At 44.9% G+C, this 64,383-nt stretch overlaps 1 protein-coding gene across 1 annotated transcript; it reads left to right on the top strand.

Moving 5' to 3' along the window:
- Nucleotides 1-20,790: 20,790 nt before the first annotated feature.
- mxd4 (MAX dimerization protein 4) lies at nt 20,791-56,696 on the top strand. Its single transcript, XM_041870938.2, has 6 exons — nt 20,791-21,048; nt 21,720-21,819; nt 26,510-26,539; nt 49,701-49,815; nt 52,790-52,952; nt 55,479-56,696. The coding sequence occupies exons 1-6, from the start codon at nt 20,985-20,987 to the stop codon at nt 55,685-55,687; spliced, it is 681 nt and encodes a 226-aa protein (XP_041726872.2). The 5' UTR covers nt 20,791-20,984; the 3' UTR covers nt 55,688-56,696.
- Nucleotides 56,697-64,383: the final 7,687 nt, after the last annotated feature.

Raw genomic sequence — 64,383 nt, 5'->3', positions numbered from 1 at the left:
GCTCATTGAAATGCAGACAGCAGGACTTTAGGAAAATGTGAGTGACCGTGGGATGTTTGAGTAGGGAAACTAATTTAGAAAAATTAGGATTTTCTGAGCCACTGGTGCAACACAAAGTCCATCCAGGAAGAATAGATGTTGGTCAGGAATTGTTTTTTCTTCTTCTTTCGTTCTTTTTCTCTGGAGATGTGCACAGCTGCACTTGTGGGCACGTTCGCAAGGCACGCAAAGGGCTGTGGCTGCCTCGCATTCTCTCCCAATCACACTCTCACTCTTTCCCCCCTCTTTCAGTCTCTCGCTCTCCCTCTCCCTCTTTCTCTCTCTCTCTTTCTCTCCCTCTCCCCCTCTCTCCCTCTCTCTCTCTCTCTCTTTCCCTCTCCCTCACTCTTTCTCTCTCTCTCCCTCTCTCTCTCACACACCCTCCTGTCCACTCTTTTTCTGCCTACCTCTGGGCTTTCCTTTCCCCCTCTCTGTCACATGCATTTCCTATTTTCCCTTCCTTCTTTCCTTCCTTCCCTTGCAAACTCTTTATCTCTCTCCTGTACTCTTTCATAACAATATCATGCTCTGTTTAACTACCTGAATTGTAATTGTTAAGTCTCTCTCTTTCTTTCTATTCCCCCTTCTCCTCTCTCTTCTTCCTTCTCTCTCTCCCTCCTTCCTCCCCTCCTCTTTCTCTATCCCCCTCTCTCTCACCCATTCTCCCTCTCTCTCTCTCTCCTTCTTTCTGCCTCCCCCTGTGGCTGAGGGATGAGAGAGTCTGACTCTGGCAGTCAGAAGGTCCGTGGTGGGTTCTCTCTCTCTCTTTCTCTCTCTCTCTCTCTCCCCCTCTCTCTCTCTCTCTCTCTCTCTCTCTCTCTCTCTCTCTCTCTCTCTCTCTCTCTCTCTCTCTCTCTCTCCCCCCTCTCTCTCTCTCTCTCTCTCTCTCTCTCTTCTCTCTCTCTCTCTCTCTTTCTCACTCTCTCTCTCTCTCTCTCTCTCTCTCTCTCTCTCTCTCTCTCTCTCTCTCTCTCTCTCTCCCTCTTTTCTTCCACCCTCCCTCTCTCTGAGAGAGTGTGACTGTGGCAGTCAGAAGGGCCGTGGCGTGTTCAAAGATGTCCAGTAGAATGTAGGTCATCAGCCGGTACTGAGTTACCAATGAGAAACAGCTGTGCTGCCGTCCCGCCATTCACTCATTGGTTCCTTAGCTCGCTGGCTGTCTAGTGTGGCCAGCCATCCCAGTTCTGAGATAACTCTTTATTGTTAGCAATAACACACACACATACACACTCACACAAACATGCACACACACACACACACACACACACACACACACACAAACACACACACACAAACACACTGCTCCCCTTGTTCCCAAAACCTCTCTACTCTACAGATGTAGGATCTTAATTTGAGCCAGTTTGCTACAACAGGAAAATAATCCTGCAGCAGAAAATGTGAATTGTTATGTGGATTATAATTAAATTGAAATTTTTTATGTAGGGGTTGATACAGTTTTCGTTAGTGGAAATCAAGTCTGACATTTTATGGTGGATATTACAAACTTTAGAAGCCTTTTTAAACCTGAAAAACACTACAATCTTGCATTTCCTGCTTTGCAACAGGATGATCAAATTAAGATACGGCATCTGTACTCCAATCCGCTCTACAAAAAGTGATGAATAAGGGAATAGCATGAGCGCTGTGGTCAGCTGTTTACCCAGCGTTGTGCGTTGTCTAGGGTCTCGATTATAAATAAAGATATGCTACGATTCTTAAACTCGCTCGACCTGAGACAGTCCCACTGGGTCTGGTGCAAGCGGAGAAGAAGAGCATAGCTAGTGTTTCATTTTCCTTCTTCTCTCCTTCTCTCTCTCTCTTTCCCTCTCTTGCTCCCCTCTTTAATAACACCCCAGGCAGTTCACTGCTTTTACACAGCCGTAAGTGTCATTGTTATCTGAGGCTGTGCTATTGTTTCAGAATGAAAACATTGCTCAACCTCAGCATGTGTTTCTCTCCTGCGGCTCCGGAAATACCTTGGTGTTTGGCGTGACTTTACTGATGATCGCCTGAGCTGAGTGTGTGTGTGGGGAGTGTGAGCGGTTTCAAAAGGGCCTGAAGGTCACACACACACACACCAATATTAGCATGTCTGGATTAGCCTTAGTCGACCCACACACACACACACACACACACGTCATGGACGCGAACACATGTATATGCACGTGCACAAAGGCATGCACAGAAACACACGCACTCACACACACACTCTCACACACACACACACGCTCCCACCTGGGGTTAATTACCTGTGTGTTTGGACTGGACCTCAGGGCCCTGGGGACAGCACCTGTCAGGGATATAGGGGAAGAGGGGGGAGAGGGGATAGAGGGGGAGAGAGGGGGAGAGAGGGGTGGAGGGGAGAGGGGAAGAGGGGAAGTGGGGAAGTGAGGGGGAGAGGGAGAGGGGGAGAGAGGGGGAGGGGGTAGAGGGGGAGAGAGGGGGAGCGGGGGAGAGAGGGAGAGAGGGAGAGGGGAGAGGGGAAGAGGGGTAGAGGGGGAGAGAGGGAGAGAGGGGGTCGAGGGGGAGAGGGACAGCTCAGATAACAGGCCAGGGGCCCCATTTCTAGAACTCTAAGGATTCAGCACTCTCTCAGACACACATGCAAGCATGCACAGACAAAAGCAGGCCGTCGCACACATACACATGCTCAGCAACTTCCTCATATCTTTACAATAACACTCACAGTCCTATGCAGAGCTACACACATACACACATCTACTGCTTTGATCCTATGTGAATACATCCCACTGACACAAAGAGACATCAACAGACGTGTTGTTACCATGTCTCTGTCTCAGTGTTTCTGCTGGTGCATCAGGTGAGAAGAGTTTCCTAGACAGTGGAACAGTGGAAGATAAAAGGGGGAGGGGTGGACGGACAGCTCGTCAGAGTCCAGACCTCCAACACAACATAAAAGCCCTTCTGTACTTTACAGCTATGTGTCGAAAATACCGGACTATAAATGGACCAGCTTAAACACACACACACATACACACACGTGTGCACGCATAGACAGACACACACACAAGCACACACACTCGTGCGTTATGTGCATCCGGGCGGCCCCCTAGGGACTCCAGTAATGACAGGGCTGTTGTGTGGTATTTGTCACCGCCCCTTGATGACTTATCAGCTAGTTGATGAAAATGTCCAGCACACACACACCACACACACACACACACACACACACACACACACACACACACACACACACACACACACACACCTGACGCCCAAAGCACAGGCAGATGGTGGTACACACACACACACACACAGCACATTCTGTCCGTGGCCTACACACACACACACACACACACACATGTTTTACCTGTAACTCTCATAACCCGTAAAACTGAAAGTCATGTGTGTATCTGTTGCTTAATTCAGTTAACAGTCCATTAGTATGTACATGATATACAAGGGGTGTGTGCATTCAAATCACAGCATCTCCACATTGGGTTGTAGAACACAACACAAAATATGTCAAAAGAACAGGGCCTCAGAGTGCTGATCTAGGATCAGTTTTGCCTTTCAGATCATAATAAATATGATTATATGGACAGGGGGGACCTGATCTTAGATCAGCACTCAAAAAAAAAAAACGGCCTGGGGGTTTGTATTGATTCCGGGCGACTGAGAGCCACGGGGCTCTATCAGTTCATTCATCCGTCATCAGAGGAGAGCCATAATGGTGGGTGGTCCCCACAGGCTGCCCTCTCTGCTCCCCACTGCCCACCCACCCACACCAGTCATCGGGATAGGCCTGGTTTACATATTTATAGGGAGGATGTTTGTTGTCAGAGACCTCACTGTTTGGCTCTATAAATTGGCTTAGGTTCAGCAGTTGCCATGGCCACGGGTTTGGTTGTTTTATTTGAGTCTGGGGACACCGGTCGTCCGCCCCCACACACACACACACACCCCTGCCCCCTGTGGATGGTCCTTGTGTCTCCCCCCTGCATGGGTTTGCTGTAAGATTTGTGTGAGTGTGTGCGTGTGTGTGTGTGTGTGTGTCTTTACATGGGTGTTTGTAACTGTGTGTGTGTGTGTGTGTGTGTGTGTGTGTGTGTGTGTGTGTGTGTGTGTGTGTGTGTGTGTGTGTGTGTGTGTGTGTGTGTGTGTGTGTGTGTGTGTGTGTGTGTGTGTGTGTGTGGGTGTGGGTGTGCATGGGTGTGTATGTGTCTTTACATGGATGTTTGTAACTGTGTGTGTGTGTGTGTCCTTTATGTGTGTCCTGTCTAGCCAGCGCCGCTATACAACTAAATGAGACATAACACTTTACAGTCCTAAACACAAAGCAAAGTTGATGTCACAGTCACAGTCACTATAACAGGACACACACACAGGACAGGACAGGACAGCACAGGACAGGGTAGGGAAGGTCAGTAAAGGTCCAGATACAAATCAAATCAAATGTTATTGGCCACATGCGCCGAATACAACAGGTGCAGACATTACAGTGAAATGCTTACTTACAGCCCTTAACCAACAGTGCATTTATTTTTTAATAAAAAAGTAAAATAAAACAACAACAAAAAAGTATTGAGAAAAAAAGAGCAGAAGTAAAATAAAATAACAGTAGGGAGGCTAAATATACAGGGGGGTACCGGTGCAGAGTCAATGTGCGGGGGCACCGGCTAGTTGAGGTAGTTGAAGTAATATGTACATGTGGGTAGAGTTAAAATGAATATGCATAAATAATTAACAGAGTAGCAGTAGCGTAAAAAGATGGGGTGGGGGGGCAGTGCAAATAGTCCGGGTAGCCATGATTAGCTGTTCAGGAGACTTATGGCTTGGGGGTAGAAGCTGTTGAGAAGTATTTTGGACCTAGACTTGGCACTCTTGCCGTGCGGTAGCAGAGAGAACAGTCTATGACTAGGGTGGCTGGAGTCTTTGACAATTTTGAGGGCCTTTCTCTGACACCGCCTGGTATAGAGGTTCTGGATGGCAGGAAGCTTGGCCCCAGTGATGTACTGGGCCGTACGCACTACCCTCTGTAGTGCCTTGCGGTCAGAGGCCGAGCAGTTGCCATACCAGGCGGTGATGCAACCAGTCAGGATGCTCTCGATGGTGCAGCTATAGAATTTATTGAAGATCTGAGGACCCATGCCAAATCTTTTCAGTCTCCTAAAGGGGAATAGGCTTTGTCGTGCCCTCTTCACGTATGTCTTGGTGTGTTTGGACCATGATAGTTTGTTGGTGATGTGGACACCAAGGAACTTGAAGCTCTCAACCTGTTCCACTACAGCCCCGTCGATGAGAATGGGGGCGTGCTCAGTCCTCTTTTTTTTCCTGTAGTCCACAATCATCTCCTTTGTCTTGGTCACGTTGAGGGAGAGGTTGTTATCCTGGCACCACACGGCCAGGTCTCTGACCTCCTCCCTATAGGCTGTCTCATCGTTGTCGGTGATCAGGCCTACCACTGTTGTGTTGTCTGCAAACTTAATGATGGTGTTGGAGTCTTGCCTGGCCATGCAGTCATGGGTGAACAGGGAGTACAGGAGGGGACTGAGCACACACCCCTGAGGGGCCCCCGTGTTGAGGATCAGTGTGGCAGATGTGTTGTTACCTACCCTTACCACCTGGAGGCGGCCCGTCAGGAAGTCCAGGATCCAGTTGCAGAGGGAGGTGTTTAGTCCCAGGATCCTTAGCTTAGTGATGAGCTTTGAGGGCACTATGGTGTTGAATGCTGGACTGTTGTCATTGAATAGCATTCTCACGTAGGTGTTCCTCTTGTCCAGGTGGGAAAGGGCAGTGTGGAGTGCAATAGAGATTGCATCATCTGTGGATCTGTTGGGGCGGTATGCAAATTGGAGTGGGTCTAGGGTTTCTGAGATAATCTGTTGATGTGAGCCATGACCAGCCTTAACTTTGGCTACAAGCCGAATGTGTCCTTGGGCACAGGGACTATTGGTCTGCTTGAAATTTGTTCAACTCTAGAAATTTAAATTCATAAACACTGCCAGTTCCTCCTAATCCGTCTGGCCCTGCGGCCTTGTGAATGTTGACCTGCTTAAAAGTCTTACTCACATTGGCTACGGAGAGCGTGATCACATAGTCATCCGGAACAGCTGGTGCTCTCATGCATGCTTCAGTGTTGCTTGCCTCGAAACGAGCATAGAAGTGGTTTAGCTCGTCTGGAAGTCTTGTGTCACTGGGTAGCTCGCGACTGTGCTTCCCTTTGTAGTCTGTAATAGTTTTCAAGCCCTGCCACATCCGACGAGCGTCAGAGCCAGTGTAGTACGATTCAATCTTAGTCCTGTATTGACACTTTGCCTGTTTGATGGTTCGTCGGAGGGCATAGCGGGATTTCTTATAAGCGTCCGGGTTAGAGTCCCGCTCCTTGAAAGCGGCAGCTCTACCCTTTAGCTCAGTGTGGATGTTGCCTGTAATCCATGGCTTCTGGTTGGGGTATGTACGTACGGTAACTGTGGGGACGACATCATCGATGCACTTATTGATGAAGCAAAGTGACTGATGTGGTGTACTCCTCAATGCTATCTGAAGAATCCCGGAACATGTTCCAGTCTGTGCTAGCAAAACAGTCCTGTAGCTTAGCATCTGCGTCATCTGACCACTTTTTTATTAACCGAGTCACTGGTGCTTCCTGCTTTAGTGTTTGCTTATAAGCAGGAATCAGGAGGATAGAGTTATGGTCAGATTTACCAAATGGAGGGCAAGGGAGAGCTTTGTATGCGTCTCTGTGTGTGGAGTAAACGTGGTCTAGAGTTTTTTTCCCCTCTGGTTGCACATTTAACATGCTGGTAGAAATTAGGTAGAACGGATTTAAGTTTCCCTGCATTAAAGTCCCCGGCCACTAGGAGCGCTGCCTCTGGATGAGCGTTTTCCTGTTCACTTATGGCCTTATACAGCTCATTCAGTGCAATCTTAATGCCAGCATTGGTTTGTGGTGGTAAATAGACAGCTATGAAAAATATAGATGAAAACTCTCTTGGTAAATAGTGTGGTCTACAGCTTATAAGATACTCTACTTCAGGCGAGCAAAACCTTGAGACTTCCTCAGTATTTGATTTTGTGCACCAGCTGTTGTTTACAAATATACACAGACCGCCACCCCTTGTCTTACCGGAGTCAGCCGTTCTATCCTGCCGATGTAGCGTATAGCCCGCTAGCTGTATGTTGTCCATGTCGTCGTTCAGCCACGACTCGGTGAAACATAAGATATTAGTTTTTAATGTCCCGTTGGTAGGATAACCGTAATCTTAGGTCATCTAATTCATTCTCAAATGATTGAACATAAGATTGATGGAAGAGGCAGTTTACTCGCTCGCCGTCAGATCCTTACAAGGCACGATATCTCCGTCTCTTTCTCATGCGAATGACGGGGATTTGGGCCTTGTCGGGTGTCTGTAGGATATCCTTCGCGTCTGACTTGTTGAAAAAAAAAACATCTTCATCCAATACGAGGTGAGTAATCGTTGTCCTGATATCCAGAAGCTCTTTTTGGTTATAAGAGACGATGGCAGAAACATTATGTACAGAATAAATTACAAATAACGCGGAAAAACACACATAATAGTACAATTGGTTAGAGGGCTGTAAAACGGCAGCCATCTTCTCCGGCGCCATTCTCAATACACCAACCTTACAGGGGGGATATAGAACATAGAACAACATCCGTCAGACCTTAACTATACAGCCCAGTCCTCTGTCAAATATTGTCACATCTTTTGTCTGTCATCTCTCTACAGGACTGGACAACATCTCAAATTCTCTAGTCCTCTTGGTTGACTGTTTTGGGGGGATTTAGAGGAGCTAAAACAACAGCCATAAGGTCTATACATGGGTCTATAATAAAGAAATCAGTTAAATTAACTAGCATTACAAATCTGTTGTCTGTCCCCTCTGCATGACAACATTTACCAGGCCTCTCTGTCCACCCATGCATCCCTAAATACTGCTGGAGGTCCTGGAGGTCCGTCAAGGACATATGCTTCAGAAACATGGTGTCATCATGTGTGCCCGGTTAGGGTGGAGGGGTGGGCTGTGGCTACTTGGATCATTCACGGTTACACACACACGCAATCAGTACCAGTCAAAAGTTTGGACACACCTAAGGGTTTTTCTTTATTTTTACTATTTTCTACATTGTAGAATAATAGTGAAGGCATCAAAACTATGAAATAACACATATGGAATCATGTAGTAACCAAAAAAGTGTTAAACAATCAAAATATATTTTATATTTGAGATTCTTCAAATAGCCACCCTTTGCCTTGATGACAGCTTTGCACACTCTTGGTATTCTCTCAACCAGCTTCACCTGGAATACTTTTCCAACAGTCTTGAAGGAGTTCCCACATATGCTGAGCACTTGTTGGCTGCTTTTCCTTCACTCTGCGGTCCGACTCATCCCAAAACCATCTCAATTTGGTTGAGGTCAGGGGATTGTGGAGGCCAGGTCAACTGATGCAGCACTCCATCACTCTCCTTCTTGGTCAAATAGCCCTTACACAGCCTGGAGGTGTGTTGGGTCATTGTCCTGTTGAAAAACAAATGATAGTCCCACCAAGCCCAAACCAGATGGGATTGCGTATCACTGCAGAATGCTGTGGTAGCCATGCTGGTTAAGTGTGCATTAAATTATAAATAAATCACAGACAGTGTCACCAGCAAAGCACCCCCACACCATAACACCTCCTCCTTCATGCTTTACGGTGGGAAATACACATGCGGAGATCATCCGTTCTCCCACACCGCGTCTCACAAAGACACGGCAGTTGGACCCAAAAATCTCAAATTTGGACTCCAGACCAAAAGACAAATTTCCACCGGTCTAATGTCCATTGCTCGTGTTTCTTGGCCCAAGCAGGTCTCTTCTTCTTATTGGTCGTATAGTAGTGGTTTCTTTGCAAGAATTCAACCATGAAGGCCTGATTCACACAGTCCCCTCTGAACATATGTTTCTGTGACTTGAACTCTGTGAAGCATTTATTTGGGCTGCAATTTCAGAGGCTGGTAACTCTAATGAACTTATCCTCTGCAGCAGAGGTAACTCTAGGTCTTCCATTCCTGTGGCGGTCCTCACGAGAGCCAGTTTCATCATAGCGCTTGATGGTTTTTGCGACTGCACTTGAAGAAACTTTCAAAGTTCTTGAAATGTTCCGTATTGACTGACCTTTATGTCTTAAAGTAAAAATGGACTGTCATTTCTCTTTGCTTATTTGAGCTGTTCTTGCCATAATATGGACATGGTCTTTTACCAAATAGGGCTATCTTCTGTTCTCTTCTTGATATGTTTAACACTTTTTTGGTTACTACATGATTCCATATGTGTTATTTCATAGTTTTGATGTCTTCAGTATTATTCTACAATGTAAAAAATAAAGAAAAACCCTTGAATGAGTAGGTGTGTCCAACCTTTTGACTGATAGTGTACATTCACATGGCTACACACACACAACCACAAACACACACACACACACAACCACACAGTGGCCAAACCAGGAAACTGGCACCCAGGGGTCTGGAGGAGGTTCAGGTAGAACAGCACCTGACACAGCTTCCCTCCATCGCAACAGGAGCCTCCCTCGTGTCTACAAGGTTCCCATGTACGTCAATGGAGAGCCTGCCGCTGGTACCGCTAGTGGTACAGCAGGGACTCAGGAACTGAACACAGTGACATTTCACTGGCACTCTATGGCAGCCAGGGTTTACCCATGTAGGTCTAATTTTCCTTCTACCTCTGTGGTGTGAACAGCCGCGAGCTCTGTGGGTTTGGCTGCAGTGTACTGGGTGTGGCGAGGGAGAGAGGAGGAGGGGGAGAGGGGGAGAGGGGGACACAGATGGGAGAGGTGGGGGGGGGGTGCGACCAGGAGGAGAGGTAGAGGGCAGAGCCAGTAGCTGGAGAGGTTCCACATACTGCAGCAGGCAGGATGTCAGCCGGGCCCCCAGGGGCCACAGGAACTAACAGGACACTCGAGGTGGAAGAGACACACTTTTCAGATTTTATTCGTTTTGATTTAACCTTGACTTTGAAGTCCCATTGAGGTCAAGTTGCAAAAACAAGCCAAGCAGTCTTCTAATATTCTCTATCTATCACGTAAGGGTACAATGTACAGAATATCTAGAGTCCCAGAGATATACATGAATTACATGAACTATATATGTGAACATCTGTTGTGGTGGTGTACATGGCTAACATGGACAACCTCTGGACAGATGAAGCTGTTCTGTCACCCCAATCCTGACTGAGCTAATAGGTCTTTATAATCCTATATGCACACACACACACACACACACACACATCACACACACACACACACACACACACACTCACTCACTCACTCACTCACTCACACACACACACACACACACACACACAACAGCAATGGTAATGTCCCAGCCTCAGCGATGTCAGTGTTTTTATCAGTGTGTTGCAGCCTACCTCGCAGACACAGAGAGAGAAGATATGTTAGGGGTGTTATTAGCTCAACATCACAGGCCTGCCTCATCACTCTGTGTGTGTGTGTGTGTGTGTGTGTGTGTGTGTGTGTGTGTGTGTGTGTGTGTGTGTGTGTGTGTGTGTGTGTGTGTGTGTGTGGGCCGACCTGTTTTTCATCTTTGTGATACCAGTCTCAGGCTGAATGAGAGCAAACTATAAACCCACAGACTACTGAGGTTTGAAAGCAGAGCGTTATCAAAGGTCGTCAGCCTCATCACAGATATTCTCACAGACATTCTCAGGCTCAGAGAGAACTTTCAGTATGAGCCACACACACACTCCCAACTCTGCAGCAAGAGCCGTCCTGAAATCGTGAATTTTATCCAAACAAAACACGTCTAGCAAATTAGCCTCAGACGGCTTGCACAGACACAGACAAACAAACAGTCCCTCTTTTTGTCTCGTAAACACAAACGTACACAGAAAAAAACACATTGACACTAGCTTTGTGATGACACAAACTGTTTCTGTAGTGTGTGTTCACGTGGGTGGAAGTTGAACAAACTGGGGTTTCACAAACTAAGACAGCCTTTGCATGCAACCTCCTGTTCAGTTCACTTCCCATTAGTAATGCTGATGACCATGATCTTTCTTTCCTCTTCAACTACCAGTTAGTGCGTCAGCTACACGCCTCACCCTCCCAGGGATCCTTTCCAGTTAGTTACACTAACCAGTCATTTTCCTGGAAGATCACCAGTCATGGCACGCAGGATGTGTTGGAAGCGCTTGTAACCACAGTGGAGGGAGGGGAGGACGGGGTGACGACGTTTGACTTGTTCTGTCATTTCGTGCTAAGACGTTTGTGTTATTGTATAACCGTGCAATCAAGGGGGTGTATTGCATGGAGACAGACAGACAGACAGACAGACAGTGGAAGGGGAGACTTGACTGCAGGTGTTTAGTTTGTCTTGTGAGAGCATAGAAGGCTGGCAGGGACCTCTGGAAGCACATTGGGAAATCTGGAAGTCACACACACGTACACACACACACACACACACACGCACGCACACTTACACACCCAACACCAACACACACAACCAACACACACACACACCCTCACACTCCCAATTAGCCCAGTGAGTATGAGATCAGGGCAAGAGACCAATCTAACTGTTATTCCAACTCAGTGAAGGACGAGGAGGCCATTGTTTTAGTACTAACTAGAGCACTTTCATACCAGTACATGGTGACCTCTGAACAGTGGGACATAGGACAAATGCAGGCCCAATACAGATGTAGGATCTTAATTTGAGCCAGAAAAGAATTATGCAGCAACAGGAACTGTGAATTATTATGTGGATTATAATTAATGGATATTTTAGTAGGGATTTATACATTTTTCATAAGGGAAAATGAAGTCTGAAATTTCAAAGTGGAAATTACAAACTTCAGAAGCCTTTTTAAACCTCAAATACACTACATGTTTTAAAATGTCCTGCATTGCAGGAAAGTTCTCCAGCAACAGGGGGATCAAATTAAGATTCCACATCTGTACATGGTCTGCCAGTATGCCGCAGAGATATTTGTGACTTGTGTACTAACTGTCTAGTGTTTTCCATAATGCATGTATTACAGTGTGTTGTGTTTGTGTATCTGTATGCTGACTTCACTAAATTAATTTCCTTGTAAATGGACAATAAAAGGATATTGTATCGTACACGGGATTTAACAAACCGAACGCTGATACTTAATCTGGCTTCATATTGGGCTTTAACGCCAGGCTATATGATCATGGTTTTAGAGGCTAGAATCGCCATCGACTTAAAAATCCACAAAGCTTGTGTGGCTCTGGCTTGATATGTGCTGGAAAAAAGTACCCTTTTTTTTTTACAACCGCCCCCATCATCTGTTACATAGTCTGTTTATGGAAAACACAGAATGTATCTGTGGACTCTTGCCCTCTTTACAGATACACTGGAGTGTAGCAGCTGGATTAGCAGACGTAATCCTGATTATTACATGGAGAACCTAAGTGCTTTGCTGTGGCGGGCTGGACTAAAGCACACACCCAGTTGCTTGCTTGCGTGTGTGTGTGTGTACTATCTAGCAAACAGGAAGTAGGAGAGGCGACAACATCAATCAACTGTTAACAACAGACAAACGGTTCCGAGGCTCCTCCCCTTCCTCATCTCTCATCGCTGCTTTCAATTTATAACTGACCGTGTCCAGAGCAATGTGAGGCGCTCTGTCATGTACTGTACAACCACAACAGAGCTAATAGCCTGTCGTTGTCAGACGGGTAAACATACTCTCTTAGAAAGCTGCATTGTCTACACTCTCAGAAATAAAAGGTTCCAAATTGGTTCTTCGGCTGTCCCCATAGGAGAACCCTTTTGGGTTCCATGTACAACCCCCTCTGTGGAAAGGGTTCTACATGGAACCCAAAATAATTCTACCTGGAACCAAATGGGTTCTACCTGGAACCAAGAAGGGTTCTTCAAAGGGTGTACAATATCCATATTGCAAGAAGCTGATTTTTTTTAACGCCATGAATTACATTAAAATGTAATAAAGGTCCCCAGAAGAAACTCTGACCAACACTTTGGTTCCTACCCTGTCACAACAACTTGTACTGTACCTGGATTTTTCATTAGTTGTCATGACAAACAACACCAACCATAGGATCGGAATACAAATTTTATTTTTAGGACCCCAACAGTTCACCCAAGTGTTTTGATCTAAATCGCAAGTAAAATCTCAATTAGATTATTTGCCTGTATGGTGCAGCCCTACTACCCAGGGTTACTGTAAACACACCGGAGGGGCATCAAGTTCAACAGGCCACTGGGGAAATTTGCATATTAGATTGAATAAACAGACAGCGAATCCCTAAAGTGGAGCAACCGCGGTTCTCTGTCCCAGACTTTGGCCACCTGGCACCACTCCAGCCCAGTGATTGTGCTTGGCTCCAGCGCTGCAGCCCATTTAATGCAGAAAACACTTTTACGAGCAACTAACACGACTGTAAATGCAGTGAGACTGAGGTCTCCCTTGTGACAATAATCTCAAATAGGTCCCAGCACACACACACACACACACATTGAAAGAATTTAGTTAGTTATGTGCCGAGCGTTGCCTTGATTGGAGGATTATCACTTTACGAAGAAGAAGTGACCTCTCCATTGCAGGAATTGCAAGACCAACACACTCATTAGAATATGTCAAAATAGTGTCATAAAACACCGTCTGTGATATGTCTGACAAGACACGTTGTTGACATACTTTAAAGGAGCCATCTGCAATCAGCAGTACAAACAATAAAAAGTGGTCACCCCGCCACTGATTTACAAACAATGGAGTATCAAATCAAATGTAATTGGTTGCATATACATATTTAGCAGATGTTATTGTGGGCGTAGCGAAATGCTTGTATGACAGTTGAACTAAGCTCATGAGGCATTTATAAATTATATTGTTCATGAATCAATCATTTGAAAGTCCTAAAATGGATGCAGCAATCACATATTGCCCCTTTAACAATCATTTTGTTTTTGTTTTTATGTAAACCCCCTCAAACAATGACTGAAAGATGAATGCTAGGCTAAGCATTTTTGTGGTTTAATTCGATGCAACTTCAAATTGTGTTTTTTATGGTTTTATGATGATGGATTAAAAAGATAGAAAATGGCGATGAACGACAGCTAATTATAAAGGCAAATGGTGCACTTTACCCCTTCCTCCCGTGACCATAAAAAAACAAATTAAGCCTTGGTTTCGCAGATTATAAACTCTGCACTGTGCTCACATACACACACAAACACACATGATTTATCTTGGAAGAGCTCGCTGGTTTCGTTGCCCAGGCGTTTGTGTGCCATCCACAAAAATCTGATCCCAACACAAATGGTCCTTCCACAGCAACACAAGTAATCAAGAGGAGAAGGAAACATCAGAGGAGATTAGAAGTGCTAATGCTGTAGCAGCCCCTCCTCAGAGAGAACCAATAGTTACATTATAGCCAGGCTACACGGCGAAAGCAAAAGCTGTGCAATTTGGATACGAAAAGCTAAATGTCAACCTAGGATTCACATTTGCACAAAGATATTAGAGGCTTGACCAATTCCTGTTTCACTGTTGAAAATCTACTGATACACATGGGAAAAGTCTTAAAACACAGCCCTAGTTAGTGTTACAGTATAGGTGGAGTTAAGTGGACAGTCACAAAAAGTACAGGCCCGCTTTCATAACCTGTACAATGCAGCGTAAAATAAACACAAACATGGTGGAAGTTTATCTCAGTCCAAAAAAACATTTCCCTATGTTGTGTTATTCTCTCTCAGGAGAGACAGTGTGTTCTTGTTCACTGCTCTGGTTCCAGTCACTGATGGTGATGGCCTATGGTGCTTTGCATGAGGTCTGACTGAGGCTGGGGCTGAGGCTGAGGCATGGATGGCTGGTTATTGTTACCAGGATCAAGAAGGCAGAAATGACCAGGAAAGATGGAAAGAGCAAAACAATGGGAAGAGAGAGAGAGAGAGAGAGAGAGAGAGAGAGAGAGAGAGAGAGAGAGAGAGAGAGAGAGAGAGAGAGAGAGAGAGAGAGAGAGAGCTGGCTGCTAGGCCGGAGAGCGAGAGAGAGAGTGAAAGCCTTAGCCACTTCTATCGGAGAGCATGCAGATGATTACTGTAAAAATAGAAACGTTCAGACAGAGGACACAAAAGGTTTCTGCATCTCTTGCAGAATTCCTCTGACTTATTGAGCTGGTGATTTTGAATCTTTGTATTGGAGATGTCAAGTCTGTTTGTAGAGAGATATTGGAGATAATATTAGAGACAATATTGGCAATAAAGTGGAGATAATATTGGTGATAAAGTGGAGATAATATTTCTGTATGATTAACTGATATATCAGAGCATGGTTAATCCTTTTTTAGGCTAAATGTATGACCACAATGGTAGCATTATACACAATGTTATACACAATGTTACCTCAAAACACAAATTATTTGAAGCACATTCTATTTAGCTGTATGTAGGTCTTGGTCAGGTTGGCCACAACACAGAAAAACTAACTTTAGTCTCAGTAGGCTATATCAATAATGCATGTATTTGGTGTTGATCGCTGTAATTCTTTGAACTAACTGTAGAAATCATGTTCCTCTCAAGTGCTCATTGTGTGGGATCGACATTGCAAACTTAACCTAAATTTCACAGACGATTAACACTGGAATCCACAGTACAGAATACAGCTGGATATGCACTTTACAGAACCAGATGTTACTGTAGCTTACTCGGCAAGTTAATATTGCAGTCTGATTCACTTAGAGGATGCATTCCAAACGGTACCATAGTTCCTATATAGAGCACTACGTTTGACCAGGTCCCATAGGATGCTGGCCAAAAGTAGTGCACTAAATAGGGAATCGGGTGCCATTTGGAATGCAAAAGGACTATGTATGTAGCATCATACCTCATTTGGCACCATTGCCCATGACTAAAAGGTATAGCCTATTTAGCTTTTCTCAAATCTTGACTATTAAACTTGTGGATACCATTTTATGTCTCTGCATCCAGTATGAAGCTAGAGGTAGTTTTGCGAGCCAGTGCTAACTAGTGTTAGCGCTAACTTAGCGCAAAGACTGGAAGTCTTCGGGTACAGCTAGCTGTTTTTGTGCTAATCTAGGTAGCCTTGGTTCTTCGAAACTACCTTATCGCATTTATCTTTAACCAACATGGAAAATACTGTGTTCAATCAATATGGCTTGAGGAGGCCAATAATTTCACCTGGGACTCCAAGCAAGGTCAAGCCCTTCGTAATCTCTACCACTGATAAAGGACACACACACACACACACACACACCACATACACACTGATAACAGACGCAGACGTACAGAGTTCAGTTCAGTTCAGTGGGACAGCTGCTCAGTGAGTGATGTCACTACTGCATCATTGGAACGCCTACAATGATATTTAAAAGTGCACCCGTTGCGTAAATCTATTATTGCCACATAAATCGGCCTAATGAGGATGTGATGATCGTCAGGACTGAGGAAGTATGGCCGAAATAGAAGGTCTTTAGGCCGGCCTGCCTGGAAATGCAGTTGTAACAGTTGCCATTGTGAAACAGACTGGTCCCAGATCAGTTTGTGCTGTACAAATTGTCTGGCAAGGCCACGACCATAGGAGTTGGCTACACCAGCACAAACAGATCTGGGACCAGGCTACTGTACGTGTATTCTGGCTATTACTACTGCCATCTGCAATGACGGAACCAACTGCTGTATGTGGTATTGAAACTATGAGTGGGTGGAGACAGTTGGGACCGACATTATCAACTCAAATATCACGCTGCGTCATAAATGAGACTCATCTTAGTTTCAAGTTTCAAGTTGTAATGCTTGCAGGTACTTTGTCGTCAATGCAACAACAATAAGAAATAATAACAGATAAGGATATAAACATAAAGTAATAGAACAAACATTTTAGCATAAGTATAATACAGGAAGGTGCATTAATAGTCCAATATAGTCCAATATTGTGGGCAGACAGGCAATGTATAAACTGAGCAGTGTAAGAAGAGTCTGGTAGCAGCCGTTGTGATGTGTGTGTGTGTGTGTGTGTGTGTGTGTGTGTGTGTGTGTGTGTGTGTGTGTGTGTGTGTGTGTGTGTGTGTGTGTGTGTGTGTGTGTGTGTGTGTGTGTGTGTGTGTGTGTGTGTGTGTGTGTGTGTGTGTGTGTGTGTGTTTGTGTGTTTGTGTGTGCATGAGTCAGTGCATGTGTGCTAAGGTGCGGCGAATCAGAGCAGGTGGTCAGTCCAGTTCAAGTGTTCAGCAGACTGATGACTTGTAGATAGAAGCTGTCTCTGAGCCTGTTGGTATCAGACCTTATGCTCTGAGACAGTCTGCCCGACGGTAAGGGAGAGAAGAGCTCGTAGCTGGGGTGTGTGGGGTCCTTGATGATGCTGCGGGCCTTCCTCAGGCACCGTTTGGAGTAGATGTCCTGGTTGGGTGGGAGCACGGTCCCAGTGATGTACTGAGGTGTCTTCACCACCCACTGGAGGGCCTTGGGGTCATGGATGGAGCGATTCCCATATCAGGCTGTGATACAACCGGTCAGGATGCTCTCGATGGTGCAGCGGTAGTATTTGGAGATGACCCGGGGTCGAATGCCGAATTTCTTCAGCCACCTTAGGAAGTAGATATACTGTTTGCGCCCTCTTGACAAGAGTGGTGGTGTTGGTCCATGACCAGTCCTTGGTGATGTAGACGCTGAAGAACTCAAAAATGCCGACTCTCTCTACTACAGTCCCACTGATGTGGATCGGGCCATGTTCTCTCCTCTGCTTCCTGAAGTCAACAATCAAATCCTTTGTTTTGCTGACGTTGAGGGAGAGGTTGTTGTCATGACACCACAATGCCAGTTCACTTACCTCCTTCCTATAGGCTGACTCGTCGTTGTTGGTTATCAGGCCTACAACCATGGTGTCGTCAGCAAACTTGATGAGGGAGTTGGTGTCGTGCAAAGCCACGCAGTCGTGGGTGAACAGGGAATAGCACACAGAAACACCACCTGCCTTTGGATAAACACACACCAACCTGCCAGTATTAATATAAGCCAATAATATAGGTTATCAAATGAAATATGAATATATATAATGAATGGTTTCATTAAAACACATGCACACACGCACACACACACACACACACCAACACACATTCATGCACACACACACACATGAACAATGGTGAATTGGCTTGTTAATAATAGTGGTAGAAACATTCATAGAGGCAGAAGTACACTGCAACAAACAAGTATCAGGAAACAATAAATAAATAAAAACATGCATATGAATTCAGCTAAACAAAGGGTAGGCCACTAGGGACATTTGTTCTTGGTATTAAGTCCCCTGGTTTCAGTTGCAACTCAAGGTGATTCATTTAGTTGGTTTCTGTATTGTCTTTGATCTGTTTGGTAAAAGAGTGGTATTCAGTGATATTCGCAATATTCATGGGAAATATCAGTGACATCAGATACTGAAACACACACACATACACAAACACACACACACACACACACAATAACAACACATCTGGGGAATAATTCAAAATCCTGACAAACAGTCCTGTAGTTAAAAAATGATCACTAAACTAGTTTATGTTGATGCCTACATGTTGCATCAGTCCAGTCCAGTCTTACCCGTCTGTTGACTTGAACTGTACAGAGAGAGTCAGCCTACGTATGGAGTGACTGTGAATACAGGCATTTCCCTGACGATTCAAACACTGCCCACGCTTCCTTGGTCACTACAAGCATCTGGCAATCACGGTCTTATTATCACTGGCTTCCTGAGACCCTATATGCTTTCTTTCTCTTTCTTCTTCTCAATCTTATCACACACGTCAACGGGCATACAGGCATGCAGGCCTCTAAATATGTCGCCCGGCTACACCTAAAGACTTTGAGCATTTTGGTGAGGGTTTAATAGATCAAGTTATCTTTGTGTTTTATCTTTGTTGCTAATGTTGTCACATAATAATGTCTTTGCCACTTCGTTATCTCTGGTGTGTGTTCCTTTGTGCTATTTTGTTCACCACTGCGTTCTTATAGTGAGAGTGTGGGTGAGGTTGGTTGGCTTTGGTAGCCAGCTGTAGCCTGGTATAACCACCCTGAGCCATTGTGTCACCAGTGAGTGCAACATTCAGTCTGGTCTAATCAGGCTAAGCTAACTGGGCCATGTTGTACACTCATCTAAGAACAGACTGACATATTGCCTATCATAAGGCAATTACAGTAAAACATCATAAAAGTTTACAAGGTTACTATTAGGACACACAAGGCAACATTTTACTGCCATAACTACATTGGTATGTGATATAGCATGGCAATAATAAAATATAGATATCACTTTATAACCAATTACTGTAAAGGTTATAGTAACAGTGAGGTAAGTTTTGTTTAACAGTATAGCCTGGTTCTATGATGGTTACAGCGTAGCAGTGTGTTGTTGCCTTGAGGGACAGCAACACAGCTAGGCCCACATCATGTGACCCTGCTGGGGGTGTGACATCATCACCATAATCGACTACTGATGATGTGGAGTGGAAGTTATGGGCTTGTTGTGTGTAGGGGAATCCTCTTACTTTGCACCATTTTGGAGCAAAATGCACACTACCATAAAAATATTACTTTCATATATTTTTGTTGTGTGTCTACAACAGCATTATATAATTACATTTAGCCAATGATATTTACACAAATTCTTGTTCAATATCTTTCTTCTACAATATCCACACAACCACCACCAACATACATGTTCTGTTGATCTACCCTTCATGACACTTAAAGGCAAACACTGAGAAATGTCACCTGGAGAGTCATTTTGACACTCACTGACTGACATTGAGGGCTATTTCTGTAAAATGTTGCAGTTGAGGGAATACTGGGAAAATTAGGCATGGGAAATGACCAGACAGCTTGGTAAACACCCCAGGCACTGTGGCATGTAGGCTCTCTCCTGAGGAAGGCTTTGCAAGACACTGTGCTCAATGGTCATCTATCTCATTCTAAAATGTTTCATTTTATAAAGATGTATTTTTTTTTTAAAGATAATGACATGCACAAGTCTTTGCATTTCATTATAACCCCCCCTCTCTCTTTCTCTCTCTTTCTCTCTCTCTCTAACAGCATCCTGTGGTTGCAAAACATATTTTTTTAAATTTCCCAAAATATGTTTGCTTTTACTTGAATCATGTGTAACTACTGGATATATAGCATGATAATAAACGTTAAAGTGCAAGCATACCCTTTTAAAAGTGAAAGTATCATATTTTATAAAAGTGAAAGAATAATATTTTTTTCATACAATGTCATGGCAATATAATAGCAGTTTTCCTCTATTCTAAAGCACACCAGAGCTGAAACTTTCCTGAAATAAATTGTCTAACTCGTGCAGTTTGCTCAACAAACACCAACGTGACTTCCTCCACGATCACTTTTTGACGAGGAGCAAGCCACACTGGCAACCCAGACAACAGCCAAGTTCAATGTTCAAGAGGAAGGAAAAAGACACGCCCAAAGGTTCCCCTCTGCCAATCAACAGCCAGTTATCTAGATGTCAGCCAATGAACGATTACGGGGCTGGGTCACACGCGCTGTTGCTAGGGTATAGCTTCTACCGTGTTACTATCATTGTCAAGCCAATCACAAGGCAATTCGCAATGTATCAACATTCTCCTCATAAACCCCAGTCACTGAGCTTCCCTATTGGCCAAGGCACGAATTCAGGGACCGCCCTGTGGGGATATTATTATTTTCTAATTGGCCAGAACAGCCGTTCTTCACTTCGCAGGTTTTTAGTTAGGTGCAGTTGATATGAATCTAGCTGGGAGTCCCCAAGACTCAGAACTGAACATAGACATTCATATCGACCTAACACAGTTTTAGTTTTTATTTCGTTTTGTCTCATATTTCTTTTTACATTAGCTGTACATTTGTGTATATAGATTTTATTTTATATTTTTATACAACAAGTCAACAAGATGGAACTTAATTCTCTTTTAATTCTCCTGGAGGCTGCAGAATACTTGGAAAGAAGAGACAGAGGTATTTCCCTGCCAAAATGTCAAAAGGCTTTGACTGGGTTAATGACCGCATTTAATGTTAGGAAAATTAAACTGTTTCTATTCTATCTTATATGAAGTTTTCGTGGACGTGCACAGCCATAGCGCAGCTATGATGTCACTTTATGAGCTGTGAACATACTGTGCCGGTGCCGTGATGTTATTGCAGACCGACCAACATAGATATAACTTGCATATAAACAAACTAGTCAACACATTAGGAAAAGTATTTAGATATGGTTTATAACCTATTTGCATTTGTAGTTTTGCATTGGTATGATCAGTAAATCCTTATAACCTGTTTTATCTGATGTCAATGGCTATAGCCTTGTTCACAATTGGTTAGGGACAAGTTCAAGATACAATTTATTATCAAAATACATGATTTATATCATGTTTATTATAAATGGTTATGGTTACGTAGATAAACTCAATATTAGATTGTCCTGAATCTTGTGCTTTGCTCCAGCATTGTCAAAGAGTTTATCTACGTCACCATAACCACTTTTATCAAATAACATGTTTTTCTTAGGCTACGTCATATATGGCATTGACAGTTCTATTATGTGATAGCCAATTTATATCCCTTGTTACGTAGAATGTATTAGCCTGTGTAGAAATTAACCCTGTTGTTTTTGTTTACTTTGTCAATAGAAGCAGAACATGGTTACGCGTCTGTTTTACCGTACAATAGCGACTTTTCCCGAAAGAAAACGAAAGCTTCGACAATTTCAAGAAAAACACAGAACAATAGGTAAATATACTCATTTTTCTATCGATATATCAATAGTTCAATCGATCTGTTTTTGTTTATTCGTCATTCATACAAACGCCATTTTTCTTTCTCTGTTTAGATGTCGTAATAACACTGCCACGCGTACAGCATCACTTTGGTGCTCACTTTCTTTTTCAAACACACATGCATCATTCTGACATTAACCCCTTTTCTCCAATGCATTCACGTACTGATTTGTACATGCACACTTCTACCGCATTTGCAACGTTTTGGAACTTGTGTTATGTCACTCCCTCCCATGACCCATATGACACCGAGCGCGCGTCGTCATCTCCGTAGGCTACAGTACACAGCGTTTTGACATAGATAAACAGAAATATAATGTAAAATGTATCGATTTTCCTGTCGCGCTGATTCTACTTTATGCGGCTGTGCTTCAGGAAAGATAGACTGCAATTGAAAAAAGATTAAACCACTTTTAAGAAATGTTTGTTGTTATTGCGCTAAATGTACGGGTCATTCTAGTTAACATTAAGTTCACTGAGTTTTTATTGGTTGGCACATCACATGATAGGTCCTGTGCAGTGCCCTCAACACTTTTTATTAGAAGCTGTCTCACGCTTTGATAATTATTTTTTAAATGTAATTTCCTTGTGTGAAAAAACATATGCAGGATAACACACACACACCCAAGAGGCACATTTGATCAACCATATGTTCTGTGAGATAAATAGGAACTGTCAGTGGCCTATATTCTCAAGTCTTGTGGTGCAGTCACAGTGTGTTTTCTTGGAGCAAAACAGTGGGGATGTGGCAAACTCAGGTGGGTGTGGTGGCCAACTCAACTCAGCTCACACAGATGTCCACATAACACAGTGCCCCACAGATGCAGCCTTAGCAGACCCTGCCCCTGCCTGGGCCGAGGGCTCAGTTTACAGCTGGTCTGGCCACAGCCTGAGTTTCTCTCCCTTTTGTGGTACCAGTTCATTGCTCTGCAGACTACAGCTAGTCTTTCTGGTACCAGTTCATTGCTCTGCACACTACAGCTAGTCTTTCTGGTACCAGTTCATTGCGCTGCAGACTACAGCTAGTCGTCAGTGCAACGCTATGGAGCTATGGATCTCCCTCCCTCCCCAATTTCTGCATTAAAATCAGTGGAAATTAGTTGACACAGGGAAACTACTTAGCAAAAAATAAATAAATAAAGGTATGGTTTTCAATCATTTTATTTAAAAGCCCTCCATTCATTTTTAGATTTAATGTATTAATATTGTTTCTGCTTGTAGTGCAATGTTATGCCTTTTACACGACACGTGACAGAGGCAAATCGGTGTGGAAGAAAGGAGAACCTTCAGTTGAGTTTCCCTGTTTACTTTGAAGACACAAACAATAAATGCAACGGCCACTGTGTTGTAAACCAATGTTAAGCAGTACACTGGCGTACATGCATACAATTATAACATTACATCCTTGAACATGTACGTCCTCAAAACAACAAACGGATGCATAGAGCTCCTCATTTTTGTTTCACTGCATTGCTACCAAACGAGGACATCCCAGGCTTTCATATAATACGCATTTATAACCAAGCGACTGTTTTCATCCATCCCCAAAATGGTGGCTGATGTAGGCCTTATTTACACACCAGTCCCGTCCCGACTCTAGCGGTGATTTTTCAATCTTATACTATACAGTTTATATGACATTCAAAGTCATGTGTCTGTTGTTGCGGTGTGAGGCAAGTCTGGTGTCTGACTGTGCCTCCCTGCCGGGCCTCTTTGGGCCTCTTTCACCCGTGCCTCGGTTAAGGAAACCATGTGTCGCCTCGTGCTTTGCCTGTCCCCAATTTGCACATGTTTCAAATTTGAATAGGACTACTTCCCTGTACAGGAGATATAGCATTTCCTCTCCCGTGGCGTAGGATGGTGAAAAGGGGTTGTCAGCAGCACCAGCGTCTGTAGGCCTTTCCCCCTTCCACTGAGCATGGCCAGTGAGAGCCCCAGGGGCAGCACACACAACACTGTGTTATGTGCAGAGCGTCATATCATCTGGGTATCATCATTAGGCACCAAATGGAAGAAAACCGACTAAAACCGGGAGAGACTACCTGGACTTGTCCTGTCAAAAAGGCAAGTTGTTCATTACAAAATGTTTTTAAACGTTTTCAGTTGCGTGCCCTAGTGAACACGACCCTGGATAATATGACGATGGGTGACGGCGCACACATGATAGGCGAGCATCAGCTCAAGCCTCTCATGCAGTGAGCTGTGGGGCAGTGGGCCTACGCAGATACAGTTCATCTTCCCTTTCCCATCCCTGAAGTCGCCAGCACAAGGGCACTTAAAAGTGGCCGACTTAAGGGCACTTAAGAGGGATCGACTGAAAAGAGTGGTGGACTCGACGGCAGGGGTCTTTGTGTTATTGTTCTGGCTTGTTATTTCCTTGGCATCCTAGATGGTAGTTTCAGGGTATTATTGGGACATGAACTTCAGTGCTCTCATTAATTTCCATTGGTGGGTCGTCCTAATAGCTTTCCCATCTCCCTGGCCTGAAATAGCCATGTGTTGTGGGATGCTACAGTGTCTACACTGTAACGGAAAACTGTAAATTATATGGTAATTTGGGGTATTATCAACAATAAAATACTCTGAAACGTTTTACTGCAGCATACTGTACATTATGGTGCATTGTGGGAAAATGTTGTGGGCGGGGAAGTAATTGCTGTATTTAGAATGGTACTGTAAAACCTTTTGACCACTAGTGGGTGGCAGCTAGCCTAGAGGTCAGAGCATTGGGCCAGTAACCGAAAGGTCGCTGGTTTTAATACCCGAGCTGAAAAGGTGAAAAATCTGTCAATGTGCAGGTGAGCAAGGCACTTATAATCCTAATACTACTATGGCTGACTCTGTAAAACAACATATTTCACTGCACCTATCCGGTGCATCTGACAATAAAACACATATATATATATATAAAAATATATGGAATGATATTGTTGTTTCTGGCTCATTAACATATTTTGAGGCGTGCCTTGTAATTCATTCATTCATTCCGATTGCGGTAGCGGTTACTTTTTTACAGGATAATAAAGTCAATTTGATGGTATTGTACTGTGTGTCATTACACAGTACTTGCTTTGATACCATATTTATATTACAGTAGGTTTAGCTACCTGTAAGCTACTGTCAAATGCACAGTAACCCCTTTACAGTGTAGGACTGTAGACGTACACGGACTGCTGTCCAGTCTAGTGTGTGTGTGTGTTGATGTGTGTGTGTGTGTGTGTTGATGTGTGTGTGTGCGTGTGTTGAAAGCTCTGGCAGATGTCACACACACACATACACACATCGAGGGAAGAGGACTTCGTTTTCCACACGATGACGAATGCAGAGTTTTGGTACAAAAAAACGATATATATATATATATATATATATATATATATATACAGTGAGGGAAAAAATGTATTTGATCCCCTGCTGATTTTGTATGTTTGCCCACTGACAAAGAAATGATCAGTCTATAATTTTATTTATTTGAACAGTGAGAGACAGAATAACAACAAAAAAATCCTGAAAAACGCATGTCAAAAATGTTATAAATTGATTTGCATTTTAATGAGGGAAATAAGTATTTGACCCCTCTGCAAAACATTACTTAGTACTTGGTGGCAAAACCCTTGTTGGCAATCACAGAGGTCAGACGTTTCTTGTAGTTGGCCACCAGGTTTGCACACATCTCAGTGTAACTACAGAGTGTAACTACAGTGTAACTACAGTGTAACTACAGAGTGTAACTACAGAGTGTAACTACAGTGTAACTACAGAGTGTAACTACAGTGTAACTACAGTGTAACTACAGAGTGTAACTACAGTGTAACTACAGTGTAACTACAGTGTAACTACAGAGTGTAACTACAGAGTGTAACTACAGTGTAACTACAGTGTAACTACAGAGTGTAACTACAGTGTAACTACAGTGTAACTACAGAGTGTAACTACAGTGTAACTACAGTGTAACTACAGAGTGTAACTACAGAGTGTAACTACAGTGTAACTACAGAGTGTAACTACAGTGTAACTACAGTGTAACTACAGTGTAACTACAGTGTGTAACTACAGAGTGTAACTACAGTGTAACTACAGAGTGTAACTACAGTGTGTAACCACAGTGTAACTACAGAGTGTAACTACAGTTTAACTACAGAGTGTAACTACAGTGTAACTACAGTGTAACTACAGTGTAACTACAGAGTGTAACTACAGTGTGTAACTACAGTGTAACTACAGAGTGTAACTACAGAGTGTAACTACAGTGTAACTACAGAGTGTAACTACAGTGTGTAACCACAGTGTAACTACAGAGTGTAACTACAGTGTAACTACAGAGTGTAACTACAGAGTGTAACTACAGAGTGTAACTACAGTGTAACTACATTATAACTACAGTGTAACTACAGAGTGTAACTACAGAGTGTAACTACAGTGTAACTACAGTGTGTAACTACAGTGTAACTACAGTGTGTAACTACTGTGTGTAACTACAGTGTGTAACTACAGTGTAACTACAGTGTGTAACTACAGTGTGTAAATACAGTGTAACTACAGTGTAACTACAGTGTGTAACTACAGTGTGTAACTACAGTGTAACTACAGTGTAACTGCCTGTTCCCAAGGAACTCATCCATGTCTTTGTTTATTTGCCCTTTCAGATCGTCACACAACGAGCTGGAGAAACACAGGTAAGATGACACAACACCGTGCTATATAGCCTGGTCCCAGATCAGTTCATAGCCAATTCCTATAGGTGTATTAGACTTAGCGCTAGCCTGATCCCAGATCAATCAATGACATTTATTTATAAAGCCCTTTTTACATCAGCAGATGTCACAAAGTGCTTATACAGAAACCCAGCCTAAAACCCCAAACAGTAAGCAATGCAGATGTAGAAGCACGGTGGCTAGGAAAAACTCCCTAGAATTGCAGGAACCTAGGAAGAAACCTAGAGAGGAACCAGGCTCTGAGGGGTGGCCAGTCCTCTTCAGTTTATAGCCAATTCGTATAGGTCTATTAGACTTGGCGCAAGCCTGATCCCAGATCAGTTTATAGCCAATTCCTATAGGTCTATTAGACTCGACTATACAGCACAAACAGATCTGAGAGCAGGCTTCCCCCTTCCCCACCCTCCTTCCTCCCCCTCTGTCTCTCCTGTTCATTTTCCCTGTATGAACTGTATTGTGTGTCTCTTGCCCAGACAGTCCCATGGTTTGCTTGGAAGGACTCCCTGTTCCCTAATAAACGAGAGGTGATGGGGTGAGGACTGTTGGTATATGTCAGATGTATTCCTGTGGAGCTAAAGCTAAAAAGCACAGTGCAGACTGAAAATATCAAAATGGCCGCCCACTTGTTCGTACCCTCTCTCGCTCCACCACCTCCAATAAAAGATAAAAGCACATCAAAGATGATAAGCCACCCTCCTCCATGTGCCTTGGGCCGACGGATAATAATCTGATTTCAAAGGCAACCTCAACCTATACTTTTTATTAGATTTGTCTGTCTCTCCGTGTCTGTTCATAGGGCGAAACTTGTTACCATGTATGGCAGGGGAATCCTGCCATTAATGTGATAATCCAGTGGTGGGTGGTGAAGAGAGGGGAGGAGGTTAAATCCTCCCTTGCCTGTCATGTCTCTCAGCTAGGCCTCCTGAGTTGCCCTCACGTCCCAGAATGCACTGCACCTCTCTCTCTCTCTCTCTCTCTCTCTCTCTCTCTCTCTCTCTCTCTCTCTCTCTCTCTCTCTCTCTCTCTCTCTCTCTCTCTACTAATCTCTTCCCCCATTCCCTCTGGTTCTCTCTCTCTCTCTCTCTCTCTCTCTCTCTCTCTCTCTCTCTCTCTCTCTCTCTCTCTCTCTCTCTCTCTCTCTCTCTCTCTCTCTCTCTCTCTCTCTCTCTCTCTCTCTCTCTCTCTCTCTCTCACACACACACACACACACCGGAGCCACAAACAAAAACACACTTCTCTCTCTCTGGCACACACACACGTCCCCCTAGGGTTTCCTTGGCTCAGCCAGCTAGCTAGCAGTGATCCACGTGACATCATAGAACATAGACGTATTGGGTGGGTCCACCCCCCATGTGACATCATAGACCGTAGAAGTATTGGGTGTGTCCATACACAGTCAGGAAGTCTTCTAGAGCTTTGAATTCTCTGAAACACACACACACACATAAACACACACACCGGCGCCTGCTTGGTTCAACAAAGTGTCATATTGCAAAGTGAAGGATGTTGAGGGATGTTTGATGAGGGTAGATGAAAGAAAAGAGGTTAGCGTATTTTTGGACCTCTTTGTGTCTAGGTTTGTTTTTCGTCCCCGACCCAGCTGATTTAGTAATGTGGTGGACCATACAGGAAAAATACTGACTGGCTGCTACCTGGGCTTAGGATAGGGCCAATAGAAATGTGACTGACTGTCCTGTTAGAGTGTGTGTAGTGTGTATGTGAGCTGTCACTCGTGCTGACTGCTGAGAGCCAGCTCTGGGTTTGCCGGTCACGTGACTAATGTGAGTGAGTAGTAACTGACCTCTGCCGACAGCTCATGAAAAACATGTAAAGACATATTCCTCTCTCTGACTTGAGAGAGAGAGAGAGAGAGAGAGAGAGAGAGAGAGAGAGAGAGCTGAACCTGAGTATAGGTATCCTGTTGTTGAGATATTACTGCATGGTTGATCCAATGGGGTTGGGTTACTAAAATAGTTGCAGTCAGTTTCATATGCTGAAATGATAGTTGCAGTCAGTTTCACATGCTGAAATGTGCGAGTGCCGGTAAGCTCTTCCATAATCACTGTACTAATTTCCCTTACGATCAATGTGGCCACGAGTTTCTGAAAAGTTGTAGTTTTTTTGTTGAAGTGACGAACTTCCAGGTTTCTGAATGCAACCTTCAATGTCACTGATGCAATAGATTAGAACAGGAGGTTAAGCGGTTAAAGAATGGTAATTTAGGCCTGTACTTCCACTTGAAATACACACTTTGCAGATGTATTTTCTTTAAGTGAGGGGTTTTAAAACCTGTGTAGCAGACTGCAAACATAGTTTGGTTGTAGAAACAGTAAGCAAGGGAAGCACTGCTAGGGTACACAATAACAGGTGTCTGTAGATAGGTGCTCTTTGGTGAAGGAGATAATTGGTCTTAAAAACAACTAGGAGAATTAAGGCACTCTTCATATAGTTAAAATGCCAACTAAAAGTTGCCTTTCTACCTCTCTTGTCACAACAAGACAGTTGCCATAGAGAAGAAGAAGTGAACTTTGGGTCATAAAGGGGTGCCGCTGTTTTCTTTTGTTGCGGGTCGCTGACGCTGTTGACTAACTGCCGTCCTGCAACGCTATGGCAGCGCTGTGGCACTGTGTCCCACAGGGGGAAGGCCTTGGGGACAGCGTCGAGACAACGTTGAAATGCCGTCTGTCTCAGTCCCAAAGCCTCAACTCTGGCTCACTCAACCTCATTTCCTTTCAAAAACAATCTCTCCTTTTTTTCCCTCCATTTTTTATTCCCTTGTTTTCCTTTTCCCATGTCAGGGAGAAAAGAGGCCTGTGTCTGTCTGTAATGACAGGCTTTAAGGGAGAGGGGAGATGTTGTGTGTGTGAGGGTTTGCGATCCATCGAAAACATACCGCACCGTGGATCCCCGAACCCTGTCCAGACTTGTGTCCTCAAATTACGTTATGGTAACACGGGGGGCCAGTATGAAAAATGTATGCACTCACTAAAACTGTAAGTCACTCTGGATAAGAGCGTCTGCTAAATGACTAAAATGTAAACAAATGTAAAATGTGTTAAAATGTGGTGGTTTGGCTTCCTACTTCCTGCTGCAATAGCCCATTATTGTAATGAAACTTTGGGCCTGTTGGCTCAAAGCATTGTCGTGTCGCTATTTCCTGTATCTTTGTTGATGTTACGGTGATACTCTATTTGAGGGTTTTGTAAAAAACTATAATACAATTTTTTTCCATACCGGGCCTTAGCCAAAGGAATTTAGCGATTGCTTGATTAATCCTGAACCTTTTCAATTATTCTCTGTGTTAGTGGATCTCTCTGGGAGGCTGATCCCTGTCAACCCACAATGGAAGGAAACCAATAGTGCTCAGCCTCTCAGCTGTCATCCTGGTCCAACCCTTTTAATGACAGTATGACTGGGACTTAATCTGAGACAATCCCTGTATCGGTATTCACATAGCTCAGCTCACACTCCTTCACGCCCTTAGGGCTAGGTTGTAATGGCACCCTATTCCCTATGGGCCAAAAGTAGTGCACTGTATAGGGAATAGGTTGCCATTTTGGACAGAGAAAGAGACAGGATTTTGTGTTTTGGTCTGTCCTGGACTCCTAGCTGCTACAAGCTGTTCTTCATTGCCCTACTCCGTCTGTGAGTGTGGCTGTGTGTGTGTGTGTGTGTGTGTGTGTGGCTGTGTGTGTGTGTGTGTGCGTGCGTGCCCTGGCTCTGTGACAGTGAAGTCCATGCACTCTGTGCTGTTACCAGGACACTGTTGGCTGGGTGACAGCAGAACAGTCTCACGCAGACACACAGCAACACATCTCTGCCCTGAAACAACCTGCTTATCTAGAAGTCCATGGCATATAGGGCTCTGGTCTAGAAGTGCACTAGATAGGGGATAAGGTGCAATTTCAGACACCATCTATCTGTGAAGATAGATAGATAGATAGATAGATAGATAGATAGATAGATAGATAGATAGATAGATAGATAGATAGATAGATAGATAGATAGATAGATGGATAGATGGATGGATGGATGGATGGATGGATGGATGGATGGATGGATGGATATATTATGGATGATGATATGATGGATGGATATGGATGGATGGATGGATGATGGAACGGAAGACGGACGGACGGACGGAGACGGACAGACAGACAGACAGACAGACAGACAGACAGACAGACAGACAGACAGATACTGCAGGGTGACACTGCTGTTTTCTTACTTCCGTTCTCTTCTCATTTTTACCAGAGTGTCACAGGCAGCTGCTCTGCTGGTAACCAGCGTGACGCTAGTATGCTACTCTGCTAACCGCAGCGCTGCCGCGTGGTTGGTTCCTCGGTCGGCCTCTGTTGCCATCGGCTTCCTTCCCATTTCTGACATCGCTCCCTGACGACGTTATTTTCTCTCTCTCTCTCTCTCTCTCTCTCTCTCTCTCTCTCTCTCTCTCTCTCTCTCTTTCTTTCTCTTTCTTCGCCCTGTTCAGACTGACTACCAGTAGTTTCCTTTTCTAGGCAAGGCCCAGGAAACCAGTTTTTCCTTCATCCCCACATCATAAGCTTGCAAACACACACGCACGCACACACACACACACACACACACACACACACACACACACACACACACACACACACACACACACACACACACACACACACACACACACACACACACCTGCTGACTGGAAAAGCCCATCTGACATTGCTGCTCTCTGCTAGTGATCAGACGTTCATAACCCCGTTCTGTTTTATAGACAGAGACAGTCTACCTACCAGTGCCAGTCAGGTGTTGTTTTATAGACAGAGACAGTCTACCTACCAGTGCCAGTCAGGTGTTGTTTTATAGACAGAGACAGTCTACCTACCAGTGCCAGTCAGGTGTTGTTTTATAGACAGGGACAGTCTACCTACCAGTGCCAGTCAGGTGTTGTTTTATAGACAGAGACAGTCTACCTACCAGTGCCAGTCAGTGTTGTTTTATAGACAGAGACAGTCTACCTACCAGTGCCAGTCAGGTGTTGTTTTATAGACAGAGACAGTCTACCACCAGTGCCAGTCAGGTGTTGTTTTATAGACAGAGACAGTCTACCTACCAGTGCCAGTCAGGTGTTGTTTTATAGACAGGGACAGTCTACCTACCAGTGCCAGTCAGGTGTTGTTTTATAGACAGAGACAGTCTACCTACCAGTGCCAGTCAGGTGTTGTTTTATAGACAGGGACAGTCTACCTACCAGTGCCAGTCAGGTGTTGTTTTATAGACAGGGACAGTCTACCTACCAGTGCCAGTCAGGTGTTGTTTTATAGACAGAGACAGTCTACCTACCAGTGCCAGTCAGGTGTTGTTTTATAGACAGAGACAGTCTACCTACCAGTGCCAGTCAGGTGTTGTTTTATAGACAGAGACAGTCTACCTACCAGTGCCAGTCAGGTGTTGTTTTCTGTCCCTCCCTCTCAGTTTCATGTATCTGTTTCACATAAAGTGAGTCATTGAAGGAAAATTATGACTAGGGATTGGTTAGAAGTTAAAAACAAACCAATCTGGGATGTTACTCAGTTCAGAGAAGCATCTGGCTGGTGTTTTGGTGATGAAGCACTTTGAGATTATTCTTGTAATAGAAATAAATACATAAATTCATTAATTATAATTATTATTGATAACATGTGGTCTGATTCTGATGGTGGCCCTCTTTGAAGTGTTCTCGTTGGACAGGGGAAGATACCAGACAGCTGACGTAACGTACAATGTTGTGTGTGTGTGTGTGCGTGTGTGTGTGTGTGTGTGTGTGTGTGTGTGTGTGTGTGGGCGTAGATAAACCTTACTTATTCTTATACAAGCACTACTCTCTGTCTGATCACCTCTCAGATTCCATTCATCATCACATTGTCCTCCTTATTTGGCTTATTCAGAAATTCTCCTCTCTAGCCTGGTCCCAGATCTGTTTGTGCTATATAGCCAACTCCTGCAATATAATATGTTTGGCATAATAACGACCATAGGAGTTGGCTATACAAACAGACCTGGGACCTGTTCTCCCATTGTAGCTAGAGGCCAGACCTGGCCGGGGCTGGAGCCAGAGCAGAAAGAAACACCACTCTGTAGTGTGTGAAATGGCAGGCTGGATGGTAGGGGGAGGGGATGGGGGGATGGAGGAGGGGAGGCCTGTTACTTCACCTCTTCTGCTCCCCACTCTCCTTCTCTCTCTCCAAAGAGACCACATCTGTTTCTTCTGTTTTCTTCTTACTTTGTTTCACTCTCTCTCTTACTGAGTCAGCAGAAACCTGAGGAAAAGAGGAGGATGAAAAAGGAGGTGGAGGAGGGGTACCGACAGAGCCCCTGCTCACAGGGGACCCTCTTCACCCTCTCTCTCTGCCAAAAAGCCTCTCTCCTCCCTCCTTCCCTCTCTGGCCTCTTTCTCTCTGGCCTCTCTCTCTCTCTCTCTCTCTCTCTCTCTCTCTCTCTCTCTCTCTCTCTCTCTCTCTCTCTGCCAAAAGGCCTCTCTCCTCCCTCCTTCCCTCCCTGTCTTTTCCCTCTCCTGTCTTTTATTTGGGTTAGTGGGGCTTAGCTCCTTTGTGACAGGAAACTTGTTTTTGTTGCTAAAAAGCACATTTTGCCCATTTGAATGGAAATCTATTACAGTAAGGTACTTCATTGTTTCCCAGAAATATTTTATATTGATATAAAAACGGCTGCGTTGGGCCTTTAACTATGACTATTACATACTGTAAGGTAAATAAAGGTGAAATTAAAAAATAAAAAATGTACTCATATAAACTCAGCAAAAAAAGAAACATCCCATTTTCAGGACCCTGTCTTTCAAAGATAATTCGTAAAAATCCAAATAACTTCACAGATCTTCATTGTAAAGGGTTTAAACACTGTTTCCCATGCTTGTTCAATGAACCATAAACAATGAATGAACATGCACCTGTGGAACGGTCGTTAAGACACTAACAGCTTACAGACGGTAGGCAATTAAGGTCACAGTTATGAAAACTTAGGACACTAAAGAGGCCTTTCTACTGACTCTGAAAAACACCAAAAGAAAGATGCCCAGGGTCCCTGCTCATCTGTGTGAACGTGCCTTAGGCATGCTGCAAGGAGGCATGAGGACTGCAGATGTGGCCAGGGATATAAATTGCAATGTCCGTACTGTGAGACGCCTAAGACAGGGAGACAGGACAGATAGCTGATCGTCCTCGCAGTAGCAGACCACGTGTAACAACACCTGCACAGAATCGGTTCATCCGAACATCACGCCTGCGGGACAGGTACAGGATGGCAACAACAACTGCCCGAGTTACACCAGGAACGCACAATAGGCTAAGAGAGGCTGGACTGAGGGCTTGTAGGCCTGTTGTAAGGCAGGTCCTCACCAGACATCACCGGCAACAACGTCGCCTATGGGCACAAACCCACTGTCGCTGGACCAGACAGGACTGGCAAAAAGTGCTCTTCACTGACAAGTCGCGGTTTTGTCTTACATGGGGTGATGGTCAGATTCGTGTTTATCGTCGAAGGAATGAGCGTTACACCGAGGCCTGTACTGGAGGTCATGGTCTGGGGTGGTGTGTCACAGCATCATCGGACTGAGCTTGTTGTCATTGCAGGCAATCTCAACGCTGTACGTTACAGGGAAGACATCCTCCTCTCTCATGTGGTACCCTTCCTGCAGGCTCATCCTGACATGACTCTCCAGCATGACAATGCCACCAGCCATACTGCTCGTTCTGTGCGTGATTTCCTGCAAGACAGGAATGTCAGTGTTCTGCCATGGCCAGCGAAGAGCCCGGATCTCAATCCCATTGAGCACGTCTGGGACCTGTTGGATCGGCGGGTGAGGGCTAGGGCCATTCCCCCCAGAAATGTCCGTAACTTGCAGGTGCCTTGGTGGAAGAGTGGGGTAACATCTCAGAGCAAGAACTGGCAGTTCTGGTGCAGTCCAGATGCACTGCAGTACTTAATGCAGCTGGTGGCCACACCAGATACTGACTGTTACTTTTGATTTTGACCCCCCTTTGTTCAGGGACACATTATTCCATTTCTGTTAGTCACATGTCTGTGGAACTTGTTCAGTTTATGTCTCAGTTGTTGAATCTTGTTATGTTCATACAAATATTTACACATGTTAAGTTTGCTGAAAATAAACGCAGTTGACAGTGAGAGGACGTTTCTTTATTTGCTGAGTTTACCTAAAGTCATAGACACAGAAACACCACATTGAATTGATGACAGGACATAATTTTTATTTTCAGTGCCTCATTTATTGCCAACCATTTAAGCCAGGTGTAGGCTGGCTGTCTCTCTCTCTCTCTCTCTCTCTCTCTCTCTCTCTCTCTCTCTCTCTCTCTCTCTCTCTCTCTCTCTCTCTCTCTCTCTCTCTCTCTCTCTCTCATAACTTATTAATCCTGAGTAGGTAGATAGGGCACGTAAACTTTATGGTTCTGACCTGGCCTTAGTCACGCCATGCTGCCAAGTCACTCTGTAATATTCCACATAATTAAATAGTGATCAGTGACTCATTGGGGATAATGGGGGCGGAAGACGCCACGCGTCAGACTCTCAGTCTACTGGACTGTACTGTCATAATGTGTGTGTGTGTGTGTGTTCGTGTGTGTGTGTTGACTTAATCGTAGGTGTGCATGTGAATCTACTGTAGGTGTGAAGGTAGGTGCACATGCACACCAGTAAGCTGGACACCTCTTCAATCATCTACAATACAGTACAATACAATTCAATGCAATTCAATACAATTCAATTCGATACAATACAATTCAATACAATTAAATATAATACTATACAATTCAATAAAATACAATGCAATTCAATACAATTCAATACATTACAATACAATTCAATACAATTCAATACAATACAATACAATACAATACAATTCAATACAATTCAATACAATTCAATACAGTACATGTCCATGTGTGTGTTCATGTGTGTCCATGTCCGAGTATGTCTGCATGCTTGTTGTCTATATGGTGCATGTCTAGGTCCTTAGTGCTTTAGTGTGTGTTTGCTCATGTCCATGTGTGGTGTGTGTCCATCTCACAGTATGTCTGCATGCTCATGTAGCCTTCATACGTATGTAGGGATACCCCTCCTATACCCACATCTCAATGAGAAGGTAGTCCCACCTCCATCTCATATGTAGGGATACCCCTCCTATACCCACATCTCAATGAGAAGGTAGTCCCACCTCCATCTCAGGTGTTGAAGCCTCCAGGTCCGTCGTTCCGGGCACAGTTCCCTCTGTCACTGAATCGTTTTTTAACTGCCGCAAAGTTAGCTGATGCCGCACCTTGTAAAAATGTAAATTTTAGCCTAGAGATTTGAACAAGTCATGAAATCACACTGTGGCTGGAGTGGCCTGTGGAGCCGTGTGGCCGTGAGATGGAGAAGAGGAAGAGAGAGAGGAATAGAAGAATGGCAGGAGAGTGAGTGTCTAGAAAGGCTGTTGTTGGAGTTGTGGAATACAACAGGACAGACAGGGGCGCAACTTTCACTGGGGACGGGGGGGACGGGGGGCATAGCACATATTCTGAAATTGCATTTTTGTCCCACCCCGGTTTTATCATTGGAATGTGATACAAAACGAGGCAACGGTTTTGCTTTAGGACCATGCGGACACCTCCGAGCGGTCGGGTAGGCTGTTTGGAGTGTTTGTCCCCCACACTTCTAAAACCAAAGCTGCGCCCCTGAGTACAGAAGCATATGGAAAACAAGGGAGGAATAGAAAGCTAGCGAGGCTGGGTCGACTTGACTCTGCCATTCCTAGAAAGTCAGGCAGGCACGGGTGTTGTTTGTGTTGTGGAGGGGGTGGGGAGCTGTGGGGGTTCCTCTGTGGTGCTGGAGGGTAGGGTGGGAGGCCCTCCTGACTACTACTGGAGGATGCTGGAGGGTAGGGTGGGAGGCCCTCCTGACTACTACTGGAGGATGCTGGAGGGTAGGGTGGGAGGCCTTCCTGACTACTACTGGAGGACGCTGGAGGGTAGGGTGGGAGGCCCTCCTGACTACTACTGGAGGACGCTGGAGGGTAGGGTGGGAGGCCCTCCTGACTACTACTGGAGGACGCTGGAGGGTAGGGTGGGAGGCCCTCCTGACTACTACTGGAGGACGCTGGAGGGTAGGGTGGGAGGCCCTCCTGACTACTACTGGAGGATACTGGAGGGTAGGGTGGGAGGCCCTCCTGACTACTACTGGAGGACGCTGGAGGGTAGGGTGGGAGGCCTTCCTGACTACTACTGGAGGACGCTGGAGGGTAGGGTGGGAGGCCCTCCTGACTACTACTGGAGGACGCTGGAGGGTAGGGTGGGAGGCCTTCCTGACTACTACTGGAGGATGCTGGAGGGTAGGGTGGGAGGCCCTCCTGACTACTACTGGAAGACGCTGGAGGGTAGGGTGGGAGGCCCTCCTGACTACTACTGGAGGATGCTGGAGGGTAGGGTGGGAGGCCTTCCTGACTACTACTGGAGGATGCTGGAGGGTAGGGTGGGAGGCCCTCCTGACTACTACTGGAGGACGCTGGAGGGTAGGGTGGGAGGCCCTCCTGACTACTACTGGAGGACGCTGGAGGGTAGGGTGGGAGGCCCTCCTGACTACTACTGGAGGACGCTGGAGGGTAGGGTGGGAGGCCCTCCTGACTACTACTGGAGGACGCTGGAGGGTAGGGTGGGAGGCCCTCCTGACTACTACTGGAGGACGCTGGAGGGAAGGCCCTCCTGACTACTACTGGAGGATACTGGAGGGAAGGCCCTCCTGACTACTACTGGAGGATACTGGAGGGAAGGCCCTCCTGACTACTACTGGAGGACGCTGGAGGGTAGGGTGGGAGGCCCTCCTGACTACTACTGGAGGATGCTGGAGGGTAGGGTGGGAGGCCCTCCTGACTACTACTGGAAGATGCTGGAGGGTAGGGTGGGAGGCCCTCCTGACTACTACTGGAGGATGCTGGAGGGTAGGGTGGGAGGCCCTCCTGACTACTACTGGAGGATGCTGGAGGGTAGGGTGGGAGGCCCTCCTGACTACTACTGGAGGACGCTGGAGGGTAGGCCCTCCTGACTACTACTGGAGGATACTGGAGGGAAGGCCCTCCTGACTACTACTGGAGGACGCTGGAGGGTAGGGTGGGAGGCCCTCCTGACTACTACTGGAGGATGCTGGAGGGTAGGGTGGGAGGCCCTCCTGACTACTACTAGAGGATGTGGCTGGTGTGTCGAGCACAACAGAGTGAGGTCAGCTCTGCGCGTAACACACTCAAACACACGTATGCTGGAATGTTGAGTTGTGTAACAGAGGCAAGTAGGGGGAAGAGGAGCTCAGCTCACAGGCAGTAGTATTAGGAGAATGTTCTGCAGGCTAGCAAAGCCACATCACAACTTCTTGGAAGACTGGAGTTGTTTTGGTTTGGGAAAGTGGATCGTTAGCTATAGCTAGAGAGAGAAGTCTGTTTTAAGAGTTCATTTGATGCATGTTGTTGTGCACACACAACACACACAACACACACATCTGAATCTGAATTCCCTTTCAGATAGTCTTTCTGTTACCATGTCCACAAGGTTTGCTTCTGGGTGTTGAGACTCAGAGATTCAGAGGAAAGAAAGTAAAGCATTCTGTTAAGCAGAGCTAGCTCTCTCTCTCTCTCTCTCTCTCTCTCTCTCTCTCTCTCTCTCTCTCTCTCTCTCTCTCTCTCTCTCTCTCTCTCTCTCTCTCTCTCTCTCTCTCTACCCCCCTCTCTCTCTACCCCCCCACCCCCTCTCTCTCTCTCTACCCCATCTCTCTCTACCCCCTCTCTCTCTCTATACCCCCCTCTCTCTACCCCCCCTCTCTCGCTAGCTCTCTCTAGCTCTCTCTCTCTACCCACCCTCTCTCTCTCTCTACCCCCCCCTCTCTCTCTCTCTCTAGCTCTCTCTCTCTCTCTCTCTCTCTACCCCCCTCTCTCTCTCTCTCTCTCTCTCTCTCTCTCTAGCTCTCTCTCTCTCTCTCTCTCTCTCTCTCTCTCTCTCTCTCGCTCTCTCTCTCTCTCTAGCTCTCTCTCTCTCTCTCTAGCTCTCTCTCTCTCTCTCTCTCTACCCCCTGTACCAACCCACACAATACTAGTCCGATGATATAATAGAAATGGAACCCCCACCACCTCTTTATCAGAAACCCATTCTTATACTGACACTGAAAAGAGAGAATTGGTGGTTTGTGCCAGTGGGTTATGTGTTATTGTGTGTTAATCATTGACATGGGTACAGTGTGTATGCAGACCTGTTGTCCTATTTCACCGTGTCCCCAGGTGGAATGTGCTTATTGAGCTCACCCTGCCTGTCCGCACTAGTCTGTCTGTCTGTCTGACTCCAACCTTAGCTGTCATGCAACTCAGGACAGGAGGGACATTTCTAGTGTTTCCTTCCTCTCCTTATATAATTACAGGACAGACGGTTGTTACAGCGTTAGAAAACATGCATATTTAGTTTGGGCTATCAGAACTGTCAAATGATACAGAGATGCACACCAAACCATTCTTTTACTTTTAGATTTGTGTGTATTGTTGTGTATTGTTAGATATTACTGAACCGTTGGAGCTAGGAACACAATCATTTCTGCTACACCCTCAATAACAACTGCTAAATGTGTGTATGCAACCAATCAAATTTGATTTGATTTGAACCGCATCATTTAATAGAACACAATTCATGTTCGATCTCCAAACTGACATTGGATTTTCCCAGACTCCTTTATTCTCACTCCTTTTCTCTTTTCTATTCTACATCTATCCACCATTCTCACATCCCCTCACTCTTTCTTCTTTTATGGTGCTTCTTCAGACATCTGCTTTGTACACTACATCTGCTTTGTACACTACATCTGCTCTGCACACTACATCTGCTTTGTACACTACATCTGCTCTGCACACTACATCTGCTTTGTACACTACATCTGCTTTGCACACTACATCTGCTTTGTACACTACATCTGCTCTGCACACTACATCTGCTCTGCACTACATCTGCTCTGCACACTACATCTGCTTTGTACACTACATCTGATCTGCACTACATCTGCTCTGCACTACATCTGCTCTGCACACTACATCTGCTCTGCACTACATCTGCTTTGTACACTACATCTGCTCTGCACTACATCTGCTTTGTACACTACATCTGCTTTGTACACTACATCTGCTCTGCACACTACATCTGCTTTGCATACTACATCTGCTTTGTACACTACATCTGATCTGCACTACATCTGCTCTGCACTACATCTGCTTTGTACACTACATCTGCTTTGTACACTACATCTGCTCTGCACTACATCTGCTTTGTACACTACATCTGCTTTGTACACTACATCTGCTCTGCACTACATCTGCTCTGCACTACATCTGCTTTGTACACTACATCTGATCTGCACTACATCTTCTCTGCACTACATCTGCTTTGTACACTACATCTGATCTGCACTACATCTGCTCTGCACTACATCTGCTTTGTACACTACATCTGCTTTGTACACTACATCTGCTCTGCACTACATCTGCTTTGTACACTACATCTGCTTTGCACACTACATCTGCTTTGTACACTACATCTGATCTGCACTACATCTGCTCTGCACTACATCTGCTTTGTACACTACATCTGCTTTGTACACTACATCTGCTTTGTACACTACATCTGCTCTGCACTACATGTGCTCTGCACTACATCTGCTCTGCACTACATCTGCTTTGTACACTACATCTGCTTTGTACACTACATCTGCTCTGCACTACATCTGCTTTGTACACTACAGATGTACACTACATGACCAAAAGTATGTCGACACCTGCTCGTTGAACATCTCATCCACTAATTTGAAGGGGTGTCCACACACTTATTTTTATATATAGTGTATGTTGAATCGAAGGTGTTTTTAATCTGACACATGCTTTAGTTTCAGTCACCCCAGGGCTAGTTTCAGTTTTGGAAAGAGACAAATTAAACTAATTGCAACAAAGCATTCCAATAGACATGGAAATAGTACCAATGAGTGAACAACAATAAACCTGTTGTTTCCTATAGAGCACACAATTCAATAATATGGCAACACAAAAAGTATGTGGAGACTTAGTCATTTCCTGCTGAAGTAGGCTAATTCAGCTAGCCACGTTGACCGTGTCACTCCCTCCTTTGCTACACTGTGTTGTTTTGCTACGTTGCTATGTTGCGCTGGTTTTGGTCGCTTGCGTGTGAAAGACAGAGCATCGTGACTCAAAGCCCTTGTTTCTGTGGCCAGGCCTGTGTGTGTAGATGGGAGACTATTGTGTCTCTGTCTCGCCTTGAACAGTTGTCACTCCACACACACACACACACACACACGTCCTCGCTGACAGAAAACAAATAAAGCCTGGCTGTCTGTCCCAGACAACTGACATTTCATATCTGAGTGGAAATCATCTCCCTCGGTCCTCTGTCTGCCAGTCTTTTATCTCTCTCTTTCACTTTGTCTTTGTCTTTGTCTTTGTCTTTGTCTTTGTCTTTGTCTTTGTCTTTGTCTTTGTCTCTCTCTCTCTCTTTCTCTCTCTCTCTCTCTCTCTCTCTCTCTCTCTCTCTCTCTCTCTCTCTCTCTCTCTCTCTCTCTCTCTCTCTCTCTCTCTCTCTCTCTCTCTCTCTCTCTCTCTCTCTCTCTCCCTCTCTCTCTCCTCTCTCTCTCTCTCCTCTCTCTCTCTCTCTCCTTTCTCTCTATTACCAGTGCATTGCGTGCAGTGATGTTGTGGTAAAAAAGTTGATGGGTAAACACTGATCGCCAGTGGCGGTGAGGAAAGCAAAAGAAACAAGTGTGCAAACTGGGCTGTGTATCTCACCACAAACCAGTTTCACACGGGACGACTGTCTCTCTCTTCTTGTTTTTCTCTCAGTCTCTCTGTTTTTGATGACGGTGCGGTCGGCCCATCAGTTCACTTCTTCTCTTCTTTCTTGTTAATGTAAACATGTGTGCCTGGACAGGGGCTGAGGACCAGAGGGACAGAGGGGTGACAGAGAGAGAGACAGATGAGGAGAGGAGGACTGCAGAAAGGGGTTGTGTTCTGTGTCTGCTAGCCCCCAGGCTGGGACTGGGTCCTTCTTCTTTCTTGTCCCACTTCATTCCCCGTCTCTGTCTCGCCTTGAACAGTTGTCACTCCACACACACACACACACACACACACACACACACACACACACACAAACACAAACACACACAGTGGGTGTGTCGTCCTCGCTGACAGAAAACAAATAAAGCCTGGCTGTCATTTCATATCTGAGTGGAAATCATCTCCCTCGGTCCTCTGTCTGCCAGTCTTTTATCTCTCTCTTTCACTTTGTCTTTGTCTTTGTCTTTGTCTTTGTCTTTGTCTTTGTCTTTGTCTTTGTCTTTCTCTCTCTCTCTCTCTCTCTCTCTCTCTCTCTCTCTCTCTCTCTCTCTCTCTCTCTCTCTCTCTCTCTCTCTCTCTCCCCTCTTTCCCTCTCTCCCTCTCTCTCTCTCCGTCCCCTCTCCCTCCCCTCCAGTCTATCTGTCTGGTTGCCAGATGTGGAACCATTCACCATGCTTGGCAACCCCAAAATTCCACCACCTCACCATGGCGATACGATACACGCGATCCAGCTCAGGCCCACTTACACTACTTGAAGTAGAGTAGGCTAACACCGTGGGGGCAGTTAGAACTACTTAGGTTAAACGTTTTCGGCTTTTAAATGAAGCTTTTAAGATATCTTTTTTTTCCGGAGTGCGTCGTAATGTCATGACCCATATCTGGTAAACAGCTTAGTATCAATCTAAAAGGGTTTTGTCACCAGATGAGTTGGGGGTTCTGTTTTGAGTTGAAGTGGTCAGAATTAGAAACAACGGGGATAGGGGAGTTTATTTCCAGTCAGACTATGTTCCCTCCTTTATCCTCCTCTCCTATCCTTTGAACCATGTGGACGTCTCTCTCGGTCTCTCGGTTCCGAAGTCAAAACAAGCGTGTCAGGCACGGCGGGGTGTTTCCTCCTTCGGCCGAACATGACTGACCGAGTTAGCCTGGCGAGTGAGGGGAAACATCGCAGCAGTGTTTCTGCTGACCCCTGACCCTTACTAGAACCAACAGGCTTGGTCCAGCGCCAGGCGCAGGCTGGCTGCTCATTCCTCCACATCCACGGGTTGGTGTGTGTGTGTGTGTGGTGTATTTCTAGGCCGTTGTCATTTCAAAACCCAGAACGCTAGCAAAGCAAAGTGAGAGGGCCGAGCAGCACGGTAGGGTTAGGGTAGTGGGTTATGTTGAGTAGGACTGATTAGAATGAGGACACAGTGTTCTGAAGGAAGGGAGTAGGGTTAGGGTAGTGGGTTATGTTGAGTAGGACTGATTAGAATGAGGACACAGTGTTCTGAAGGAAGGGAGTAGGGTTAGGGTAGTGGGTTATGTTGAGTAGGACTGATTAGAATGAGGACACAGTGTTCTGAAGGAAGGGAGTAGGAGATCGCTTTCCCCGGTGAGTGCTTTGTGTTTGCCATTAAGCCTTTAAGTGTGTGTGTGTGTGTGTGTGAGAAGGTGTGTGTGTGAGAGTGTGTGTATGGGGAAGGGATAGTCAAAGATCAGAGTCATTCACACAATGAACCATCCAATTGAGCCCAAGCTCAGCAGCCAATGACAGCGGTCAGGTGACTTCCTCATGGATGTGACCGTGAATGGGCCGCGCCTCTCGCGGTCACAACACTCCAGAGAGCCAGCTTTACAGCCTTGTTACCTCAAACCCTTACGACCCACCAGCGCCCAATAGTAGAGGGACTATAGTCCATTCTATAGACCTAAAGCACTGCCTGGAGGCTAATGAGCATTTATGAGTCTTTATAACCCATATTAGAGCCTTATGTCACAAGCCCTTAGACTCACTATAATGACAACCATAGATATTTAGACATAGATAGATATACAGTATGTTTCTCTATGTAGCTATATATATATATATGTTTCTGATGGTAATGTTAATACATCCCTGTCTGTATGCTACCATTCCTTGATATGTTTACACTCATACAGGTCGTAAATATGAGCACCCTATAGTGTGTTCACTTCATCCAGTTCTCTGTAATGTCTGCAGTGTGGATCATCATAGGGTCCTATTCACAGGAACATAAAAGGGGATACTATTTTCAACCCACCCTGACGAATTGGAATGAGAAATTTGAAATAGCTCGGTCTGAACGTTGTGTATCGGGAACAGAATGAAATGTGCCTCCTTTTTCAAGTACACTATTACGCGTGTGTGTGTGCGTGTGTGTGTGTGTGTGTGTGTGTGTGTGTGTGTGTGTGTGTGTGTGTGTGTGTGTGTGTGTGTGTGTGTGTGTGTGTGTGTGTGTGTGTGTCAGCCAGGCAATCTTGATAAATATTGAGTGACCAGGGTCTGGTTTAATAACAAACATAAGTAAGTACCAGCAAAGGCCTGTGAGGGACGGACACACACACACACACACACACACACACACACACACACACACACACACACACCTGCCAGATTTCTTGAGCGAGGCGACCAGACATGAGAACAACCGGTTCATAGTCTCTGACACGCAGGGTTGGGGTCAGAAAGAGAGGGAGGAGGAAAAGTACAATCTAATAATGATCTACTTTTTTTAATGGGGGGGGGGGGTCTAAAATGAAAACATTTATGGAAAGAATGACATAGCGGCAAAGTCAATCCATCTGATCCTAAAATACTTGGTTGATGTTTCTCTCCCCCTCCCAGCTAGGTCTCTGTTGGCCTGGTATGAGGTATCCAAACAGAAGATCTCTCTGTTTCACTGCTGTTGTAATAGTGATAAACATAACCTGGTTTCAGTTCAGATCAGTTAGGATACTAAAGACCAGGTCTCTGTGCCATTGTGTCATAAATAGGTGCAGGTGTGGATCTGGAACTGACTCCAGATAAATAAACAGTGGTGAATCTCCAGAGGAGGAGTAGAGGAGGGGAAGCGGGGAGTATGGAGGGCCTACGCCTTGTTTTTGTTTTTTTCATAGAACCAAGATGGTCGCCCATTGGCTCGGGTTACGCTCGGATGATGTGTGCGCCGAGCCCTGCCTAGTGCAGCTGAGCACACTGAGTGGATTTTTCCAGCGAGAGGAGAAAGTAGTCTTCCACCACCACCAGATCAGACCCCAGCCACGGCCCTCGGCCTTCTTCCTGCCCGCTTCCCCTGGCCTCCCCTGGCCTGGGTCCAGCTGCTTCATGTGGGCTGGGGAGTGGGGAGAGTTGGGGCAGGTTGGAGGGGGTGGGGTGGAGGCCCCCACCCCTGGTCCTCTTCTGAAGACACTTGTTCTCCTGTGGGGTGGAGGGTGAGGAGGGTGTGTTGGTGTTGGCAGCCAGGGTGGGATAGCGTAGTAGGGGGGTAGACGAGGGGGGGTAGGTGCCCCCTTGGGAGAAATAGGAATGAAAGCGCTGGAGCACTTTCACACGGCCCCTCGTTTTCAGCTGAATTCCTGTATGCACCTGCAAGATGTTTTTGCTCGACTATTTTTAGAGTAAATGTTGTACGTTTTTTCTGAAGACCGCAATGATTAAACGCCCTGAAGTGAAAGATGCCATTATAAATGAGGTTAGGGGGAATAACGATGTTTGGTGTTGGGGAGAGAAGATGGCTGCTAGTCTAACAGTTCACCCTCAGGCTATGTCTGGGTCTTACTGACCTCCTAATGAAGTGGGCTGGGAGGAGGATGGTCTCACTTTCTCTATAACACAGGCAACGCCCTGCCCTGAAAAAGAAACAACTAGCTTGGGATAAGTACAAGGACCCCGTGTGTGTGTGTGATTGTGTGTTGGCTTGTGTGTGTGTGTGCCTTCGTGTACGTGCACCTGTGTGTGCGTGCAACTGTGTGTGTGTATGTATGTGTGTGTGTGTATGTGCGTTCACAACAGACCCAGGTGTGCTGGGCTCCTCAGCCAGAGAGCTAGCAGCCTGTCTGTGATTAGGCTGATTGTAATGGAGGGTTGGCCTGAGGACAGACAGGAGGTAGTCTGCTGTTAGAGCCAGTTTACTGGTCAGATGGAGAGAAGCCTGGAGCTGGAGGAAAGGAAGGAAGGAAGCCTAGCTAGGACAAAGAAAGGCTTCATGCATTATCCTAGAAAACATAAGGCATTTTAAGGCCCATTTTTTATACAAAATGGGATAAAGGTAGCCATAAAAGAGTAACACAAACTGACTATAGGAGTAGTATAGGATAGGAGTGCTAGGATCTGATCCCACTAGGACACAAAATTACTATAGGAGTAGGATAGGATAGGAGTGGATGATAGGATAGGAGTGGATGATCTGATCCCACTAGGACACAAACTGACTATAGGAGTAGGATAGGATAGGAGTGGAGGATCTGATCCCACTAGGACACAAAATGACTATAGGAGTAGGATAGGATAGGAGTGGAGGATCTGATCCCACTAGGACACAAAATGACTATAGGAGTAGGATAGGATAGGAGTGGAGGATCTGATCCCATTAGGACACAAACTGACTATAGGAGTAGGATAGGATAGGAGTGGAGGATCTGATCCCACTAGGACACAAAATGACTATAGGAGTAGGATAGGATAGGAGTGGAGGATCTGATCCCACTAGGACACAAACTGACTATAGGAGTAGGATATGATAGGAGTGGAGGATCTGATCCCACTAGGACACAAATTGACTATAGGAGTAGGATAGGATAGGAGTGGAGGATCTTGATCCCACTAGGACACAAAATGATTATAGGAGTAGGATAGGATAGGAGTGGAGGATCTGATCCCACTGGGTTATAATCAGTGTTGAGTCAATAAGAGTAGGTTTATATCATGCGGAAACCTCTTGCAATTGGTTTCCGCTCTCTTCTGCTGCAGTAACACGCCACCCTATCAGACAGCCCATATCCAGTGTAGCGTCAAGTACTTTCACATTTGTTAATTCTACCACACATCACTCAAACGACTGTCATCAAATTATCGAGTCCTTTTCTGTGTTGACTGGTGTGGCTGCGGTTAAGTGGTCATTTTGGGGGCGTTGGCATCTGGGGCCCCTTGGGTCAGTGGTTTTCACTCTCAAGGTCAGACACTGCAGTACGAGGCGGCCATTTTGGTTCTAGAGATGCCTTGGGCGTGTGGCGTGCGTCGGCGAAGCTCGCGTCCGGCCCGCTCCCTCGTTTTTGGGCGGTCGACTCACGTTACGCCGCCTTTCTGAGAACACCCCGTGTGGGTTTTTCTTGGCCAGCTTTGCCAAGAGTCTGGCAGTAAGAGATACAGCCTAGAGAGAGTAGAGGAGACAGTAAAGGCGTAGGGCGTTGGCCCTGTGATATTTAGGTCAGTGTGTCAGGCCCTGTATGTGTGTAGTCCATGTCGTGACAGGTTTGGGACCGACACTGTAATAGCTAACCAGCCTGCCAATAAACTGGACATAGATTAGGCCAAGTCATTTGTAAGCCTATGACCTCAACATACATCAAGATACGATCTGTACTTAACTGTTGATTGAAGTGTACATCAAGATAATATCTCTCCTTAAAGATGCGCTATGCAGAAATTGCTCCGCTATTTCCTGGTTCCAAAAATTCTATAGGTTCGACTAATTTCAGTTTATGTGACAAAATAAGCAAGTATAGTGTAGAGAATCATTGTACCATCTAAACCGCTGTGAAATATATTTTCCATAACCAAAAATATTGTATTTTCAGCTGTTTGAAGCTGATATACAAAACCGAAAGTAAAAGACGCAAAAACGAAACTTAAGAACAGGAAGCATAGAAATAGCGCACATAGAACAGATCTACCGCTTCTTAGACTTGCTTTCAATGAGAATGACAGATTTATAACTCACCTTTCTAAGTGAATTCTGTCAGGTCACCCAACAAGTAACGTATTGCAGCTTTAACTGTTGATTGAAACATGCATTAAGATAACATATCTCCTTAACTGTTGATTGAAACATGCATCAAGATAATATCTCTCCTTAAATGTTGATTTCATGTTTTATGGTGGTGGAGTATCATCTCTAGCATATTGCCCGAGCCTCGTTCATTCATCCTTCTGTCCCTTCATCCCTAGCTGGTCAGAAATGGTCAGCTTGTATTCCTCCTCCTCCTCCTCCTCCTCCTCCTCCTCCTCTCCTCCTCTCCTCCCCCCATTGTGAGACCAAGGCCCCCACATTATTGATGTTTGACTACCCTTTTCAATTTGCAGTTTACAATTAATTTTGGGTGCTCGTTAGCACGACCGTTTCCTCATGAGCTGACGTAAAAGGCCACGGTTGCGTCCCAAAATGGCACCATATTCCCTAGATAGTGCACTACTTTTTCAGAGCCCATAATGCACTATGTAGGGAATAGGGTGCCGATTGGGACGTAGCCCATCTCTTTGGCTCTCCTGCTACCAGAGGCAGCGACCAACACAAGCATATTGTCCGCTCTCTCTCTCTCTCTCTCTCTCTCTCTCTCTCTCTCTCTCTCTCTCTCTCTCTCTCTCTCTCTCTCTCTCTCTCTCTCTCTCTCTCTCTCTCTCTCTCTCTCTCTCTCTCTCTCTCTCTCTCTCTCTCTCTCTCTCTCTCTCTCTCTCCTCTGTACAATGACATAATGTGACAGAAAACACACTCACACACTGCGGCTGTCGGGGCTTATGCAACCCGTGTGGCTGTGTTGTTTGGACAGGCCATTAAACCTGCAGAAGGAGTGTGTGTTTGTGTGTGTGTGTGACCTGCACTCGACCCTCGCCGCTCTCTCAACACACTCCGTCCACAAGCTAGAGTGTGTGTGAGGATGTATGGAGAAGAGAGAGAGGATGTATGGTTGTGTGTGTGTGTGTTGTATGTGTGTTGGTGTGTGATGAGAACAGTTGGGGAAGCTGGGTGTTATAGAGTCTAGGACGTTCACCGTTCAATGTAGAGAAAAACGGAGCGAATTCAAGAGGGTGCTACAAAATGAATATCAAAACCTAGTTTTCTTTGCCCTATGTCATTATAAATGACATAGAATGAACCGTTAGATTGTTCTCTACAATATTATAACCTTAGTATACTTGTTCTTGACAGTGTTGATGAAATAAGAACGTTAATTTCCTGGGACAGTTACAAGTTTAGACTGCGCCGCTCTTGGTTGTATCGCTTCCATATTTGGTGTTGTGAGGTGGTACCATTTGGAGGCGTTTCCGTTGGTTGGACCAATCAAAATCAACTTGGTACCTTTGTCATTTTCACCTCCAGATCCTTGGCTTTCATTGTGTATTTTGGCGATCAATCGACGTTGAGAGGGGTCGTTTCTATGGTGATTTAAAGGGAAAGACTCTTTGTAAATAAATATCTATTTAATTTTGTATTCAGCGGATTTCATTAAGAAAAAGCCCAGGTTTTCACTCACGAACCTGCAGCCACTAGTTAGTTTGTCTGTTGACGTTTGAAGTTAGCGCCGTTCTGCCGCGGAGCAGCGCTGCAGAGTTCTATTGAGCAGTGACCCCTTTTTGATCATGCCTGTGAAGACATTCCATTCACTCTAAACATGCTACATTCTCAGAGTAAATCGTCTGTAACGTTTGAACCACATATGGTAGAGACATGGGGTTTGGACTATTGTTTTTCTGACGGAATTCTCTATTTGTATAAACCTTGAATGAATTCATCCTTTTATGGGTGAACACCCTATGGAGTGCTGACAGAATATGAGACTCTACCTTTTGTCATGTATATAGGAAGGGTTTGCATTGCAAATGCGCTAGGATGTAATTTCTCCGCTCCGGATTTGACAGTGGTTGCAACCAGGATGTGTATGCTCCCAGCATGTTTTACATTGACATTATCCCCCCCCATCATCACCACCACCACACCCCGCCTGATAAGCGTTGTGGTTGAGTTCCACATGAAAAAATGACACGAAAACCAACAGAACGGTCACCTGATTAGGATCGCTCTCTAGCGAACCTCTGCCATCTACTTCCCCTTCCCCGTCTCCTCTCAGTCTCTGTGTGCATTTGTGCTGCGAGTGTTTCTACCACAGAAATGACTTCAAAATAATCTCTCTAGTTCACCTGTGTTGACCCTGCAGTGTAGGAGTCTTTCCTGTACATGTTGCTGACTCAACTCACTCCCTCACCACTCTCCACTCTGGTTGTTTGTGTTACAGACGTGCCAAACTACGGCTGTACCTTGAGCAGCTGAAGGAGCTGGTGCCTTTGGGTCCGGACAGCACTAGACACACCACACTGAGCCTGCTGAAAAGGGCCAAGATGCACATCAAGGTACCACGACCACGACCACATAGAACCACAACCACAACCAGAATCACACTGAACGTTAAATACAGCCTTCTAGAATTCTAGAATTGCCGTATCAGGACATCAGTGTAGAAGTACAATTACTAGAATGAACAAAATATTATGTAGCCAAACTTGGTGGCCTTTTGAAAGATCATTCTATCGTTTGTAATTCTACGGGCCACAGACAGAATCTTACACTGTAATTCCAGAGCAACGGAAACTGAAAGTTGTTGAACTTCAAATCACAAAACCACAGGCCTTTGAAAGGGTGAACTATAGTCATAATAAGTCATAATTATGCCACTGGGCCCAGTCGGACTCCAGAGGTGAATAAATTATTGCATCGGACCTTTTCCTTTTCTTTTCAAAGGACCCCAGAGAGTTACCCATTGGCAGACAGACAGACAGGAAGTAGGTCAGGAATGTCTCCCTGTCCTCAGGAAGTACCTCCTGATCCTACCTCAGAGGCTCAGAGCTCAGCTGCTGTTTCCTCAGAAAGTCTCCCTGCACCGCCAGGCACTTACTCTATCTCTCTCTCTACATCTCTATTTTTAAGTCTCTCTCTATCTCTCTCTCTACATCTCTCTTTTTAAGTCTCTTTTTAAGTCTCTCTCTATCTCTCTCTATACATCTCTCTTTTTAAGTTTCTCTCTATCGCTCTCTCTACATCTCTCTTTTTAAGTCTCTCTCTATCTCTCTCTCTACATCTCTATTTTTAAGTCTCTATCTCTCTCTCTACATCTCTCTTTTTAAGTCTCTCTCTATCTCTCTCTCTACATCTCTCTTTTTAAATCTCTCTCTTTCTCTCTCTCTCTCTCTCTCTCTCTCTCTCTTGGTCTCTCTCTCTCTCTCTCTCTGTCGCTCGCTCTCCTAACATAAGAAAACATACTCTAATCTTTCAATCAGAGCCTTTAAGCCCTAAAAAAATGGCTAGCGTGCAAGAAGTTGCATTCCCATTCCCAGGAAAGAAAAAAAGAGCCCTTGCTTGTTACAAAAAGAGTCAACAAAGAGAAACTTTTACAACATAGAAAAAAAGATGGAGTCAGATGGGGATGATTTTCAGATATGCGGTCGAATGTTATAATTGGATTTGGGGTTGGCTTTGGGTCAGCCTCCTCTACGGTTCATTACTTGTTGCAGCTCATGTACACCCAAGTGACAACCCACTGGGCAAAAACTGATTGAATCAACGCTGTTTCAACGTCATTTCAACAAAAACATTGTGATGACATTGAATCAACGTGGAAAACTGACTGGATTTGAAAAAAGTAATCAGCTTAAGGGAAATGTGTATTTTAACCTCAATCCAATGACATGGTGAAATGTTTTGTTGATTTCACGCTGAATTCACGTTAGTTGACAACTCAACCAAATATATACCAAAACTAGATGTTGAAATAACGGTGGGAAGCGAAATACGGTCGGAAAACAGGACCGCAGAAAGACCGTTACAAAGGGAAGGGGATACTCTTTTTTGAACCACTACAAAACCGCAACCAGTACAACATTGTTTACTTCCTGCATTAAAGGTACAATCTGCAATTACAGCAGATTGAGTCTTAAAGAATATAACTTCATCGATGAATTTGGGATCGGTTACATTTCTCTAACCAGGTCCCTCAACTTTATATCAAACCAAGTGGCAGGGCTGTACTTTAGTTGCAAAACAGATTACAGTTTGTGCCTTTACCGTTGCGATGCAGTAGACTTTAGATGGTTACAGTCTAGTTCTCCACAGCTGTTCCACGGACTGTGTGGGTGAGACCGTGTGGTCGGTGGAAAAACCCTCTTTTAACCCTTCACATCCTGTTTACGGTACATAGGCCTGTCCTCTGGTGTACTGGTGCTATAATATCTACGGTTTTAGTTTGGTTAGTAGGCCACTCTAAAAGCACGCGATTACAGCACTTGGTTCGGTTTTCTTCTTCTTCCCCTGTTTAAAAATCCCTTGTTTGTAATTGTGTTGCAATCTGGGTCGTGTGTGAGTAATATCTGCCGTTGGGTCAGCTGAAGTCATGTTGTTCCTATGGTTTCACTTCCTTATTGTGATCACTAATGACTCTACGTGAGAACATACACGTGAAGGTATTGCTCAACTCCAAGCTATCAGAAGCTAATCTGTATGATCATATGAAGAATGATTTCAGTTACATCAATACCTCATGAGTGCAAGCACATAATTAACTCACAAATATTCAGGTTCTTTGTATTCACAGTGTTTCATTGTTGTTCCAAATAAAGACTCCATCAAGCGTCAGACCTGGGTTCAAATACTATTTCAAATATCTCAATTACTTTCACATATATTTGAAATAAGTATTCTGAAACGTTTTATTTGAAAACACAAAGTAGTTGAATATTTTTGGAAATACACTTGGATAGTATTTTAAAATACTCAAAAGACACTGACTAAAATACACTCCAATGCATTTAACCCAGGTATTTGAAATAAGTATTTGAAAATACTGTCAAATACAATTTGGTAGACTATTTGGTTTTTACAAATAACCATTCAAATACTCAAATAAAAGTACTTGTTTTGGGCTGTGTATTTGAAAATACTCAAATACACAGAAAAAGTATTTTAAATACCAGATACTCAAATACACATGTATTTGAACACAGGTCTATCAAGTGTAAAATGTGTGTGTGTCCCAATATCATTCTAAATGTGTGTGTTCCCCAATGTCATTCTAAATGTGTGTGTGTGTGTGTCCCAATGTCATTCTAAATGTGTGTGTCCCAATGTCATTCTAAATGTGCGTGTGTCCCAATGTCATTCTAAATGTGTGTCCCAATGTCATTCTAATTGTGTGTGTGTATGTATGTGTGTGTGTGTGTGTGTGTGCCCCAATGTAATTCTAAATGTGTGTGTGTGCCCCAATGTAATTATAAATGTGTGTGTGTGTGTGCCCCAATGTAATTCTAAATGTGTGTGTGTGTGTGTGCCCTGTAGAAGCTGGAGGAGGCAGACAGAAAGGCTCTGAACACCAAAGAGCAGCTCCAGAGAGAGCACCGCTACCTCAAACGCCGTCTGGAACAGCTGGTGGTGCCGGGCGGTGTGGAACGCATCCGGACCGACAGCCTGGGCTCCACCATCTCCACCGACTCAGAGCAAGGTATGCTGGGACACACGCATGACACACGACATACAAGGTACTCAGAGCATGGTACGATGGGACATATGCTTGACACACACGCGCCTCCCTGAATGCTATAGTGACCTGTGAATGTGGTTTTCATTCATTCTTTGACCCCCCTTTGATTTAACAGCTGATGTGGATCACTAGAACCAGGTGTGGGGAGTCAATGACCGTAAATTAACTAATTAGTGGTCAAGGGGAGGGGAGAGAGAACTAGCAGCACTACAGCTCTTGAGTTGAACACTCAGTATTTTCCAGCACATAATTAATATTTTCCACAAGATATAGTATGTTACAAACAGCACAAAACAGCACAAAACAGCACCAAACAGTACCAAACAGTACCAAACAGCACCAAACAGTACCAAACAGTACCAAACAGCACCAAACAGTACCAAACAGTATCAAACAGCACCAAACAGTACCAAACAGCACCAAACAGCACCAAACAGTACCAAACAGTACCAAACAGCACCCCCACACACCCCTGCATTATCTTAGCCAATGACATACAGATGTAGAATCTTAATTTGAGCCAGTTTGCTACAGCAGGAAAATGTGAATTATTATTTGGACACTATCCACAGCTTTAGGGCAGGACTCTGCCTGACCTCGACCTCTACTACATAGAGTGGATACTGCACTGAAGCCTCCAGGCCCTTGATACATCTAACCTAGTTCCCTCTACCATGCTCTAGTCTATTGGGATGCCTCTCCTTCCCTGCCTGTTCTGTAGACAGTGTTGACTTGATGGACTCCTTTAGTGCTTTCACCTACACCTCAATCTGTACAGAGCCGGAGAGAACTACTGTCCACTGTATTGCTCTGTACACACCTGCAAACACACACACACACACACACACAAACACACACAGAGAACAACTGTCCACTTTATTGCTCTGTACACAAACTGCCCCTCTCGACCCCTGGTGAAGACCACACACTCCTACTGAGCCTGGCCTGGTTTAGAGGTCACGCCCGGGGGCCAAGGTCTCTGCTGCCACTCTCGCTGTTACTAAACACAGAGGCTGTAGCTACACTGGAGCTAGACTGGAGCTAGACTGAAGCTAGACTGAAGCTGGGCTGGAGCTAGACTGGAACTAGACTGGAGCTAGACTGGAACTAGACTGGAACTAGACTGAAGCTGGGCTGGAGCTAGACTGGAACTAGACTGGAGCTGGGCTGGAGCTAGACTGGAGCTAGACTGAAACTAGACTGGAGCTAGACTGGAACTAGACTGGAGCTAGACTGGAACTAGACTGGAGCCGGGCTGGAGCTAGGCTGGAGCTAGACTGGAGCTAGACTGAAGCTGGGCTGTACCTAGACTGGAACTAGACTGGAGCTGGGCTGGAGCTAGACTGGAGCTAGACTGGAGCTAGAGGGGGCTGGTGCTGGAGCTAGACTGGAGCTAGACTGGAGCTAGGCTGGAGTTAGGCTGGAGCTAGACTGGAGCTAGACTGGAGCTAGAGGGGGCTGGAGCTAGACTGGAGCTAGACTGGAGCTAGGCTGGAACTAGACTGGAGCTAGACAGGAGCTAGAGGGAGCTGGTGCTGGAGATAGACTGGAGCTAGACTGGAGCTATAAGGGGCTGGTGCTGGAGCTAGACTGGAGCTAGGCTGGAACTAGACTGGAGCTAGACTGGAGCTAGACTGGAGCTATAAGGGGCTGGTGCAGTTAAGGATGCAATGTCTGCTCCTTCTGCGTATTCCAACTGAAGTTCATTTAAGCTCATCCCTCAAGGTTTTTGTATAAAACTCTCAAAATGACAGTTTATTGAGCGAGTACATGCATGGCTTCTCTCGAATCATATGACCACGTTCCAGACATTTTTTTAAATGGGAACCGAGTTGACCAAGCTCTATGGTTGCTTGCAGTCCAATTCTGATATTTTTTTTCACAAATTGGTCTTTTGACCAATCAGATCAGCTCTGAAAAATATATGATGTGAAAAAATCTGATGTGATTGGTCGAAATACCAATTAGTGGAAAAAGTGTTTGCAGTATCTCTCCTACTCGGCTCCTGGAGGCCCCTGGGTAGGAGACAGGTGTTGTTGTTTACTGATCCTGAGGGTGGTAAACACGTGGGGGATGTTTATCAGTAGGGGGAGGGATTACTGGAGGTAGTGCAGTATACAGAGTTAATGGCCGTCTAAATCCAGCCCTAATCCGCCCGCCGACACACAGGGATGCTGTTTTGTACCCCTCTCACTCTCTGTCTCTCTCTCTCACACACACACAAATACACACACCCACACTCCATCTCTCTCTGTCTCTCTCTCTCACACACACACACACACACACACACACTCCATCTCCCTCTCTCTGTTTCTCTATTTATCTCTCTCTCCCTCTCTCCCTCCCTCCCTCTCTCTCTCTTTCCAACTCTCTCTCTCTCTGTTTCTGTTTCTATCTCTCTGAAAGTCCTGTTGTAGTTATTGATTTGATTCAATGAAGTGTGGAGACTAACAGTATGTCTATCTCCCTTTCTCTCTCTCTGTGCAGAGGTGGACATTGAAGGCATGGAGTCCCCCCTGGGCGAGGGTGAGCTTGGTGAGGGGGACAGCGTGGACGAGAGCATCAGCGACGACGGCCTCCTGGACGGCGAAGAGGAGGAGGAGGAGGAGGAGGAGGACTACAACCTGCAGAGCAGCTCCAGCGATGCCAGCTACACACAGCATTCCTCCCACAGACTGCAGCCGCACCACTGCTAGGGGCCACCAGAGGGCCCCTGAGGGCCACACCTCCAAACAGCCCTCTATGACCCCAGCCCCGGGTACCCCTCCTATTCCCTTCCTACCCCTCCCAACATTGCTCCAACACGCACCCCCCCCAGCCCACGCTACGCCGTCATCAGCCACCCCCCAGCAAATAGCGGCTGTGGTCCATCCTCCCCCGCCCATCCTCAACGTCCCCATTGGCACCAGGAAGTAGACTGTAGAGGTTCCTGTCGTGGCTGACTTCCTGACTTTCTCCTGTCCTAACCCCTACACCACTCACCCTACCTCACCCCCATCCTATCACCCTGTATCCTCTTATCTTGCCTAACCTGTCCCCCAGACCTCCCTCACCTCTACCTGTTGTTGTTGCCGCAGGCTCGGATATAGCAGAGCAGTTTGTGGTTTTGTTGGGGACCTCTGTGGTGTGGTGGCAGACAGCTTTGACTTGTCAATGGGAACTCAGCGTGTGTGTGTTTAACTGTGTGTGTGTGTGTTTGTGTGTGTGTGTGTGTGTGTGTGTGTGTGTGTGTGTGTGTGTGTGTGTGTGTGTGTGTGTGTGTGTGTGTGTGTGTGTGTGTGTGTGTGTGTGTGTGTACGAGGTATAGGATAGAACATTAGCTGGGGACAAACTTCAACTTCAACTCCGTCATTTGAATGAGGCACACACTTTCTGATGGAGAACAAATTATAATGTTCTATTGGAATGTTCAGTTGGAATGTTCTATTGGAACAATTCTCTTAATCTACAAACCCCAATCTGTGTTACCAAATGTACTGGACATTATCTGAGGGGTGAATATTTATAAGGGCAGCACATTGATACCTCCCTCTGGCTGAGTTCCCTAACCACTACTCCACACTACTGACCACGACACTATAAGTGTGTCTGAAATGGCGCCCTATTCCTTATATGGTGGAAGTGTCTGAAATGGCGCCCTATTCCTTATATGGTGGAAGTGTCTGAAATGGCACCCTATTCCTTATATGGTGGAAGTGTCTGAAATGGTGCCCTATTCCTTATATGGTGGAAGTGTCTGAAATGGTGCCCTATTCCTTATATGGTGGAAGTGTCTGAAATGGTGCCCTATTCCCTAAATATTCACACACATAGGTGCATCCCCAGAATCGAAAACCATACTTTACTTTACAGTAGCGTATTGATGTAGCAATAAAACATGGAAAGATACTGCTTTCTCAAGTATTTAAGCGATTCTGGTGGGTAAATTTTCGTCCCAAAATGGCGGCATGATTGCCCTCTTTTACTATGTAATAGAGGGTAACTGGGCATTTTGTAGGGGAAGACAGTGGATCAGCAGGATCAGGCTAACCATTCTTGTTATTCACTAACAGATCCATTTACTTCCCCTGCTGTCATCAGTCTACTCCTAGTTCCAACACTGTTCTACGTTGTGTGTGTGTGTGTGTGTGTGTGTGTATGCGTAAGTGTGTGTGTACACGGTCGGTACACATTGACAAGTCAAAGCTGTAGAAGTGCAAAAATAAATAAAAAATAAAAAAATTACATTCTTGCCAGCTCTAATGATCAGCTCTCTGTAGAGGCATAGGTATCGCATCAAAACTAATCATAACAATGCTTTCATTTCTCTAACTCAAAAGTAGATTAATGTATTTTCTCCGCTATATCTGTTAGCTAGATACTACTTCTGAAGCTTTGGGGACACTGTAAAAGACCAATGTAATGTATTCTTAGAAATGTACAGCAGTGTCTCCATAGCGATGCACACTAGTATAAAATAATATTGACGGAAGAGGCAGATCTTTGGCCATCTGAACATTTAACCATTTAGGCCTGAGTTTTTCTCGTAATCCTTAGAGCTTGGCGTCCCAACACTTCAAAAAGGGCCAGTCCACAACTTGCCAGGTCTGACCAAAAAAATCAAGAAAAAAAATCACAAAAGACTTGCAAAGCTGCAACGGAAAAAAAAAGCTAGCTGTCACTGAAAGTGACAGTGTAGTCTATATTTTCTATTCTATTTTCCTAAATGTTCTCGTTTAACGAAAAGACAAAAAATAAGAGTATATCTATATAAATATATGACAGACAGACAGACAGACAGACAGACAGACAGACAGACAGACAGACAGACAGACAGACAGAAGGCCAGGCTAGTTGAAGGTAGAGAGAGATAAGAACGGGGAAGCTAGCAACCTGGCTGACCCTTTCTCTAGAACTCTCCCCGATGTCATTCTGTGCCTTGGTGACTGTTGTCGTGTGCCCCCTCCCTCCTCCTCCCTCCATCCCTACTCAGGTCTTGACCCTGCTACACACTCCCCGAACATCCACCACTTTGCCCCCCACCTCCACCCCTTTTCGGAGTTGATGAACACTTTGTTTTAACCCCTTCCACCCAATGCCAAATGGTGATGCTGACTCTTCCTTGAGTGAAGAAGGGGCACGTGAAGAACGGATTTTAGCCCCTTTTGCCTCCATCGAGTTCTCCTCAAGGTGTACCCCTGGTGCGGTTGCCAGGTACGCCCTACCCACTCGACGCCCGCCTGCCTGCCCTGCCACGCAGCTTAAAGTCAACACTGACCATACTGGTAACTCCTCATGGCAGCTTCCATTCACTCGCCCTGGCTGGTCATTATTGGGGTTCAATCAATCAACCTAATTGGGGGTTTAAAATGCTTATTTTGTTGTTGTGGCGGCCATTTGGTTTTGGCTCTGTTTATGAAATGCACTTGTTTTGAACAGGAAACCATTGGGAGAGGAGAAGGGAGGAGAAATCAAATCAATGAAGGCAGCTCGTGGTGTTCTCCTCCCTCGCTCCCTCCCTCCTCCCGGTGGCACCTTCCCTACTCTACTCTACTACCATAGTTTTACCGTGACCCTGGTGGTCATGGGGCATCTCGAAACACAGCAATATGACCATCTTGTGCTTTTTAAAGAGGAAGAGGGCGGTTGGTTGGTAGGCAGCGTTAGGTTTTAAAGAAGAAGAAAAAGCAGGATTCATGCTTTGACTCTGTGGTTCATTTTGTGACCAACTATGTTGTTAACATTTCTGTTGATGGATTTTACCTCTGAACTCTCTCCATACACTGAAGGAGGGCGAAAAGAAACAAACTAACTGAGGAAGATAATGTTCTTGAGTTTACATTCATGTCAAGGAACTATGTACATGACTGTTAGTAGTACAGATTTACGACTCTTTCAGTTTGTCGTTAAAATGAACAACTGAGTAAAACTTGTCAAATGAAAACGAAATATTCTCTTGCACAGAACCTCCCATCAGCTATTGTGAGGCAATGATTATGTAAACGGAACACACATGGGCCAGGTATGAAATTTCACATTTTCAACGACATCATTTTAAAATGCACATAGCGCACATTCAGAAGGAGCGAGTGGTTAGAGGGCTGGTATATTAGCAGGGGAGGATACTGATTCAGATACTGTTAAAGATACTGTATGTAGGAGCAAAATAAATTGAAAAGACGTTAAATAGACATATTTTTGGTTGAAAATATGTATTTTTGGTTGAAAATATGTCATTTTGGTTAAAAAAATGTATTTTTGGTTGAAAAATGTATTTTGGGTTGATAATAGGTCTTAATTGGTTGAAAAGGCATTGAAAATACCATGTCTTTTCAACGTCTTGTGCTCACTGGGTTTCAGGGATTAAGACTGCTGGATAGTGGTTATGGAATTTCTTTCAATGATGTGCCTTGAAAAGAACTTTATTTTCTTTTAACCAGAGAGATTGTACTTAGAGCGTGACAGACATTGTTGAGCAAATCACTTGGCGATAGGCTTTGAACACTAAATGTGTTGATTTGTGAATGAGTTTGGAAACACCTGGAAAAAGTGTTGATTAAAAGACGCGTGCACAACTCTCAACCCTGTCACAATGCAAAACAACGTTATTGTAAAAGTAATCAATGGTGCTGTCCAACAAACTTCCTTTAAACGTCAGAGCAGAACTGAAATCTTGACAGCTATGAGAGAGAGCGAGAGAAAGAGAGAGGGTCGAGAGAGAGGGTCGACACACTTATCAATCAAAATGTGTTGACTTTTGTCGAAGCCGCATCTGCTCTGAGATTTATCCAAGCGTGTGTGATTTTTCTTCTCAAAGCACAAAAGCACAGCGTAATGATGATTGAGTTTGTCTGCCAGGCTATTGCTGCCAAGGGAGTCAGCAGGAGGGTGGAGGGAGGGAGGGAGGGGAGGGAGGGAGGGAGAGAGGTAAAATAAGGTTGAGGCTCAGACCAAACAAGCGAAGCCTGTATAGAGGCAAGGGAAAAGTCAACACACCCGGACATACACTCAAACCTGGGTTCAAATTTGATTTGATTTGATTTGATTTGCAACAGTATTGTGGAATCTCTCAAAACACTTTAGCTGTGTTTGATTGTGGCTGTCTGCCTGTTCCTAATGGAATGGGCCCAAAAGTGCAAACCCCACCCATCTGGCTGGCACTCCAGGCAGACCTAACAAGCAAAGTATTTGAAATCTTCCTATTTGAGCTCAGGTCTGACACACACAAAGTCACTTTCAGTGACAAATAGAAGCCATTCCTGTCTAACTGTCCTCTTCAAGTGCAGCGCTATGAACAAACAATCAAATAATGCCGTAAAGAAAACCAGATTCCTGCCAAATAACTAGTCACTTTGATTTTCTTTACACCCCCTTGCGGACAGTCATCAGGTACCTATGTAATTCCAGATTAAATCAGCTTTAATAGCAACATGAAATGTAGATTTTAGTTTAAGTGTATCATTGTCCCTCTATTTAATCCCTCACTAACCCTTTACTGTCCTTGCTGTTTCTTTCTGTGTGACATTGCGAGGGCACCGTCTGAAGATAGGAACGCTTTTTTCCTCCTTTATGTTAAGAGTTCTGGAGTTGTGCGATTGTTCTCTTGTTGTCGTCTTGTTGTCGAGTTGGCATGAGAGAACTCTTAGTCCCGAGGGTGTTGTGTGTCTCGGCGGTAGACAGTTTAGGGGCTCCGGAACTTTGGCCAGAGGGGGGTTGGTTGAGATTAGGTTCGGGGGGGATGAAGGGGTCTGAGGGGGCTTGGCATCGGAGTCAGGCAAAACACTGAGTAGGGAGAGTTCTGTGCCAGAGACCTGTGAATATGTTCCTTTAATAGCAGATGTTGTAATATGCTTTCAGAAGATGTGCTATATTATATAAGTTACTATGTATGTATACATGAGTTTACCTGGTGCTGGATAACATTTTGGCACACACTTGAAGGTATTACTGTGTATTCTTTAATTGTAATATAATTAAAAAAATGTTTTTTACACAAGGTTGTCGCAGCCTTCTTATTTGCGTGATTTAAATAAATGTGTGTTTTAATATTTAAAGGGGATCTGAGGAGGTCTGGCTACCGTCTAGGTCAATGGAGGCTGCTGATGGGAGGAAGGCTCATAATAAGGGGTGGTGTGTTTGATGTATTTGATACCATTCCACAGATTCCGCTCCAGTCATTACCACGAGCCCATCCTCCCCAGTTAAGGTGCCACCAGCCTCCTGTGGTCTAGGCCAGCCATTTAAAATATTTGATGTATTTCTAACAGCTGCACACCGGAAACTAGTCAACTAATCAACAAGATGCTGTTAATTTGAATAAGGTGTGCTGGTGTTAAGATACACCATCATTATGGAACAATGAGGATTTGGCTGAGAAAGGCTGGTCCAGGCTGTTGTAAGTACTTGATTCAATATGAATTCAAATGATCCTATTACTATGCAATGATAAACACAGGAAGGTGAAGTGATATATTATGTAAAATAACCTCTGTAGCCTGGTGGAGACTGGAGAGAATGGCCAAACAGCAATAAAGGTCCAATGCAGCTGTTTTATCTTAATATCAAATCATTTCTGGGTAACAATTAAACTACCTTACTGTGAGTTTAATTAAAATGGTCAAACATAATAATAATTGCTTAGCAAAATGCAATAATTTTGCTTGGACTGTCTGGGAGTGGTCTAAAAGAGGGAGGAGCGTAATGGGAGGGATGTGTAACCTGAACTAGCTGCTATTGGCAGAGAGGAGGGCAACCTCTTTGTTATTGGTCTATTAACTTCTATCGCCTGGTGACGTCCCCAGGGGATCCAAAAACCTCACCCAGCCAAACAAGCTGACATTTCAGGCTGTCTTTTCAAACAGCTCTTATGCTAAAAGGGCATTATCATAATTTTCACAATTTCACAGTATTATTCCAAACTCCTAGAATGAATATATATATATATAACAGGAAAATCACATTGACTGCACTGCCCCTTTAAATAGTTGGTTTGCTGAACTTCTACAGGCTTGTTTTAGGCCCCCTGTTGTCAGATTACTGAAACTGCAATAGCATCACAACTTTGGTTGGTTCATTTCACGATAATGTGCAGTAGTTTAGTAAAAAATAACAACGCCTGAACCAAAACAAAATGAGAGAAACATAAGATTGATAAAGTTGTATACCAAATAACAATTTGAATCTGATTTTTATTTAAGTGCAGTATTCTTTCAATGATAAGACTTTCATGACAATCCTCTAGCCTAAAAATCATAATAGCTAGTTCTACCTAAAAAGGAATGCAGCAAAAATATTAAGAGACAGACAGACAAATGTCGGACTAATACATTATTAATATACAATAAAACAAATTATATACAAATACTGTCCCTGGTAAATGTTAAATCAATTTCCTAATTTGATATGATATAGCTTGATATATCCAACAAATCAATCGTAGACCTCATTGACAAACGCAGTCGCACGACGCAGTTGAAGGGCAATACAATAATTACTAATTATTTATATTATGAGAAACTCTCAAACTCCAGCATACTACATCCAGTGTTGTGGAATTTATATTACTTCTTCAGATTGTCTTTGTACCTTTACTGTTATTTGGCATCTCTGATTTGTCACATTTGTTTTCACGTTTATGCATTTCAAAACAGGCCTCACTGACACAGTGCACAAGAGATAAATGTCCCAGAGCTTACACAAAAGACAGGGTCGTGTTCATTTGGGCACACCGTAGAAAAACATTTTGCAACAGAAAACAAAAACAAGTGTTTCTTATTGGATAAGTTCAGAAAGTACACTATATGACCAAAAGTATGTGGACACCTACTCGAAAATCTCATTCCAAAATCACTTAATATGGAGTTGGTCCCCCCTTTGCTGCTATAACAGCCTCCACTCTTCTGGAAAGGCTTTCCACTAGATGTTGGAACATTGCAGTGGGGACTTGCTTCAATTCAGCCACAAGCATTAGTGAGGTCGGACACAGGTGTTGGGCAATTAGGCCTGGCTTGCAGTCAGCGTTCAAATTCATCCCAAAGGTGTTTGATGGGGTTGAGGTCAGGGCTCTGTGCAGGCCAATGAAGTTCTTCCACACCGATCTCGACAAACAATTTCTGTATGGACCTCGCTTTCTGCACGGGGGCATTTGTCATGTTGAAACAGGAAAGGGTCTTCGCCAAACTGTTGCCACAAAGTTGGAAGCATAGAATCGTCAAGAATGTCATTGCATGCTGTAGTGTTAAGATTTCCCTTCACTGGAACTAAGCGGCCTAGACCGAACCATGAAAAATAGCCCCAGACCATTATTCCTCCTCCACCAAACTTTACAGTTGGCACTATGCATTGGGGCAGGTAGCGTTCTCCTGGCATCCGCCAAACCCAGACTCGTCCGTCGGACGAAAAGCTGACGCGTTGCATTGCGCATGGTGATCTTAGGCTTTTGTGCAGCTGCTCAGCCATGGAAACCCATTTCATGAAGCTCCCGACGAACAGTTCTTGTGCTGACGTTGCTTCCAGGGGCAGTTTGGAACTCGGTAGTGAGTGCTGCAACTGAGGACAGAACGATCTTTACGCGCTACGCGCTTCCGCACTCGGCGGTCCCGTTCTGTGAGCTTATGTAGCCTACCACTTTGCGGCTGAGCTGTTGTTGCTCCTAGACGTTTCCACTTCACAATAACAGCACTTACAGTTGACAGGCGCAGCTCTAGCAGGGCAGAAATTTGACGAACTGACTTGATGGAAAGGTGACATCCTATGACGGTGCCACGTTGAAAGTCACTGAGCTCTTCAGTAAGGCCATTCTACTGCCAGTGTTTGTCTATGGAGATTGCATGGCTGTGTGCTCGATTTTATACACCTGTCAGCAACGGGTGTGGCTGAAATAGCCGAATCCACTAATTTGAAGGGGTGTCCACATACTTTTGTATATATAGTGTACCTCCCCATTTCAGAATCTGTTTCACTCAGTTTCAAAACATTTTCTTGCGTTTGGTGCCTATTGAACATGCCCCTAGGTGGTGGCAGGCTGTCACAGGGGCTCAGTACCTGAGACGTATTAATGCTAGGCTAATGAAGACAGGACAGAGTGACTGTAAGACAGAGCCTAACCCCAGAGGAACAGAGCCTAACCCCCAGAGGAACAGAGCCTAACCCCCGGAGGAACAGAGCCTAACCCCCAGAGGAACAGAGCCTAACCCCCAGAGGAACAGAGCCTTACCCCCAGAGGAACAGAGCCTAACCCCCAGAGGAACAGAGCCTAACCCCCAGAGGAACAGAGCCTAACCCCCAGAGGAACAGAGCCTAACCCCCAGAGGAACAGAGCCTAACCCCCAGAGGAACAGAGCCTAACGCCCAGAGGAACAGAGCCTAACGCCCAGAGGAACAGAGCTGTTAGTTAGTTAGTGGTTTAGATGGA

Source organism: Coregonus clupeaformis, unplaced genomic scaffold (genome assembly GCF_020615455.1).
Source record: "Coregonus clupeaformis isolate EN_2021a unplaced genomic scaffold, ASM2061545v1 scaf0315, whole genome shotgun sequence".
Taxonomy (NCBI): domain Eukaryota; kingdom Metazoa; phylum Chordata; class Actinopteri; order Salmoniformes; family Salmonidae; genus Coregonus; species Coregonus clupeaformis.
Note: the sequence above shows the minus strand (reverse complement) of the source record. Positions and strands in the feature narration are given on the sequence as shown.

Coding starts and splice junctions, on each gene's coding strand:
- mxd4 (XM_041870938.2), top strand. CDS start 20,985: ATGGAACTTAATTCTCTTTTAATTCTCCTGGAGGCTGCAGAATACTTG. Junction 21,820..26,509: donor AGAAAAACACAGAACAATAG/GTAAATATACTC, acceptor TTGCCCTTTCAG/ATCGTCACACAACGAGCTGG. Junction 49,816..52,789: donor GGGCCAAGATGCACATCAAG/GTACCACGACCA, acceptor TGTGCCCTGTAG/AAGCTGGAGGAGGCAGACAG.